Here is a 72,089-nt window from a genome sequence, read left to right as displayed (position 1 = left end):
AATTAAACTCCGCCAATTCCTGATGAGTGTGAGCTCACAACCCAAACGGGTCTTGACTGGTGGGATTAATTGATGAATTTTCCGTGGTAATAATTGTGGTCATGTTAGTATCATAATTGCTTGTATTGTATTGCCCACCAGCCTCCCTCCTCAGTAAAGTGAAAGGAGGGTGAAGAGAGTATATTTTTTTCCCTTGAACCAATTGCAAGTGCCCTTCCACTTAAAAGTAGCAGATATTTTTCAACCAGATTCTTTTAATTCATAGGATATGTACATCATTTGTAAGGCCAGTAGTTATTGTCCATCCCTATTTGTTCTTGAGAAGGTAATAGTGAGCTTGAGTGGCTCGCTAGACCATCTCGGTTAAGAGTCAACCACATTGTTGTGGGTCTAGACCAGGGGTGCGATTCTCCGCTCCCCATGCGGCGTGAGAGAATCGCGGGTGGGCCCCCCGACAACATTCACGCCCCCCTCGCGATTCTCTCCCCCCCGGCTCGGAAGAATCGGCGCTCGCCGTTTTTCACGGCGAACGGCGATTCTCCGACCCGGATGGGCCGAGCGGCCTGCCGTTCGTAGCCGTTTCACGACGGCGGCAAACACACCTGGTCGCTGCCGTCGTGAAACGGGAGTGAGAAGCCTGTTTGGAGCTTGTAGGTGGCCTAGAAAGGAAAGAGCACCACGACTGTGCTTGGGGTGGGACAGGCCCGCGATCAGTGCCCACCGATCGACGGGCCGGCGTCCAAATCGGACGCACTATTTCCCCTCCGCCGCCCCGCAAGATCAAGCCGCCACGTCTTGCGGGACGGCTGAGGGGAAAGACGGCCACCCCGCATGCGCGGATTCGTGCCGTCAGCGTCATGGCGTCAGCCGCGCATGCGTGGGTTGGAGCCGGCCAACCTGCGCATGCGCGGCTGACGTCATTAGGCGCGCTGGCCGCGTCATTCTCGGCACGACGCCCCCGCGGCCGAGATTTACGGAGCGCCGCTCCTAGCCCCGCCGGGAGGGGAAAATAGGGGGCAAGGAGCGGCCTCCGAGGCCGTCGTGAAACTCGGCCGAGTTCACGACAGCCCTCGCGATTTTTCCCGGGAGCGGAGAATTCCGCCCCAGGTGAGGATGGTAGATTTCCTTCCGTAAAGGACATTAGTGAACCAGTTAGGCTTTTACGACAATCCTGGTAATATAGCTATAAAATATCAACGGCCCTTTAATATTTTTATAATCCAAAGTCCACAAGGATATTAGAAATCACAGAATTACGTAGAATATACAGTCATTAAGAGGATGTTTGACACATCCAGTCTTTGGCTGTCCCGGCGTCTACCAGACGCCTCGCAGTCTCGCCCGCGCACAACCCGGCCGGTAGATCATGCCCATTATATCTGAATAAATATGTCTTTTAATTTGCGTTTTTTATTCTGTGTTTGATTATCTTTCTATTCTCCATTCCCAATAATAAGCTTTGTTCCAGAGTGAGAACTATGCCAGGAGATCAAAAGACCACCAATCAATCAACATTAATTATCTTTGAACAGTGAATCCTCAGCTAGAGTTCTTCACCTGGGATATTTTTAGAGCAAGAATTAATTGGAAGGACTCTCCTGTTTTTGTTTATAAATTGATTAAGAAGGTCAAATGTCTTTCGACCTTGTGTATGAGAAAATTGCCATGTTAATCTGAAAATACTCAGCAGGTGAGGCAAATCTGTGATTAGTGAAACAGCTGACATTTCAGGTCGCTATCTTTTCACCGGAATGAGTTCTAGTCCCTTATCTGAAACTTTAACTCTGTTTCTCTCCATAGATGCTGTCTGACCTGCTGAGTATTTCCAACATTTTCTATTTTCGTTTCTGATTTCCAGCATTCTGCTTTCGTACCATGTCACCCTGTTGCATTGTCCAACATCTTGGGCACGAACGCTGTTGACTTTCTGCCTGAATATTGAGATCTTTGTTTCACTTTTTACTAGTCCCATTTTACTAAGGTTTTGCTTCCATAGAATTTCTCTTTAACATGAAAGTCTCTGTTACCCATCTTAACCTCAAATTATTTTGACACAATGTGACTGACTAAGAAGTGCTCTGTATAATGGACGGTAATCAGATAGTACCAATTTTGCGCCTTTGCAAAAGTAATTTCTACCTTTACATCTCCTAAGATCTTTGCCAACTATTGGTAAAAAGTCTTTTCTTAAGTGCTTTTTAAAAAACTTTATCTGAGCATTGTTGAGTTACAGCAAGATGTCGCCACACAAAATAAGTAAAGATGTCTTTTTGTATTTGCTGTCATGAATTCACAGGGAGGAATCAAAGAGAAAAAGAGGAAGAAAGGCAAAGGCTGGAGGAACAAGCAACAAACATACAAAAGAGCCGGTGGTTGAGCCAGAACCTAGTCCAAAACCAGCAGCTGTAGAGGAATACCAGGAGGACACCAAAGATGACCATCCGGTTGCTGAAAGCGAGACCCCTGCACCTCTGAAAGAAAGTGAAGAACCTTTATTAACTGAGGAGACTCCTGTAACTTCAACAGGTATTCTAACATGCCCAGTTATGAGTGGGTCAGCTTAGTGCCAAAGATCCAGTCTAATTTATTTCTGGGGGTTGGGGGGGTGGGGTAAAGGAGACTCAACCTATGGAGTAGCTGTCCAGCAGGCTTAAGTGTTGAGGCATGACAGCAATAAGATATCTGAATAACATAGAATTCCTACAGTGCAGAAGGGGGCCATTCAGCCCATCGAGTCTGCACTGAACCTCTGAGAGAGCACCCTACCCAAGCCCTATCCCCTGTCCTATCCCCCATAACCCCACCTAGCCAGCAAATCTTTGGACATAAGGGTCAATTTAGCGTAGCCAATCCACCTAGCCTGCACATCTTTGGACTGTGGGAGGAAACCCACGCAGACACAGGGAGAAAGTGCAAACTCCACGCAGTCACCCAAGGCCATAATCAAACCTGGAACCGTGCCACTCCTAAGCAGATCCCGCCTGCTCAACCCAAGATACCAGAACCGAAAGAAAGGTCAAAGAGATAGGTATTAAAGTGTGTCTTAAAAAAGAGGGTAGCTATGATGTGGAGATTCCGGTGTCGGACTGGGGTGGGCACAGTAAGAAGTCTTACAACACCAGGTTAAAGTCCAACAGGTTTGATTGGAATCACTAACTTTCGAAGCGTAGCTCCTTCATCAAGTGAGTCGCTGATGAAGGAGCTACCCTCCGAAAGCTAGTGATTCCAAATAAACCTGTTGGGTTTTAACCTAGTGTTGTAAGACTTCTTAAAAAGAGAGGGAAGTAGGGCAGCACGGTGGCACAGTGGTTAGCATTGCTGCCTACGGCGCTGAGGACCCGGGTTCGAATCCCGGCTCTGGGTCACTGTCCGTATGGAGTTTGCACATTCTCCCCGTGTCTGCGTGGGTTTCACCCCCACAACCTAAAAAGATGTGCAGGATAGGTGGATTGGCCATGCTAAATTGCCCCTTAATTGGAAAAAATAATTGGGTACTCTAAATTTTTAAAAAAAGAGAGGGAAGTGAGGTAGAGAAGTGGAAAGGTTTAGGGAGGTAATTCAGAGCTTAGAGCCCAGAAAACTGAAGGCACGGCTGCCAATGGGGCAGCGATAAAAATGGGGAGTGCTCAAGAGATGAAAAGCAAATATCTTGGAGGGTTGTGAGGTGGGAGGATGTTACACAGAGAGGAAGCGATGAGGCCATGGAGCGATTTGAAAATAAGGATGAGAATTTTAAAAATTGAAGCATGGCCAGACTGGGAGCTAATATAATTTAGCCTGCACAGGGTAATAGAGGAACAGAATTTGGTACAAATCTGCACATGGGCTGTGAGTACTGCTACAATTGAATAGTCTGATCATAACCATCAAGCATCACACCTAAATAATGGGCAGAAGTGCAAGTGAGGGTAATCAGTGCCAAGGGACCTACATCAAAGTATTTAGTCAGTAAGGACATTGGAATATTGTGGGGGGGGAAAGCACTGAAGTGGATGATAAGTGTTAGGTTAAATCTCAGTTCAATGAGTGAGTCGACACAGTAAGGCTTCAATCAAATAGTTTTTTACTTAGGATTGTAACACGTACAGCCATCAAGTCATGGCTGGAGAAGGCGCATTCTGCCGAGCCTCAAGTTACACACACTGATAAAGGTTGTTCCGCGCGCAATGGCCTTGGGCGGGTTACATAGCTGCCCACTCACAGTACTGTTGCTAACATAAATGTTATCTAAACCGCCACCTCCCCAATCCTCCTTAGTCAGAGCTAGAAGCAGCTGCACAAATATACCTTACATAAGCCATGATCTTACTGAATGGTGGAGCAGGCTTGATGGGTTGAATGGCCTCCTCCTGCTCATTTGCTCCTATATTCAGGCAAGTGAGGAAGTGAAGGCAAGAAATGGTCTCGAATCTTACAGCGCAGAAACAGTGTTCAGCCCAACTGCTCTCTGCTGGTGTTGATGCTCCTCCCGCCCTTACTTCATCTCGCCTATCGTTACATCCTTCTATTTCTTCCTGCCCCTTGTGTTTATGCAGCCTGAGTAAGAAGGGTGTCTATTAGCTTTGCCTCCCTCTGAAGCAGAAATAAATTGTGCCCTCTAACATTCCTGAGACTAATGCTCGTCAAACTAATTGGCCACCAAGAGTTAGCACTAGACAATGCCCACAATCTCAAAATCAAGGATGCTTTATTGACCCTTTTGACCGCCATCGTGGCCGTCCACAATCGGTGGCCACTGCAGGGTCTGGGTGCTTTATTGACCTTTTTTTACCACATTTCAGTTTGATGTTTTAAGTTTCATTTGCCTTTTTGCTTCTGTTTAGGAGCTGCCCCTTTTAATTTGTCCCTCGGTTTGTTTATTTTAGTTTAATTGGTTGAACTCAAAGTCAAGGAGTGGGATAAATCTGCAGGGTTCAGGGCTCAAAGTATGGTTGCACGGGTCAAGAGGCACTGGACTTGCTTCTTTGCTGGGCCCCAATGCCTGCCAGTCAGGATCCATTAGCCCCCCCCCCCCACCAAGGCGGACATAGCCATCCAGCTGACCCTGCCCATTCTGGATGAGGGGCAGATAATCCTCCCGTCAGAACCCCAGTGGTAGTGAGCTTAAAGAAAACCCCAGATACGTGTCTGTGTGTGTTTCCTCCGGGTATGCGGGTTTCCTCCCACAGTCCAAAGTTTGCAGGTTAGGTGGATTGGCCATGATAATTTGCCACTTAGTGTCCAGGATGTGCAGGTTAGGTTATGGGGTTACGGGGATAGGACGGGGTGGACGGGTGAGTGGGTAGAGTGCTCTTTCAAAGGGTCAGTGCAGACTCGATGGGCCAAATAGCCTCCTTCTGCACTGTAGGAGCCCTCCACTCCTACACCACAAGCTCCTTCCAGGGCTCTTAAGGGGGAATTCTGTTGGATAGCACAGGCATCCGTACTGTATGCCCAGGCTCAGGACAAAATTCACTTTGACCTGGATCAGGCCCAGCAGGACGAGAGGGCTACAGGATTTGGAGAGATAGCTGGTCTGCCATAGGTGCCCCGTGGCACCAGGGAGTCTCCTTCATCAACTGGAAGAGGTGCCACTCCCTCAAAGTGTAGCTGGTGTGCGACCACCAGATGTGTGTCTTGCACATGTGTGCCCATTTTCCAGGGAGCATGCATGATAGCTTCACCCTCGGCAAGTCATTGATCCCTGGAATGTTAGAAGGACACCTCAGGCTACAGGGATGACTCCTGGGGGACAAGGGATATCCCCTCAGGTCTTGGATGATGACACCAGTGCGGAGGCCAAACCCTACAGCGGAGGCCAGGTACAATGAGGCACACAGTGCGGCATGAGCTGTCATCGAGCAGTGCATTGTTAACATGTACTAGATGCTGTGGTATGAAGAGGCAAGAGTTCAGCTCCTTTTTCACCAACACACCTTTAATGGTTCAAACTCACTCTGCACAGAACTCTACAGATCATCACAAGCTCCAGAGTCCACCTGAAGCCCCTTTACATATCAGTGTCAATCATTGAACATTTTACATAAATGAGACAATCATTGAACACTTAACATAAATGAGACAACTAATTGCAATGTCTCTTAACCCATTACTTAACATGCATCAGCCTGCTAAAGATGCAATGTCCGGTGGGGCTCTACAATACAGTCCCCAGAGGGTCTCCCACACTGTCGTGGTCTATTGTGTCCTCCACAACTTAGGTCTGCAGTTGGACAAGGATCTTCCTGAGGATGACCTTGAGGAATGGCACTTGGCCTCGGAGGAGGAGGATGTGCAGGAGAGTATCAAGGCAGAGCCTTCTGAGGATCCAGAGGATGGAGGATAGGTGGAGGCATGGGGAACAATTTTTCTTCTAAAGCCCTGAAAATTTAGTTCGGATCACGCTGCCGGGGCTAGTGGGAATCGCACTGATTTCCGCAACAGAAATGACACTTTGTGTCATCCGGCTAACAGTGCGAGAGGCTGAGGTAGCAAATCAGCCGTGATCTTGTTGAATGGTGGAGCAGGCTTGAAGGGGCCAAATTACCTCTGCCAACTAATATTTCTTCTCTTCTTATGCACTTATTTTACAAAATAAAACACCTTGGAAACAATGTGGCAGACTGTTCATCTCTTGTAAGACTGTCTTACAATAATCACCAAAACCATTTGAAATTCCTATCAAATTTTTCAATAGATTAGTTAACTTTTCCTCGGGCAGCAGTGGAGGCTGGGTGTTCAAGATTGAATTAGAGCGGTGGGTCAAGGGTTATAGAGTCATACTGTCATTGAGCTTTACAGCACAGAAAGAGGCCCTTTGGCCCATCCTGTCTGCGCCAGCCATCAAGCACCTATCTATTTTAATCCCATTGATCCGGAGCCTTGTATGCTATGGCGTTTCATCAAAATGCTTCTTAAATGCTGTGAGGGTTCCCGCCTGTACCACCCTTTCAGGCAGCGAGTTCCAGATTCCCACCACACTCTGAGTGGAAAGGTTTTTCCTCAAATCCACTCTGAATCTCCTGACCCTGACCTTAAATATATGCCCCTGGATATTGACCCTTCTACTAAGGGGAAAGGCCCTTTCTATCTACCCTATCTAAGTCCCTCACAATTTTGTACACCTCGATCAGGTCTCCCCCCCCCCCCCCCCCCCCCCCCCCCCCCTCAGCCTTCTCTGCTGCAAAGAAAACAGCCCAGCCGAACCAACCTCTCTTTGTAGCTGAAACATTCCAGTCCAGGTAGTGTCTGGGTCAATCTCCTCTGCACCCTCTCTCGTGCAATCACATCCTTCCTATAGTGTGGTGACCAGAACTGCACATAGCACTCTAGCTGTGGCCTAACGAGTATTTTATATATCTCCATCACAACCTTCCTGCTCTTTTACTCTATACCTCGGCTAATAAAGGCAAGTATCCCATATGCCTTCTTAATTACATTACCTACCTGTCCTGCTGCCTTCAGGGATCTTTGGACATGCACCTCACACTCCCTCTTGTCCTCTGTACTTTCTAGCATCATTGTGTATTCCATTCCCTAGTTAGTCCTCCCAAAATGCATCACCTCACACTTTTCAGGGTTAAATTAAAGGTTTGGCCAGTGTTCTGCCCATCTGACCAGCCCACCTATATCGTCCTGATTAAAGAGGGCGACAGACAGAGAGAATGAGAGACAATGAGAGCAGAGAGAGAGAGACGGAGACTGGGGAAGACAGAGTAGCATTGAGTACAAGGCAGGGAAAGAGAGGCAGGAAGGAGAGGCAGAGAGAGAGATAGAGAGAGGTGGCGAGACAGTTATTAGGGGAAGAGGAGCCGAGACCACAATCAGATCTAATCGAATGTTGAAGCAGGCTCAAAGTCTGGCCTACTCCTGCTCCAAATTCTTGTGTACAGTGCCTTGGCAATAAAGTTTAATTATTGCATTTATTTCCCCTTCTTATAGACATGCCTGGGGAAAGACCACTAGCTTGTGTGGAAATACCAGAGTTTCTACAAATCCAATCCGAACATGTGCCCGAGGAAAATGCAGCATTTGAAGAACCAATAGTTTTGTAAAACATCAACACATTTGAACGTCATAGAATTCATTAGGTTTCTCTGACAATCATTCTTACTGGAAAAGACAAGACTACTTACCATCAAGCACTCATTATTGTAGGTGTAAACTCATGCCCTGTCACTATATGGTGTAACTAATTTCAATGAATGTTGCTACCTTTGTTTTATTTGATGCACCATGCACCTAATGCCTCCTTCATCAAAGGAACATAAGAACAAGATGACACCATTTAGCCCCTCAAATCTGACCTGCCATTCCTTGAGATGATGATTGATCTGTGACCTAACTCAACATTCCCGCGTTGCTCCATATCCCCTTTGGGAATAACTTTGGTTAACAAGAAATACCCCACCATTTGACCCTATCAGCATTACCATCTATTCCTGGCTCCCTTTCGTCTTGGGTTTATTGAGCTTCCCATGAAATGCATCCCTGCTATTTACCTCGAGCAATGTGGTAGCGAGTTCTACCTTCTCACCGTTCTCTGGGTAACGAGGTTCTTCTTCATTACAGGAATCCTGTCTAGGTAACAAGCCTTCGTGTAATAGAAAAATTCCCAAGTTTCAGATTTTATCTCAAAATAAACATTGGAACTTTGGACGCTTTTTTTCTCCCCGAAGGAGGTGGAATCAACTTGGATTCACGACACAGCTTGAAATACTGACAGTTTACCTTCAACAACAACTTCTATTTATATTGCACCTTTAACAGAATAAAGCATCCCAGGATGCTTCACAGGAATATTACAAAACAAAATATGACATTGAGCCAAGTGTCAGGTGACCAAAAGCTGGGTCAAAGGGGTAGGTTTTAATCAGGTTCTTAAAGGAGGGATGAGAGGGAGAGAGACAGAGGCCGAGGGAGTGAATTCCAGAGCTTAGTGCCTAGACAGCTCAAAACCTTGGCCGGGATTCTCCAGCCTCCTGCCGGGTCGGAGAATCACCAGGGGGCGGCGTGAATCCCGCCACTGCCAGCCGCCGAATTCACCGGCGCCGGAGATTTGGCGGGGGCGGGAATCACACCGCGCCGGTCGGCGGCCGCTCACAACGGCCCCCCGGCGATTCTCCAACCCGCAATGGGCCGAAGTCCCGCTCGTTCTATGCCGGTCCCGCTGGCGTAGATTAGACTAGGTCCCTTACCGGCACGACCTGGCGGCGCAGGCGGGCTCCGGGGGGGGGGGGGCGATCTGGCCCCGGGGGGTGCCCCCACGATGGCCTGGCCCGCGATCAGGGCCCACCGATCCGCGGGCGGGCCTGTGCCACGGGGGCACTCTTTTCCTACGCATCGGCCGTATCAGCCTCTGCGATGGCCGCGAGTAGGTGAACCTCCCCCCCTGCGCATGCACAGGGCCGCTGACGCCCCCGCGCATGTGCGGACTAGCGCTGGCTGGCGGAGTCCCTTCGGCCCCAGCTAGCGCGGCGCCAAAGTCCTTCCACGCCGGCCGGCGGGGCGCAAACCACTCCGGTGCCGGCCTAGCCCCTGAAGGTGCGGAGGATTCCGCACCTTTTGGGGCGGGCTGACACCGGAGTGGTTCATGCCATTCCGTCCCACCGGGACCCCCCGCCCGCCGGGTACGGAAGAATCCCGCCCCTTGTCTTCCAGTGGAAGACCAATGAAAATCGGGGGTGCTCAAGACGCCTCAATTAGATGAGCACAGACATTGCAGAGGTTGGAGGAGATCACATAGATCGTGAGGGACAAGAAGTCAACGCCAGCAAAATAGCACAGTGGGTAGCACTGTTGTTTCACAGCTCCAGGGTCCCGGGTTCGATTCCCGGCTTAGGTCACTGTGTGCGGAATCTGCAAGTTCTCTCCGTGTCTGTGTGGGTTTCCTCCGGGTGCTCCGGTTTCCTCCCGCAAGTCCCGAAAGACGTGTTGTTAGGTGAATTGGACATGCGGAATTCTCCCTCTGTGTACCCAAACAGGCGCCGGAGTGTGGCAACGAGGGGATTTTCACAATAACGTCATTGCAGTGTTAATGTAAGCCTACTTTTGACACTAATAAAGATTATTATTATGAAATTTTAAATGGAGGTGCTGTATGACAAGAAACCTTTGTGCGTCAGTGAGCAGAGGGTTATACATGCATGGGTCTTGGTGCACGTTAAAGAGAGTTAGCTACAACTTCCTAGATAGTGCCCGATTATAAAGCTGTAGGGAGTATAATTTTCACAGTGACTTCCTTGTCAGAAAATGTAAAACTGAGGAGTAATCAATTTTATCAGCATCTGTATCTTTCCATCGCAATATTCCAGGATTGTCAGTACACAATTACACAGCCGAGATTCCCTGTTAACTATATGTTACAAGGCATTCCCCATCAAAGCAATTCAGTTCCAGAAAATGATTTATGTTCTTGGTGTGACTTTAAGACGATGTGCTAGTTTTTGTGCTATGTAATGACCATAAAAAGAAATAAAACTAATTTTGTGAAACAATTTAGAAAAATAAAGAAATGATTTACGACTAGAGCTCAACGGATTGTTAAAATATTATCCCACAGCTAAACTTCAGAACTTAGGTTTCTCTTAATCAAACATATAAAAGAAAGGTACCTACTTCTCTTTATAATTTTGGACACCTGGGCAGATGTCTTTATTGCTGATTATAATGGATATCTACACCTATAAATGAAGCTGACTGTTGTACATCAGCGAAAAACATTTTTTTGGCAAATCCATTTTTACTGGAAGTGGTCTTCGCTGGCTAGGCCAGCTTTTGTTGCCCATTCCTAATTGCCCTTGAGAAATGGTGGGTGAGTTGCCTTCTTGAACTGCTGCAGTCCATGTGGTGTAGATACACCCACAGTGCTGTTAGGGAGGGAGTTCCGGGATTTTTTTTCCCAGCGACAGTGAAGGAACGGCCGATATATTTCCAAGTCAAGATGGTGAGTAACTTGGACGGGAACCTCCAGGTGGTAGGGTTCCCAGGTATCTTCTGCACTTGTCCTTCTAGTGGGGTAGTGGTCGTGGATTTGAAAGGTGCTGCCTAAAGAACCTTGTTGGGTTTCTGCAGAGTATCTTGTACGTGGTACACACAGCTGCTACTGTGAATGTTTGTGGAAGGGGTGCCAATCAAGCGGGGCTGCTTTGTCCTGGATGATGTTGAGCTACTCGAATGTTGCTGGGAGCTGCACTCATCCAGGCAAGTGGAGAGTATTCCGTTATACTCCTGACTTGTGCTTTGTAGGTGGAGGGGTTGGGGAGTCAGGAGGTAAGTTACTCACCACAGGATTCCACGGGCGGGATTATCCACAGCCCGTGCCGAAATCGCATTTGGCACGGGGGCGGAGAGTCGATCTTCACGGAAATCGTAGCCGGCGCCACTCCCGCGATTTTCTGGTCCCGGTCCCCGGAGAATCGCTCGCGCACGGATTACGTGGCGTGGCTGTGGAGCCATTGAAAGAGGCCCCCACAGTGATTCTCCGGACAAAACTGGCCGAGTTCCCAACAGCATGGGTGTAACAACATATTAGCTGTCGGGAGCCTCGGGTGGCGGCTGTGGACTCAGTCCGCGGCTGCCCTGGTGGGGGGATGGGGGATCAAGCACCGGGGGGGAGCCTCATGGGCAGCCAAGGCAGCAATTGGACGGCTCGGATCTGAGGGTGTGTGCCATCTCAGGGGGGGCCTACATTCTCGATGTCAGTCCGAGTCCGCCATTGCGCACGGTGCGGCCGCTGCAGGCCGCAACCGAGCACATGCGCGGACTCCCGATTGGAAGTGCGGGGTCCCGTATCCGCAGCCAGAGCTGCAAGAAGCACTCCGGGGCCCTGCCAGCCCTCTGAAGGTAAGAGAATCGCTCTTGACTTTTTTAAGGAAAGTCAAGAGTGAAACGCCAGCATTTTTATGCTTCAGCCTTCTCTTTTGTACAGATGTGCTGGGTTCCTCCATCATTGAAGATGGGGATATTTGTGGAGCCTCCTCCTCCAGTGAGTTGTTTAATTGTCCACCACCATTCACGGCTGGATGTGACAGGACTGTAGAATTTAGATCTGATCTGTTGGTTGTGAGTTGGCTTAGCTCTGTTTACCACTTGCTGCTGCTTATGTTGTTTGGCCTGTAGTCCGGTGTTGTCGTTTCACCAGGTTGACACCTCATTTTTTTGGTATTCCTGATGTTGCTCCTGGCCTGCTCTCCTGCACTCTTCATTGAGCCAGGGTTGATCCCCTGGCTTGCTGATAATGGTAGAGTGGGGGATATGCCGGGCCATGAGGTTACAGATTGAGGCTGAATATAATTCTCCAGATGGCCCAACGTGCCTCATACATGCCCAGTCTTGAGTTGCTAGATCTGTTCGAAGTCTATCCCATTTAGCACGGTGGTAATGCCACACAACACAATGGAGGGTATCCGCAATGTGAAGACAGGACTTTGTCTCACACAACTCCATTACCACAACTATTGTGAAAGTACACTTGTCCACATGAAATAGTACACAATATAGAACCAAAAATCAGAATTGGGATTCTCAACATTGGTACTTATATAGGATCAAACAATGCAAAGAACTTGATTAAGTTTAACATGTTTTAATTATGTTTACTTTAACATTGGTTCTTTCACTATTTATTTTTAAAAATAAATTTAGAGTACCCAATTTTTTTTTCCAATTAAGAGGCAACTCAGCGTGGCCAATCCACCTACCCTGCACATTTTTGGGTTGTGGGGGTGAGACCCACGCAGACACTGGGAGAATGTGCAAACTCCACACGGACAGTGACCCAGATCCGGGATCAAACCCAGGTCCTCAGCGCCGTGAGGCTGCGCCACCGTGCCACCCCACTGTTTCTATTTAGACTGTGAGTGCTGACAAAATATTGAGGAGTGACAGAGCTGACAAGGCAAAGGAACTGAAATAAAAACAGTAAATTCTGGAAAATATTCAGCAAGTCAGGAGGCGCCTGTGGAGAGAAAAACAGAATTAACATTCTGGGAAAGGGTTGGCTAGATGGCTAGCATGTGGTTCAGAATGATGAATTTAATTCCTGTTCAGTCTGAAGCAAGCTTTGGACCTGCCTCCACACCTTTCCCCGTGCTTGATTCAGAGTGCTGCCCCTCAAGATATGTAATCAACTGCCTCCCTCAGAAAGAGAGAGGACCTTCCCTCGTGGATTATGGCTAATTACCTACCTACCTAAACGGAATATCGTTTGCAGTTTTGGTGTCCTTATCTGAGGAAGAATGTTCTTGCTATGGAGGGAGTGCAGCGAAGGTTTACCAGGCTGATTCCTGGGAGGGCAGACTGTTGTATGAGGAGAGACTAAGTCGGGTGAACTTATATTCATTGGAATTTCGAAGAAGCAGAGGGGATCTCACAGAAACTTACAAAATTTTAACAGGATTAGACAAAGTAACTTGAGATGGTGGGGGAGTCCAGGACTAAAATCATAGTTTGAGGATAAGGGGTCAATTTCTATGAACTGAGGTGAGGAGAAATTTCTTCACCCAGAGAGTGGTGAATCTGTGGAATTCTCTACCACAGAAAGTATTTGAGGCCAAAACGTGTAATTTCAAGAAGGAATTAGATATAGCTCTTGGGGCTAAAGGGATCAAGGGATATGGGGGGCGGAGTGGGGGTGGGGAAGGCGGGATCAGGGTATTGAACTTGATGATCAGCCATGATCATAATGAATGGCAGAGTAGGCTCGAAGGGCCGAATGGCCTCCTCCTGTTTCTATTTTCTATGTTTCTACGTTTCTCTATTTGAGCGTAATTTCGCTCTACTGCTGCCATAGTGCACGAAGCGAATGCTATGGGCCGCTCCGTACCGTCTTCCATCCGGTGTGACAGGACGGCCCCGATGCCGTAGGGTGAGGCGTGGCATGTTAGCAATAAAGGTTTTGACGGATTGAAATGCGTCAACAGATGCAACAACGACCGTCGTCGCTTTACGTTGTCGAACACTGTCTGCTGGAGCGGATCCCAAAACCAACATTGGACTTTCTTTATCAACTGGTGCAGTGGGACCAACCCTGTTGACAAATTTGGGATGAACTTGCTGTAATAATTTATAAGGCCTGTCAGATTGCCCGTACCTTATTGACCACTGGGTACAACCCATTTCCATCCACCCTGTAGCCCAAGTAGGCTACCTCTTTCATGTGGAATACACACTTTTCACGCCATAGGCAGACTCTGGACTGCCTTGAATCGACGTAGCACATCAACCAGGTTTTTAATGTGCTCCTGGTCGGTGGAACCGTAGATCAAGACATCATTCAGATAAACCACTACCTGTGGTAATCCTTGGAGGATATTCTCCATCACTCGTTGGAATATGGCACATGCTGAAGAAACTCCGAATGACAGCCTCATACAAACCCCAGTGTGTGTTGATGGTTACATATTTCCCCAAGGCCGGGTCCAAAACTAATTGAAGATAAGTGTGGCTCATGTCAAGCTTGGTGAAGGTACCGTCTGCTGAGCCTCGCATAGAGATCTTCAATCTTGGGTACCGGATAATGATCCAAACGGGATGCTCAATTGATGTCATCTTATAATCTCGGCAAAGGCGGACGGAACCATCAGGTTTTATTACCAAGTCGACCGGCACAGCCCAATCCACAAACTGCACCGGGCAGATGATTCCCAACTGCTCAAAGCAGTCCAATTCTGCATCAACATTTGGTTTCAGTGCATAAGGGACAGGGTGTGCCCAAAAATACCGTGGTTGGGCCCCTGGGTCCACTGAGATCTTGGCGGAAGCCCCTTGGATATAACCAAGTCCATCTTGGAAACCCCCCAGGAAATGTGCCAGTACCGCGTCCGGCCCATCGGGGTACACAGCACACTTGCTGCCAGTACAACTGGAGGCGTTTCAGCCAATCACACCCCAGCAGATTTGGGCCGGAGCCTTTCACTACCACAATGGTAGGTTTGCTGACTGGGCGCCGTATACCATGGGGACCTCCGATGTGCTCGTGACCTCCAATGGTTCCCCAGTGTATATTGCCAGCCGAGCGTTGGTGTCTGCCAAACTAAAATGCGTATGCCTGAGCGCATTTGGTCATAGGTGCGGTGGCTGATCGCTGAAACTGCGGCTCCGGTGTCGAGCTCCATTTGTATTGGGAAACCATTGATCTGAGCCATCACTTGGATGGGCGCCACCCGTGGCACTGCAATGCAGTAAACGTGGTGGGCACCTTCCAAATGGTCGTCTGTCCACTCTCTGAGACTGTCATCAGGGTAGTGGCGGTGGGGGGACCTTCCTCGCTGGCATCCATTTCGTCAGCCCCCCCCCCCCCCCCCCCCCCCCCCCGAATCAGTGCGTCCATCCCCTATGTCGGGGGTCTCCAGCGTGAGGAGGTACGGCTGGGAACGTGCCAACGTTGGTCCTGGTCTCCTGGAGTGCGTCTCCAACGGCGGGAGTGTGGAACTATGACAGGGCGGGGGGGTGGGGGGCAGTCCATGCCCTGCTGGGCGACCTCGGCTCAGGACAGCCATTCCCCGAAGTTCCTGGACATCGCGTTCAACATCCTCCAGGGACAAAGCTATTTCAGTCGCCTTCTTCAGGTCAAGGTGGGTCTCTCCCAACAAGTGTTCTTGAGCTTCCGCATCCAGGATGCAACAGAGCAGCCAGTCTCTGAGAGCCTCAGATAATGTCGGGCCGAACTCGCAGAACTTGGCGAGTTTCCGTAAAACGTCCTAGGAATTCAGTTACAGATTCTCCCAGGTTCTGGGCAGCCATGTAGAAATAAAAACGGGGACAATTAGCAATGGTTTGGTGTCAAAATAGTTGCCTACCAGAGTAACTAAATCTGTAAACTGCCAGGTGTCGGGTATGTCAGGAAAAGACAAACTTTTGTTGACGCAGCCAAGCTCATATCAAAGCTCCAAAACCTAGGACTTGGCTCTCCACTCTGCAACTGGATCCTTGATTTTCTGACCAACAGACCACAATGAGTAAGAATGAACAACAACACCTCCTCCACAACAGTCTTCAATACTGGGGCCCCGCAAGGCTGCGTACTTAGCCCCCTACTCTACTCCCTATACACACACGACTGTGTGGCAAAATTTGGTTTCAACTCCATCTACAAGTTTTTCACGATACGACCATAGTGGGCCGGATCTCGAATAACGACGAGTCAGAATACAGGCAGGAGATAGCGAATCTAGTGGAGTGGTGTAGCGACAACAATCTATCCCTCAATGCCAGCAAAACTAAAGAGCTGGTCATTGACTTCAGGAAGCAAAGTACTGTACACACCCCTGTCAGCATCAACGGGGCCAAGGTGGAGATGGTTAGCAGTTTGAAATTCCTAGGGGTGCACATCTCCAAAAATCTGTCCTGGTCCACCCAGGTCGCCAAGAAAGCACAACAGCGCCTATACTTCCTCAGGAAACTAAGGAAATTCAGCATGTCCACATTAACCCTTACCAACTTTTATAGATGCACCACAGAAAGCATCCTATCTGGCTGCATCACAGCCTGGTATGGCAACTGCTCGGTCCAGGACAGCAAGAAACTTCAGAGTCGTGAACACCTCCCAGTCCATCACACAAACCTGCCTTCGATCCATTGACTCCACCTACACCTCCCGCTGCCTGGGGAAAGCGGGCAGCATAATCAAAGATCCTTCCCAGCCGGCTTACTCACTCTTCCAACTTCTCCCATCGGCAGGAGTTATAGAAGTCTGAGAACACACACGAACAGACTCAAAAATGAATTAAATACATGCTGCTGGATTCTCCATCGACTGGCCACAAAGGGAAACCCCATTGGCTGGCTGCGGAAAACGGGACTGGCAGGCCGGAGAATCCTGACTATGGAATTTTACAGTACGAGATAGGCCATTTGGCTCAACTAACTGATGTTTATGATCCACACAAGCTTTCGCCCACTCTAATTCGTCTCACCCTATCAATGTATTTTTCTATCCCTTTCTCTGTCATGTACTTACCTAACTTCCCCTCAAAGGCATCTGTGCTATTCTCCCATTTTCAAAGAACACCTTTGGCTTTCCCGTGGAGTTGGAATGTACCAGTAAACAATACATATTTTACCAGTGTGGTCTCTGATAAAGAAACTTTGTTGAAGAACTTCTGAAACTGCAACCAAACATTACGGCAATCACTGGTGATTTCTTTTTGAATCATGTAATTCCTGAAATTCATCGGCCGTGATTTTCTGGCCCCGCCAGCAATCGGCCGGGACGGAATTGGAGAACGGCCAAGAGTCCAAATTTTTCCACCCCACGTGCGATGATGTCCACCACTGGTGGGGGCAGAAAATCCCACCCTTAATCTTCAAACACACAGAGGGACGCAGTTTCCACTATAGGTTGTGCTGGAGTTTTTCAGATCTACGAGTGGTAATGGCCCACAATTCACTACCCAGGATGGTGGAACCAGAACCAATCCTTGATTTTGAAAGAAAATTGGATGGGCATCACAAAGGAAGGCGGTGGTATAATGGTTTGTACAGGACTAGTAATCCAGAGACCTGGGGTTTGAATCCCGCCATGGGATGGTGAGATCTGAACAAATAAATCTGGAATTAAAAATCTAATGATGACCCTAAAACCACTAACAATTGTCATAAAAATCCATCTGGTTCACTGGTGTTCTTTAGAGAAGGAAATTTGCTGCCCATACCTGGTCATGCGAGTCCAGACAGACCAATAGCAATGCAGTTGGCTCTTAAATGGCCCAGCAATTAGGGATGGGCAATAAATACGGGCCCATGCCCACATCCCACGAATGAATTTTTAAAAAAAACTTGAAATAAACAGGCAAGGCTACGAGGATCGAGCTGGATAGTGGAATTAACTGAATTGCTCTGTGGAGGGCCGGCATAGTTTCCATGGTCTCCTGGTCTCTAATTTTCCTGACGCTACCAAAACAACATGAAAGATTAAGAAAATTTAAGCACAAATTACGTTCAACACAAATCATGTTTCTGCAATCTCTTGCTCTACTTTATAAAGACTACATGGCCCCGCCACTAAAAGGCCATGGGCTGGATTCTCCAGTCGCTGATGCCGAAATCGCGTTCGGCGACGGGCCGGAGAATCCAAATTCCCGACAGAATGGGGGGAGGCACCGCCTCTGCGAAGCTCTGCTCCTCCAAAGCGAGTGCGCCGTGCCATGTATCCAAGCCTCAGGCCATTGCCTGAGGCCCGTTCCCCGATGCTCCCCCCGACCAGCCGAGTTATGGGCAGCACGGTAGCACAAGTGGATAGCACTGTGGTTTCACAGCACCAGGGTCCCAGGTTCGATTCCCGGCTTGGGTCACTGTCTGTGCAGAGTCTGCACGTTCTCCCCGTGTCTGCGTGGGTTTCCCCGGGTGCTCCAGTTTCCTCCCACAGTCCAAAGACGTGCAGGTTAGGTGGATTGGCCATGCTAAAGTACCCTTAGTGTCCAAAAAGGTTAGATGGGGTTATTGGATTACGGGGCTAGGGTGGAAGTGAGGGCTTAAGTGTGTCGGTGCAGACTCGATGGGCCGAATGGTGTCCTTCTGCACTGTATATTCTATGTTCTATGTTCGGGACCAGATCGCGGGCCGGGTCTGCAAGTGGATTCCGCCATGAAGCACGGCGCGGCCGCTGCAGGCCGCCGTGCGCGTGCACGGCCACAGACCCGGCAATTCTCCAGGCCGTATCGGCAGCTAGAGCCGGGTGCTTTACACTGCCGTCCTGCTAGCCCCCAGCAAAACGGGCAATCAGTGGCTGTTTCACGACGATTTTTCCATCGTGAAACGCCACTGTTTTCATGCCGGCGTGAGGACTTAGTCTCCGGAATGGAGAATCCAGCCCATGTCTCTGCATGGTGAGCTTCCACTAATAAAGCCCATCTGCGACCTTCGAGGTACTTAAAATGAAGCTTGATTTTTAGTGTCGGGACACTAGTAAGCACATTTGAAAAGATTTTGAATTTAATGACATTTTTTAATTTACTAAGAGACTGATTACAGTGGTTGCAAGTTTAAGATGGTTAAAGAGGGGTCACTCAGGTAGGTAGAGAGGGAACTATTTCCTCTTCTGGGAGTGGGAAGGGGAAGAATCTTAAAGTTAGAGCTCTGATATTCAGGGTGATGTCAGGAAGCACTTCTTCACATAAAGGGTTGTGGGAATCTGGAACAGGGATTGATAGGTTTTTTATGGGTAAGGTGATTAAGGGTTACAGAACCAAAAATTGATTCAAGATACAACCACAGCCACAATCTAATTGAATTGCAGAACAGGGAAAGGGCGAATGAGCTCCTATCCTTGTGTTCCCGTACGTTTAATAATGGACAATCGAGACTTATTTGATTAGCAACATCACAATGCCAGACTTGCATAATTGTTGTGGTAGCATCCGAAAGTATAATGTGTGAACAACCATTCCTCTCTCATAACACAGTAGAATTCACAATTGGCTGGAGAAAGTGAACTGCTATTTTGAAAGAATTAACTTCTGTGACCCTTTCTCATTTGGAGATGTATTTGGATTTGCTACTCCAAATTTGGATTACCCCGTCCAAAACTGGACAGGTAATCAGGGTGACCAACTGTGCCGTATTTTAAGCAATTCCTCCTTATTTTGACTGTTTGCCCTTTTTGTCCCATATTTTCTGGGACAGTTTGTGGGAGTCTGCGGGGTGCGTTTGAGTGATTCAAGTGAGACTGATTCTCTGATGTTCAGGCTGGTGTGGGAACGGTGGCCTTTTACGACCTTAATTCGGCGCAAAGCGGTCACCGATCCTCCATTTGGTGGGAGGCTAGTAGCAGGCAGCGTAGAGCACCCGGCTCTAGCTGCCGATAAGGCTGGAGAATTGCTGGGTCCGTGGCCATGCATGCGCACGGTGGCAGCCTGCAGTGGCTGTGGTTAGGTGGATTGGCCATGCTAAATTGCCCGTAGTGTAAGGTTAATGGGGGGATTGTTGGGTTACGTGGGTTTAAGTAGGGTGATCATTGCTCGGCACAACATCGAGGGCCGAAGGGCCTGTTCTGTGCTGTACTGTTCTAGAAGTCTATGAGCGATGGTGGATGAAACCCTGACTAAAAGCATACCAGTGACCAATTCTTCTGAAACAAAATAAGAAAAACTTCCACCACGGGCTTGGCGGGTACTGTGGTGGTGTTGATAAGTGTGAGAGCGGTGGCGAATTTCAACAGGAGAGTGATGAGAGGAGTGACTTGCGAATATGTCAGCGAGTGTTAAAATCAAGTAAAGCTACAACGTATTGCTGAGTCATTCTTGTTCTGTTGGCTGACTCACTCTCAGGCAGGATTCTCCGGTCGGCGATGCCGAAATCGCGTTCGGGTGGACAATCAACATTCGTGCAGAAATCGGGGGTGGCGCCGCTTTCGTGATGCTCCACCCCCTCCAAAGCGGCGTCCTCTAGGAGTATGCCGCACGTCATATCGATGGCCTCAGGACTGTGCCTGAGGACCTCCCCCCCCGATGCTCCACCCCGGTCCAGCCAAGTTCCCGACGGCGTGGATCTCTCACGCTATTACTTGTCAGGTACTCGGTGTGGCGGCTGCGAACTGAGTCCAGGGCCGCCAGAGTCGGGGGACAGCCGATCCGGGGGCAGAGGGGACTTTAGCAGGGGCTGGGGGCAATGTTAGGGGATGGTCTGGGGATCGCGAGCTGGCCAAAGGGGCGGCACTATTTGGCAGGCCAGGTTCGCGGCCGGCCGGCGCCATGTTGCATGGCACAGCCACTGCAGGCTGCCACCGTGCGCATGCATGGCCACGGACCCAGCAATTCTCCAGCCTTATCGGCAGCTAGAGCCGGGTGCTCTACGCTGCCTGCTACTAGCCTCCCACCAAATGGAGGATCGGTGACCGCTTTGCGCCGAATTAAGGTCGTAAAAGGCCACCGTTCCCACACCAGCCTGAACATCAGAGAATCAGTCTCACTTGAATCACTCAAACGCACCCCGCAGACTCCCACAAACTGTCCCAGAAAATATGGGACAAAAAGGGCAAACAGTCAAAATAAGGAGGAATTGCTTAAAATACGGCACAGTTGGTCACCCTGATTACCTGTCCAGTTTTGGACGGGGTAATCCAAATTTGGAGTAGCAAATCCAAATACATCTCCAAATGAGAAAGGGTCACAGAAGTTAATTCTTTCAAAATAGCAGTTCACTTTCTCCAGCCAATTGTGAATTCTACTGTGTTATGAGAGAGGAATGGTTGTTCACACATTATACTTTCGGATGCTACCACAACAATTATGCAAGTCTGGCATTGTGATGTTGCTAATCAAATAAGTCTCGATTGTCCATTATTAAACGTACGGGAACACAAGGATAGGAGCTCATTCGCCCTTTCCCTGTTCTGCAATTCAATTAGATTGTGGCTGTGGTTGTATCTTGAATCAATTTTTGGTTCTGTAACCCTTAATCACCTTACCCATAAAAAACCTATCAATCCCTGTTCCAGATTCCCACAACCCTTTATGTGAAGAAGTGCTTCCTGACATCACCCTGAATATCAGAGCTCTAACTTTAAGATTCTTCCCCTTCCCACTCCCAGAAGAGGAAATAGTTCCCTCTCTACCTACCTGAGTGACCCCTCTTTAACCATCTTAAACACCTCAACAGGCTGGATAGATTAACTTTCAAAGGCTCATATTCACTTAGTGCAATGACTGTGCATTTAGGGAGGTGAGCAGCAGGTTTCACAAGGTATTAACTGGACTTCAGAAAACGGCTGCTATTAGCTGCCATATGGCTGCTTGTTATTATCGCAAATGAAATGGTGCGGAGTACTCTCCTGTTACCAGAGCAACAACCATACTATGAATACTCGGGCTAATCTTTATCTGTACTGCAGAGGGAGTATCCTATTACGCAGCAAAATCTGACAGGCAACATGCTGCACAAGTCTTGTTATCTAAATACACCACTCAGTCGCACAAAATATTCACAAGGCACTTCCAATATATAGAATTTAGGTCCTATTGGCGCTAAAAGTAGATGTATCAAATTAAAAATAGTTGCAAACTTAGAGCAGGCTCCATGCAATAAAATGTATGAATAAATTCCGGTTTGAAAGTTCTGACAAATCAATGTTTGCTAATATGAATGGAGAATGCGTGTTTTATTAATATAAGGCCTAGCACAAGAAGCAGTGGGTTGAGTTATTTTTAGTGAATGAGGAATAAACTATATGGATTATAACATTATGGGTGCAATCTAACAGCCACTTTGTGCCCGCGTGGATCCGTGCGAGCCGGTTAGATAACACGAGAGGTCGAAATCAGGTTCCGCGCCCGACGCCGGTTGGTTTCCGATCTAACCAGCTCGCTCCTAGCGGTATGTTCTGGATCCTGCCTTGACGTGGTGAGGTAGCAATTAACGCCAATTGAAGGCAATCACCATATCGCGAATAGGTTGGACCCCCCATTTAACAGACTCGCAGGATCTAACCGGCTCCCCAGCAGGAGGTCATGCAGGAGCCCTTTAGCACACCTATTTAAAAACGGGAACCTAGTGCAATGGCTACTGCGGGAATTGGAGGAGGTACATAGCCATATTTGAAATCAGGCATGCACCTCAGGGGCACTGGAGCTGCTTGACCCGGTGCTCGGGGATCCTGGTACCATCGGTCCAGGGGCAACCTAAGCTGCTGCTTGTCCCGCAGAACACCACGGCAGAGCCCTGTCCATGGTGGCGCAGGTCACTTTAACTCCCTCTGACTGTGAGCAGCCTCTGGCTGCATAGCTGAAGGCTCTTGTTAATAGGGAATTTGCATTGTTAGTTTTCTGAGCACTTCACAGCTTTTGAGTAGAATTCCATGGGTACACATGCAATGTCTCAGAAAAGTGTTATTGCCTGCCATCCCAATCAAGCTGAAAGGCCTGGACATGTTGCCTGAGCCCTAGAGGCATCAACCTCACAGAGGCAGCAGCCAACAATCAAATACCGAAGAGCTGGGCTTCAGCACTGGGGATATTCCTAAACCAGAGGGTGAGTGTGTGTGGATCAGGGAGGGTTCCCAGCAGGGGTATGGGGTCCGAGGTCCCTGCTGTGGTCGGGCGTGTGTGTGCAGTGTGGAGTCTCCCAGCACAACTGGCTTGCTGGATGACACCCTGAGTGAAGGCGGGAAATGTAAGGGTTTGGGTATTTGAGGGTCCCGGGATGGTAGCCATACCGGGTTGTCAGTCTCTCACCCTCTTCAATTACTTATAGATATCACATTATGGATGATAGTGTAGACCCCACAACAGCTGCCCTCACGATGCTGGTGGCAGTCCAGGCAGCCAGACGCCGGAGATGGGGGCGGCAGCAGCGTCAACGAAGCGACAGCCCATGTGCAGGGGCCCGCCATATACCCTGAGGACCCGGCCGCCCATCAGGCTGGGGAGGGTCCCAGCGACGGCCAAGTTCAGGTGTCATTGTTCGCTTGAGGGGATTTCAGACAGAATGTGCCACAGGAGGCTCCTCCTCAACAAGGGGATGGTGTGGCACCTGTGCCATGCCCTTGCGGACTTGGCATCTCGTGGAGAAGGAGGATACCCGCTGCCGGTGACAATGAAAGTCACCATAGCCCTTAATTATCTTTGCCACCGGTTCATTTCAGGGCTCGAGCGGGGACGTGTGAGGCATTTCACAACCTACAGCCCACAAGTGTACGCCTGGACAACAGAATATATAAACTTTGAGCTGGAACTGGGCAGCAGGATTCTCCGCCATCGCCGGGATGCCCCAGGTCCAGGGGGTAATTAGATCATAGAATTTACAGTGCAGAAGGAGGCCATTCGGCCCATCGAGTCTGCACTGGCTCTTGGAAAGAGCACCCTACCCAAGGTCAACACCTCCACCCTATCCCCATAACCCAGTAACCCCACCCAACACTAAGGGCAATTTTGGACACTAAGGGCAATTTATCATGGCCAATCCACCTAATCCACGGACGTGGAGCAGGTCTCCGCCGTGAAGCCCGTGGGGGATCATTTCTAGCCCTAATTGATGATCACTGTCTCGCCGGGTCGGTCTTCGGGAAGTTCCCGGCAAGTCGCACTCACTACCACACTTAGTGCTTCTCCGTTAGATTGCGCCCTATAAAACTACAGGCTATCGATAGAATATAGTCACTAATAAACCCAAGAAGGAATTCAGGAGAAAATTTGCCCAAAGGTAGTTAGAATGTGGAACTCGCTACCTCAGGGAGTAGTTGAGGTGATCAGTATAGATATCCGGAGTCAGAGTCTTTAGGGACATTTAATCGACTTTTGGACAGGCACATGGACAGCAGTAAATTGACGGGGTGTAGGTTAGGTTGATCTTAGATTAGGATAAATTGTCAGCACAACATCGTGGGCCAAAGGGCCTGTACTGTGCTGTTCTATGTTCTATGTTAAATGGGAAACTAGATAAACACATGAGGAAAAGAGGAATAGAGGTTAAGATGATAGAGTGAGATTAAACATGGTGGGCGGAGGCTCCTGCAAAATAGAGACACTAACTCAGACTTCTAGAGTCGACAGACTTCATTCTTTGCTGCATAGTCTATGTAATTTAATGTGATACTTTATAATTTGTGAAAAGTCTTTCAAGATGTGAAACTGCAGCTCTGTGAAAAGGAATTCAATTGTAATCATTTGAATGAAATTCGCTTATTGTCACAAGTAGGCTTCAATGAAGTTACTGTGAAAAGCCCCTGGTCGCCGCATCCGGCCCCTGTCCGGGGAGGCTGGTACGGGAATTGAACCGTGCTGCTGGCCTGCCTTGGTCTGCTTTAAAAACCAGCGATTTAGCCCCATGTGCTAAACCAGCCCCTGTGTCATCAACTTCAAGATTTTGATTATTTCAAGACACCATCCTGACTCGGAAATGTTCCTCTGTTCCTTCATTGTCACTGGGTCAAAATCCTGGAACTCCAACCCTAATAGCCCTATGGTTGTACCTGTAGCACACGGACTGCAGTGGCTCAGGAAGGCAACTCACCATGATATTCTCAAAGGCAATTAGGGATGGGTAATAAATGTTGGCTTGCAAGCGACACCCCACATTCCGCAAATTACTAAAAAAAAACACATTGATGTTTAAATAAAGTTGGCCAACATCTAAATGGAGCGCAGCATTTTAAAAAATCATATTCATTTGCTAGCTTTCACTGAGCTCAATTATACATATATATATATATATATATATAAACATTCATCCAGTTATATTAGGGGCTAGTTTAGCACAGGGCTAAATCGCAGACCAAGGCAGGCCAGCAGCACGGTTCAATTCCCGTACCAGCCTCCCCGAACAGGCGCCGGAATGTGGTGGCTAGGGGCTTTTCACAGCAACTTCATTTGAAGCCTACTTGTGACAATAAGCGATTTTCATTTTCATTTCATTTCATACTGTATTTAAACAATGGAACTGTCAAACATGATTTTCTGCAGTGAATAGTTTCTAATCTCTCAATCTCTGCCTCAGTGCTGTCTCAGATGCAGCTGACAATGCACAATCTACCTAACTTTTATATGGTTTTTCATCACAATATGTTGCAGACGTTAGAGAACAATAGAAAAACTGGGATAGACAGATACATGGCTGAGTTTGGCACTTAATAACTTCTCTAGATCAATATCTCTTCCCTGATCCATCACTTACTGGCTGACATGTTCCAAAAAGTATAAGGTATGCCACACAATTTGTCCAGATGTATTTGAAAGAATAAGATTGTCAAAAAAGAGTGGTTAGCACAGCTGCCTCACAGCGCTGAGGTCCCAGGTTCGATCACGGCTCTGGGTCACTGTCCGTGTGGAGTTTGCACATTCTCCCCGTGTCTGCGTGGGTTTCGCCCCCACAACCCAAAAATGTGCAGAGTAGGTGGATTGGCCACACTAAATTGCCCCTTAATTGGAAAAAATAATTGGTTAATCTAAATTTTTTTTTTTTAAATTGTCAAAAAAGAAAGAACTAATCTGACATTCCAGTGTAGTACTGGGGCACTGAAGCACTTTTGGAGGAACTGTCTTTCAGATAAGGTGGTAAACTGTCTGTCATCTCCGATGGAGAAGATCCACGGGCACTGTTTCAAATAGCAGGGGAGTCCTGCCCACTGACCTGGACAATATTCATCCCTCAATCAACATCACTAAAACAGATGATCTGTTCATTATCACATTGCTGTTTGTGAGATCGTGCTGTGTGCAATTTGGCTGCTGTCTTCCCTACATTAAAACAGTCACTACACTTCGCAAAGCATTTCATTAGTAAGCACCTTGAAATATCAAGGCGGCATGCAAAGGGCAACATGATTGCAAGTCCTTTTTCTCTTCAGTGTTTTGCAAATTTTCCAATTTTCGCTCCTTTCCTGAAGATGCTGAATTGCACACTGAAGTTCCAATTCATTTTAATTACTTGTGAAATGGGGTACTGTCTATCTTAACTGGGGGAAATTGACTGGGAGAGATAGTGGGACAGCAAAGAATGGCGTTGAATCATGGAACGTGGCCCAATATCGATTTCATGCTTCCACTCTGTTTCTGATCTGAGCTGTACAGATCAGGGGACGCACTGATTAAACGTAATGTCCTCTCAATAAAAAGGAATAGGGAAAGAGGACAGTCACACACAGTAGTTCCATGTGTCTCTTTGTAGGAGGGGACATGGGACATTATTGAGAGTTTGAGAGAGTCATTCTCTCAAACCATCCCACTATTTATTTTAATCTGGCCCTGTGGTTGGAACCTATACAGAAAAAAGCTCAGAGAATTGTCAGACAGCTGCTCATGGCTTTGAAGGGCAGCTTTAATGTTAGGAAATTAACAATTGCATTGTTACTTTGTGAAAGAGAGCGACCCTCATCAGTGATCAATAGATTGGCTGCAGAAACAAACTTTGTCTCGGCCTTGCTGCATGACGTGTTGTAGCTCAATAACATTGTGCTGGTATGAAGCGACCTGTGCAATGATGGCCTCAAATCAATATGTGACAGCAGTCGCTATCTTTGGATTTGGAAGGATGTGATGGCGCTGCCCCCCCCCCCCCCCCCCCCCATGTTAAAAATCCTGGCAACTTGCTTCCAGACTTACTGACAGCCATACATTTCCCACACCTTTTCAGGGTTTGGTTGTTGGGTGTATCTTCCTCGACATTTGACCTCAGGTTCACGACCTCAGGATGTCCCAAAGCATTTCACCGTCAATGAAGTTCCAGCCATTGTAGTAATGACAGGAAACGCAGCAGCCAATTTGTGCACAGCAAGCTCCCACAAACAACAATGAGCTATATGACTAGATCGTCTGCTGTTATCGCTATCCATCTACTTAAATTACAGTGGCAAATATCTTTATTTACGTATAATCGTACCTTACTTATTGTGATGCTGCTCTTAAATGTGGCTCAAAGGTACAACCTAAATTCGTGCCATAAATTAATCTTTGTTTCCAGCAGGAATTGCTAGAGCGTTCTTACTTAGGATGGACCTCCAACGTGCTCTCACTATTTTCTTCAGACACAGAGGGTGGAATGTTAGGGCCCCTCCCACCAGCGGGAGCTTGCAATCCCGCCATAGTCAATGAACTTTTGAATGGCTCACTGGATTTTCCGGCTCTGTCCCGGCTGCGACAAGGCTGTGGAATTCCGCCTATGTGGGTTGGTTATCTCTGCTTTTGTCTGATATTAATGGAGCTGTAAAGGCCTCAAACCAGGTCATTTACTACATCCTGATAACCCTGAGGCCTATCAACTGTTTCAGGCATCAGACCCCTTTTTAATGTGGAGATTGGGGTCCTAGGACATAAGTAGAGCTCTAGTTGGAAATATATGGGAGCAGCAATGCACCCTCAGGGCCCAACAACAAGATTTTGCATTAATATAGCACCTATAACATTAATATCAGGTGGCGGTTTAGCTCAGTTGGCTAGACAGCTGGTTCGTGATGCAGAGCAAGACCATTAGCACCGGTTCAATTCCCGTACCAGCTGAGGCTATTCATGAACCTTCTCAACCTTGCCCCTCGCCTGAGGTGTGGCGACCCTCAGGTTAAATCACCACCAGTCAGCTCTCCCCCCTCAAAGGGGAAAGCAGTCTATGGTCATCTGGGACTATGCTGACTTATATAGTTAACATAGGAATAATGCTTTACTGGAACATTAACAAACAAAATCTGACTGCAAGACAAATTAGAGATATTAGGATAAGTCATCAAAATTTTGGTTAAATAGTTAGGTTCTAAGGATTGCCTTGAAGGAGGGCAAAAAGAGGGAGAAGTTCAGGGAGGGAACTCCAGAATTCATGCGCTAGGCCGCTGAAACCACAGCAACCAATGGTGGAGCGAGAGAAATTGAGGATGCTCGTGGCCAGAATTTAAGGAGCGACATTATCTTATAGTATTATGGGGCTGGAGGTGGTTACACAGATAGGGAGGGGACGACGCAATGGAGGAATTTGAAAGCAGGGTTGAGAATTTCAAAGTCAAGATGTTGCGAGACCTGGAGCCAGTGGAGATTAGCAAGCACAGGGGTGATAGGTGAACGGGGCTTGATTCAAGTTAGGACTCAGGAAACAGGGTTTAGGATGAACTCGAGTTTACGAAGGGTGCAAGGTAGGAGACTGGCCAGGATAACAATGCAGTACTTGTAGTCTGGAGGTAACACAGACATGGATGAGGCTACACAAAATAAATTTCAGCTGTTGACTTCCAAGAACCCAAGCCTTTGTGACCTCAAGACCGCACAAACCTACTTTGCTGATGGTAAACCTGATTCTGAGGTCCTAATCTCATGGGCTGTGTTTGGGAGGCCGCACAACTGCACTGAGGACCCCCACTCCCCGAAACTCCTCAGTGCAGGGAGAGACCCTGCTGCAATCCCCAAACACCCCCCAGCTCCAAATCATGTATAAGAGAGTACTCGGGGGCCCCGCACACCCTCACCCACGCATGGCACCTCCCCCGGCCTGATCCCTGCTATGCTATTTCAGCTTGGCCCTGCCAGCCTGGCAACTGGATACCTTGGCAACATCAGGCTGGCCCCCAGGTGGCACTGCCAGGCTGGCATCAGCAGTGCCAGGGTGCCACCCTGCCCAAAGGGCAAGCACCTGGGGGCCTCCGATCCCCTGGGGAACCCCCACGAGTGCCGTTCCGTCTGGCCCCCATTTGTGGAGATCAGTACTGAACAGCGCTCGCCCGAGGTCTCCGAGGTGAAGGGGATAGATCCCAACGCCTTGATTATCTCAGGGAACTGCATATTACAGTGAGACTAGCTGTTGCGCTTTAATATGCAGATTTGCCAAAAAGCGAGCTTCACATCGTGACATCGCGTTAGATCTCGCGAGGCCCGGCGAGCCCAGTAGATCCTGGGAGCGTGCTGTCCCGGCATTTACTGGCCATGGTGTGCCGCCGTGGCACACTGCTTTTTGGGTGTAGCGTGGCCAGTAGATCATGCCGCTGGTGTTGGACTTGAACGCAGAGCTTCTGGTCCAGAGGTAGGGACGCTTCCATTGTGCAAAATCAAACTTGGTAATATTTTCACTACCATGAGAAAAGTATAAAGAAGGATGTCTGGTGTAATTCAGTGGACTCGATTCAAAGTCTGTTGAATGTCACATTTAGTGGGGTGATTCTCAGCTCCGCACTTGGCCTCACCTCTGGCCTTCTGCCAAGGCCTCACTTGGAGGGATTTGTGGTAAGGCTCCTTGCAGGTCGGGGTGCCATTTTGGAAGGCTTCCCTGATCTCTCCACCTGTCCCTTTCAGGCCCCCCCATTTCTAAACCCTTACTGGACTCGTCAGTTATTTCAGTGCCTTGTGGAATCTTACTGTGCACAAATTGGGTGCCACGTCTCCTACATCACTGCAGTGATTGCACTTCAAAAGGTTTCCATTGGCTCAAAAGCGTCTTGAGGTCATATAAGGCATTATAGAAATACAACCTATTTATTCAGCTCCCAACATACCATTTGAAAATCATTTCGCAAAGCTGTGACATTTGAGATTTTCTGCAGCGTATCGGAGGCAACGTTTCAGTTAAGTATTTTTTTCTGTCACTTAGCTCTCCAGGGTTTAAAAGCACTCTTAATTCAAGTTATTTTTGTAACCAGATAACTTGACTCTATTAGCAGTATTGTAGCTCCCTCCTGAGGTGTATGGAAGAACAAACACAATTAACAAAAGAACCTAGAGTCTTATGTTCTCCTGAATATTTGATACATAGAACATACAGTGCAGAAGGAGGCCATTTGGCCCATCGAGTCTGCATCGACCCACTTAAGCCTTCACTTGTTTACTTATCTCGGTGAACCACAAGCCTTTCCCTTATATCGATCAAATGACCACTCATTATCGATCATAACTAACAACCAGTTAGTTAGTTCAAAAGATGGTTTATTTACATACACAAGAGTTATCTCAACATGCAAACACAATATCTACTATGAGTTAAACTACACCTATCAGCTACAATAACCTATACTTAACTTCAGGGCGACTGGCACTGTGCAAATGGATAAGGCCTTTAATCTGGATTTCACTTGGCTGGTTCGAACAAAGTGGCTCTGTCTCTGCTGGGCTCATCCGTCAGGTAGCGATCGTTGGTCTTGAACTTAGCTTAATTGGGTTGGGCACAGGCCGGATCCAAGCGAGACAGAATACATGACTGCGCTCTCTTTTATCGCCAAGGGATTTTGCGTTCTTTGGGGCGGTCCTTAACCTTGGACCCAATAGCTCGACAGGGCTCTGATCACTCTCTTCGATGTTGGCCAATAAAGGGGCGGGTGCCTTGGTAGCTGGGCGGGTCCTTAGCGGTCATTGACCTTGGCAGTTGTGCTTTCTGAGCAAGGGGAGTGGCGCAGATCAGTCTGTGGCTGTACCGGTTGCTTGATTAGACTTCTATTGTCCTGGGGAAATGGGGCATTAAAATGTAAATGAGCAGGGGTTTCAGTCAGGTCTGGTTACCTGTGTTTTAGATGCACAGAGGCTGTGTACCTGTCTGAGTCCTGGGTTGGCCACAATTCCCATGGTTCTTTGCAGGTGGCCATCTTAGATGGCTACATGCCCTAGAACATAGAACATAGAACAGTACAGCACAGAACAGGCCCTTCGGCCCTCAATGTTGTGCCGAGCCATGATCACCCTACTCAAACCCACGTATCCACCCTATACCCGTAACCCAACAACCTCCCCCTTAACCTTACTTTTACCCTATCCCCTCCTAACCTTTTTGGACACTAAGGGCAATTTATCATGGCCAATCCACTTAACTTGCATGTCTTTGGACTGTGGGAGGAAACCGGAGCACCTGGAAGAAATCCACGCAGACACGGGGAGAGCGTGCAGACTCTGTGCAGACTGCACTGTCAGTAACCCAGCAGGGAATCGAACCTGGGACACTGGCGCTGTGAAGCCACAGTACTAACCACGTGTGCTACCGTGCTGTCCATGATGATGCAATGTCAATACGTTATCTTTTAGGATAGGTTTCTCTTTTAATTTTGTTGTTTGAATTTCATGTACAGCAAGTGCTAGATTTTTGTGCTGGGAATAGATCATTTTACATCTTGGACATCTGATGCCACCATTCAGCATTGCTTTAGTCAAATATTATAAAGTATTTTGAGCACAGAAATGGGCCATTCAGCCCATCTGGACCACGATGGGGTTTGCGTTCTATTTTCGCCTTCGTCCACTCTCCTCATTTTACCCTATCGATATATCCTTCTATTCCTTTCTCCCTTGTATGTTTATCTAGCTTTCCCTTAATTGTATTTACTGCACTCTATTCACCTCAACCGTTCCCTATGATAGCGGGTTCCACACACTCTCGCCACTCTCTGAGTGAAGAAGTGCCTCCTGAATTCCATGTTGGATTTATTAGTGACTGTCTCAGACCTATGGCTCCTAGCTCTGGTCTCGCCTGCAAGTGGAAACACCTTCTCTACCCTATGAAATCCTTTCATAACTTTAATGACTTTTAGGTTAAGTCACATCGTAATCTTCTCTTTTCTAGAGAAGGGAGCCCCATTCTCAGGCTTTGATTAGATACAAAGCTCAGACTATTCTCTCTCAGCAAAACGATTAAACAGCACTTTGTACTAAGGGATTAAGGTAGCCGCCTCCAAGATCAACATTTGAAATGAAAATCGCTTATTGTCACGAGTAGGCTTCAATGAAGTTACTGTGAAAAGCCCCTAGTCGCCACATTCCGGCACCTGTCCGGGGAGGCTGGTACGGGAATCGAACCGTGCTGCTGGCCTGCTTGGTCTGCTTTAAAAGCCAGCTATTTAGCCTTGTGAGCTACCCTGGATTTTATTTATAAATGAGACCATATTTTGCAATTATGTCTGGAGTCTTCTCTTTACTAGGGAAGCAGTTGCACATAGCAAACAAAAGATCTAAATCTCCTCTGACCTCAGAGGTAAGAAACTATTTCTGCTGGGACCAAATGGCATAATCATAGAATCCCAATAGTGCAGAAGGAGTCCATTCGGCCCATTGAGTCTGCATCGGCCCTTGGAAAGAGCAGCCTACTTAAGCCCAGGCCTCCACCCTATCCCCATAACCTGGTAACTCGACCTCACCTTTGGACACTAAGGTGCAATTTAGCATGGCCAATCCACCTAACCTGCACATCTTTTGGGAAGAAAATGGAGCGACGGACTAAATTAGACAAGCCTTTCAAAATGTTCACCATTTCTTATACAAGGTTGGAATTTTGTTGTAAGAGCTGGGTATTGCAGTCGTAGAGAGTTGTGAAGGAGGCTGTGGCCTGTGCTGGTCATAATGGTAATCTTGCTTTCTGGAAGTGGAGATTATGGGGACTGGGAGGTTACAAAGTATGTGAGAGAATTAAGAAGTGGGAGAGTGTGGGGTGGAAGGTTCAAGGAGGCAAGTTTTCAAGTTACGGAAAAGTGCGTGGATAACTCCGATCTAATTCATGCAGAGGATGGTGAACATATAGTACAAAGAGGCAGGTAGTGCATAAAAGTGTACAGGAGAATTAGGTAGATATTTGAAGGAGTGTGTGACTGGGAGTGAATGGACAGATTGTGTAATCTTTATTTAGTATCAGCAGGATATTAAACTACAAGGAACAGAACAGTTGAAACAATTCCTCTTTCATAGAATAGAATTTAGAGTGCAGAAGGAGGCCATTCGGCCCATCGAGTCTGCACCGGCCCTTGGAAAGAGCACCATACCTAAGCCCACACCTCCATCCTATCCACGTAACCCCACCTTACCTTTTTTGGACACTAAGGGGCAATTTATCATGGACAACCCACCTACCACCGCACGTCTTTGGACTGTGGGAGGAAACCGGAGCACCCGGAGGAAACACACGCAGACACGGAGAGAGCGTGCTGACTCCACACAGACAGTGACCCAAGCTGGGAATCGAACCTGGAACCCTAGCGCTGTAAAGCCATTGTGCTAACCACTATGCTACTGTGCTGCCCTCATCAAATGTCCACTCCAAAACCCTAAGTACGTAATCTAGTGTGATGTATTTGGTGCAGTGAGGGTTAAAAGCTGGAGTTACTATGTGACTGCTGCAGTAATGCTGCAGTAAAGCTGGAGTTACTATCTGACTGCTGCAGTAATTTTTTAAGAATCCTGGTTTGAAAGACAGCCAGGCTTTGTGGCAACAAAAGGTATAACTAAAGCATCGTAAAAGTTGGGCTAATTTTGCTTATATAAAGAAGGTTCCCTGATAACTAGAGACATTGGGCAGAATTCTACGCTGAAATCGAGATTGGCGATCGGGCGGGGAATGACTTCCGAAGCCAGAATCGGGGAAGGCACCGGTTTGACGCCGGTTTTTGATGCTCCGCCCCCTCCAAATCGGCGTCATCGGGCCGCACACCGCGCGCAGTCACAACGCCGTTGGCGAGTCATCAGCTGGCCCACCTGCGATGCTCCACCCTGATGGGCCGAGTTCCTGACAGCATGGGCCGCATGTGGTCCCAGCGGTTAGGAACCTGGTATAGAACATAGAACACGCAGTGCAGAAGGAGGCCATTCGGCCCATCGAGTCCCCACCGACCCACTTAAGCCCTCATTTCCACCCTATCCCCATAACCCAATAACCCCTCCTAACCTTTTTGGACACTAAGGGCAATTTATCATGGCCAATCCACCTAACCTGCACGTCTTTGGACTGTGGGAGGAAACCGGAGCACCTGGGGGAAACCCACGCAGACATGGGGAGAATGTGCAGACTCTGCACAGACAGTGACCCAGCAGGGAATCAAACCTGGGACCCTGGCGCTGTGAAGCCACAGTGTTAATAACTTGTGCGACTGTGATGGTGTGCCGGCTGCGGACAGTGTCCAGCGCTGCCACACTCGGCCGGGATAATTTGATGCCAAGCTAATAAGGAGACGCGAGAGTAATTGACTAAAATGTTTATTAAAGAGACAGGTTCTCAGCAGCATCTAAAAGAAGAAAAGTGGGTTCGGTTCAGGGAAGGAATTGGAAAGCTAAGAGCTGAGGCAGCTGGAAGTGCAGCCACCAAGGCTGGAGGGATTAAAATTGGGAAGGGACCAGCAGTGCTGGAGGAGCACAAAGACCTTGGACGGTTATAGGGCTGGGAGAGGTTGGAGAGGGAGGAAAGCATGGAGGGGTTGGAGAACAAGGAGGAGAATTTTAGAATTGAGGTGTTGCAAACCGGGAGCCACATCAGGTCAGTGAGCGCATGGGTGATGGGTGGATGGAATTTGGCACAAGTTAGGATACAGAGAGTGGATATTTAGATGAAGTCAAGTTTATGGAGAATTCCATGGAATCCCTCGTGTAGAGGATTGGTTTTGTTTTGTTTATTGTCACGTGTACCGAGGTATTGTGAAAAGTATTTTTCTGTGTGCAGCTCAAACAGATCACTTAGTACAAAAGAAAATACGTAAAAGGGCAACATAAGGTACACAATGTAAATCCATAGACACCGGCATCGGGTGAAGCATACAGGAGTGTAGTATCAAACTACAGAAAGAGGGCACAGCACGGTGGCACAGTGGGTTAGCCCTGCAGCCTAATGACTTTGAGGTCCCAGGTTCAAACCCGGCTCTGGGTCACTGTCCGTGTGGAGTTTGCACATTCTTCCCGAGTTTACATGGGTTTCGCCCCCACAGCCCAATGATGTGCAGGGTAGGTGGATTGGCCACGCTAATTGGAAAAAATGAATTGGGTGCACTAAATTTTTTTTTAAACTACAGGAGGCCATTCGGCACATCGGTCTGCACCGACCCTCTGAGGGGGCACTCTCGCCTAGGTCCACTAGAGAGGGGAAGAGCATTGCAATAGTCGGGTGTTCTCTCTGGATTGGACAGCAGCAGCTCAGCAGTGACTCCTCCAGCACGTTAGCTCGAACATGCCCCTGGAGGAGGAGTGGGCAGGTAGAAGTCATTGGATTTTAAGTGCAGAAGGAGGCCATTTGGCCCATCGAGTGTACACCGGCTGCTGAAAGAGCACCCCACCTAAGCGCACACCTCCACTCCCAACCCAGTAACCCCAGCGAAACTTTTTGGTCACTAAGGGCAATTTAGCATGACCAATCCACCTCACCTGCGCATCTTTGGACTGTGGGAGGAAACCGGAGCATCTGGAGGAAACCCACGCACACACGGGGAGAACGTGCAGACTCCGCACAGACAGTGACCCAAGCCGGGAATCGAACCTGGGACCCCGGAGCTGTGAAGTGCTAACCACTGTGCTGCCTTTGGGGGGCACCATCACTCCAGCACTGCCATGTTCATATACCTGCTGGGATTCACCTTCATACTTGTTTTTGTTTTTCTAGCTGCAGTTTTTCAGTAGGATCCCTTCTGCAATACCAGGTGAACAATTGGAAGCTGCCATCACTGAGCCACAGTGAAGGGATGGAGCGTTACCCTGGTAACTAGCAGCGTCCTCCACGCAGGCGCGGCTCGGGGTCACGTGGTGCGCGGGTCACGCGGGGCCTCAGTCAGGCGCTGATTGGAGGATGGAGGTGCGCGGGCTGCAGCGACAGGCCGGCGCGTTGAGGGCTGAGCTCCGCCAGCTCAGGTACCGGGGAGGCCCGGGGCCCAGCTCAGGTACCGGGGAGGCCCGGAGTCAGGTACCGGGGAGGCCCGGGTCCCAGCTCAGGTACCGGGGAGGCCCGGAGTCAGGTACCGGGGAGGCCCGGGGCCTAGCTCAGGTACCGGGGAGGCCCGGGGCCTAGCTCCGGGGCCTAGCTCCGGGGCCTAGCTCCGGGGCAGCGGGGAGGCCCGGGTCCCAGCTCAGGTACCGGGGCGGGAAGGGGGAGGCGGCCCAGCTCCGCCAGGCTACTCATCAGTCCACTGCAGCGGAAAGACTTGGCGTCGTTACAGGGCCTGTCACACCCTAAGAACGTTGCTATAGCGCCTGTCACATCCTATGAACGTTATTAACCCTTCCATATTATAGGAAGGGTGTGATTGCACTGGAGGGAGGAGGGGGGCGAGTGGTGATTCACCAGGACGTTGACTGGGATGGAACGTTGCTATGGCGCCTCTCACAGCCCTGAAACGTTGTTAATGTTGGTTTGGTGCCTGTCACATCCATCGAACGTTGTTAATGTTGCTATAGTGTCTGTCCCATCCTTAGAACATACCCCCCCCCCCCTCTTGAAATGTGCTCACTGTGGGGCACACACAAGCTGGTTGTGCACAGCAGGATCCCACAAAACAGCACAGCGGTGATGATCAGTTCTCTCTTAGTTATCATGATTGAGGGATGGACACCAGGGAGAATTCCTCAAATTCCTCCTCCTTTGGCAGTCTCTCGGGATTGGAGATGATTTCTTCCATTTGGATTCAGTGCGTTCCAAGTTGGCTGATGAATCCAGTGCACAATCTGCAGACTCTGCCACATGTGGGGCAGGTGGTGTCCAAAGGGTTGGGTTAGATGGCAGAAGGCTAGGTTAAGGGAGTGGTGAAAAAGGCAGATGGGACACTTGCCTTTATCAATCGAGGCATAGATTACAAAAGCAGGAAGGTCATGTTGGAGTTGTATAGAACTTTGGTGAGGCCACAGCTGGAATGCTGTGTGCAGTTCTGATCACCATATTATAGGAAGGGAGAGAAGAGAGTGGGGGGGGGGGGGGATGGTGATTCACCAGGACGTTGCCTGGATGGAACATTTAAGTTACTAAGAGAAGCTGGATAAGCTTGGGTTGTTTTCGCTGGAGCAGAGAAGACTGAGGGGTGACCTGATCGAGGTGTACAAGATTATGAGGAGCATGGGCAGGGTGAATAGGGAGCAACTGTCCCCCTTAGTTGAAGGTCAGTTACATAGAACATAGACCATACAGTGCAGAAGGAGGCCATTTGGCCCATCGGGTCTGCACCGATCCACTTAAGCCCTCACTTCCACCCTATCCCCGTAACCCAATAACCCCTCCTAACCTTTTTGGACACTAAGGGCAATTTAGCATGGCCAATCCACCTAATCTGCACATCTTTGGACTGTGGCAGGAAACTGGAGCACCCAGAGGAAACCCACGCAGACACGGGGAGAACATGCAGACTCTGCACAGACAGTGACCCAGCAGGGAATCGAACCTGGGACCCTGGTGCTGTGAAGCCGCAGGGTGCCACTTGCACTGCCCGTAAACATTACGAGGGGACACGCGTTCAAGGTGGAGGGCGGGAGGATTTGTGAAAAAAACGTTTTTACCCGGAGACTGGTGATGGTCTGGAATGCACTGCTTGGGGGGGCGGTAGAAGCGGGTTGCCTGACATCCTTTAAAAAGTACCTGGATGAGCATTTGGCACGTCATAACATTCAAAGCCAAGGGCGACATGCTGACAAATGGTATTAGGTCGGCAGATCAGGTGTTTTGATGCATCGGTGCAGACTCGGGTCGAAGGGCCTCTTCTGTGTTGTATTATTCTGTGATTAGATGGGTTCTTTGGAGATTTTGGCGCCCCGGCACCTTGACTTAATCTCTGCTTGCTCCTGGTGAAATCTTGATTGCATTTCGTACTTTCCTGAATGAACCACCTCCATTTGGTCAGTCACAAGCCAGGGTCTCCCATGAGTCAGTGGGTATGTTTGACTTCTTCAGGGATGCTTTGAGGATCACCCTAAGGTTCTCCCACCCACCTTCCCATATTCAAACAATATTTTTCAGATCACCAATTTCTGCCTTGAGTGGATGTAAATCATGTTAGGAAGCTGTTTTGCAGAAGAATAGGAGAACTCTATCTGCTGTCCTGGCCAACATTCATCCATCAACCAAGAGATTTTCCATTCATTATCCCATTATTGTCCCTGAGAGCTTACTTTGTGCAAATTGCATTACCCACATACATGAGTGATCAAATCAAATGGAATTCAATCTGGATAAGTGTGAGATGATGCACATTGGTTAGACCATAGCTAGAGCATTGTGTGCAGTTCTGTAATTGACGTTATAGTAGGGAAGTGATAACACTGGAAAGGGTGCAGAGGAGATTTACCAGGATGTTGCCTGGGCTGGAGTTTTAGTTATGAAGAGAGATTGGATAGACATGTTCTTTTCTTTGGAGCAGAGGAGACTGAGAGAGGGGGAGGGGGTGGGGGGGAGCGCATCATTGAGATGCATAAAATTATATGAGGTAGAGATAGCGTAGACTGAATGAAACTTTTCCCCTTGGTAGAGGGATCAATGACCACGAGGCATAAATTTAAGGTAAGGGGCAGGATGTTTAGAGGGGATGTGAGGAAGAACGTTTTTCCCCAGAGGGTGGTGAGAGTCTGGAACTTCTTGCCTGAAAGGGTGGTAGAGGCGGGAACCCTCACAACATTTAAGAAGTATGTGGATGTGCACTTGCGATGCCAGGGCAGACAAGGCTGTGGGCCAAGGGCTGGAAAATGGAATTTAGATATTTGTCTTTGACTGGCACAGATGTGATGGGCCGAAGGGCGTTTTCTGTGCTGTAAACCTCTATGACTCTAAAACTACTTAAGTTGCTATGCAGTGTTGAGTTAGTGAAAGGTGTTATGTAAATGCAAGATTTTCTTCTTCCAGACATGCTCAGTACTTGCTGCTTTCTTTTAACAAACATCATTAGCTTAAAATGTGTGGATAATACACTAGCCTGCCGGAAATCTATTGTTCAGAAACATGAATCATCTGGAAATTCTTTGAACATTAGAGGGCAGCACGGTAGCACAGTTGCTTCACAGTTCCTGGGTCCCAGGTTCGATTCCCGGCTTGTATGTGTGGAGTCTACATGTTCTCCCGTGTCTGCGTGGGTTTCCTTCGGGTGCTCCGATTTCCTTCCACAGTCCAAAGATGTGTAGTTAGGTGGATTGGCCATGCTAGATTGCCTTTAGTGTCCAAACAAAGTTGGGTGGGGTTATGGGGATAGGGTGGAGGTGTGGGCTTGGATAGGCTGCACTTTCCAAGGGCCAGTGCAGACTCGATGGGCCAAATAGCCTCCGTCTGCACTGTAAAATCTATGATATGTATGCACACACACAAGCAATTCATGGGATAATTTTAGTTCAGTACTTCAGAGTGGAAACATGGGAGGTACAGTATTTGAATAAGTAAACCATTTTTTAAATTAGTGTTTCATTCTGTTTTATCACTGTTTTATACTTCAGGTAAATATTTATATCCATGGTGGTTTCTGGTTCACACACTTGTGGTTGAGCACTATAATCTCATTTTATAATCCAGAAAATTCCAACATCTAGAAATAACTTAGTCCCAAGCGTTCTTGACTGGAGAGATTACAGTGTGTTGACTAATTTGTCTAGTAAAATGTAAGGGCCTCAAACTGAACCTTTGCTGAGGGTCCAAACTGCTCCTACGCCAAGATATTACCTTAATGCCGAATCTTGCTGTGTGCAAATTGTCTGCTATGTTTCTGACATAACAAAAGTAATTGGGTGTCTGAAAGATGCAGTGGGATGGCCTGAGGTTGTCGAAAGGCGCTATAGAAATGCAAGTGCTTACTTCATTCTCTATTAAAAGTACTTGAAGGGGGGCAGCACGGTGGCCTAGTGGTTAGCACAGCTGCCTCACGGCGCTGAGGTCCCAGGTTCGATCCCGGCTCTGGGTCACTGTCCGTGTGGAGTTTGCACATTCTCCCCGTGTCTGCGTGGGTTCCACCCCCACAACCCAAAAATGTGTAGAGTAGGTGGATTGGTCACACTAAATTGCCCCTTAATTGGAAAAAATAATTGGGTAATCTAAATTTATTAAAAAAAAAGTACTTGAAGGTGGTGGTCTAGTGGTTCTGTGCAAATTTATTTAGTCTATCCCCTGATTTATGATGGTCTTTAGTCCCTCAGGGACCTGTCAATTTAAAGCCTTCATATTTGTGTTCAAATCCCCATGTCGACTCCTCTACCTATCACTGTAACAAACTCCGCCAACTCTCAGCCCACCAAGAAAGGTGTTCCCCGAACTCTAGATTGTGCTCCGTTACTCACTGTCATGTCCATTGGTGACCATGCCTTCAGCTGCTTCGGCCCTATGCTCTGGAATTACCTCCCTAAAACCTTTCTACATATCTCTCTCTTTTTTAAAACCCACTTCTTTGATCATTTTAAAAAAATATATAAATTTAGAGTGCTCAATTTTTTTTTCCAATTAAGGGTCAATTTAGCTTGGCCAATCCAGCTACCTTGCACATTTTGCGCTGTGGGGGTGAGACCCATGCAGACACGAGGAGAATGTGCAAACTCCACACAGACAGTGGCCCAGATCGGGATTGAACCCGGGTCCTTGGCGCCATGAGGCAGCAGTGCTAACCACTGTGCCACCATGCTGCACTTTGATCAAGATTTTAGTCACCCTCTTTAATGTGTTCTGTAGGCTCAGTTTCTGATTTTATCTGTTGACTCAATATTTTTCTATGTTAACGGTGAAATTAAACGCAAGCGATATTCCAGAATTACATCACATAACCATAGCAGCAGAAACAGCCTGAGAAAATGTTAAAACTATGTAAATAGATTTATCGAAGGGGGCAAGTATTGTTTAAAACAGTGTTCTTCAAACTTTTTTTCCGGGGATCCATTTTTATCAACCGGCCGACCTTCGCGACCCACGTCGGCCGACCTTCGCAACCCACGTCGGCCGACCTTCGCAACCCACGTCGGCCGACCTTCGCAACCCACGTCGGCCGACCTTCGCGACCCACGTCGGCCGACCTGCGTGACCCACCATTTTCTCTGACCTTGTTTGCTGCTGCCAAAAATGGAGGAAATAGTTTTGGGTCCCTTTGGCCCTTGTACACGCTCCTCCAATGGAACCTGTTGGATGAAGGTGAAGCCTTCTGGCTTCGGAAAGTATGGAGTCCAAAGTGCAGAATTTTTTTCCTGTAAAGTTTTATCAAATAAACCCCCGCCCTGAACTTGTTAAAAAAAATGAGTAAAAAAAATGAAGAAAACCCCCACGAACTTGTAAAAAAAATAAAATAAATGAATAAATGAATAAAAACCACTACAGAACTTGTGAAACGAAAAGCTGCAACTGCGGCCGCACTGCGCATGCGTGCCCGATTATCGATGCGCAATGCGGGCGAGTTTTTTTTTACATGTTTGTGGAATGCGCATGCGTGTCCGATGATCGGCGCGCATGCGCAATGCGGCCAAAAATTTTTTTTACATGTTCGTGGCGGCTTGCAGCCGGCATTATGAAAAGATCGGAAGCGCCGCGGACAACAGCTCCGCGACCCGCCCGCAGGTCGCACCCTCGACTTTGAAGAACACTGGTTTAAGATACTCCTCCATTGTGCATTGTCACAAGCGAACCCTTTTACTATTGCTTTGGCTATACAGAGTACTTGGACGGTATTTCTCGGTTCGGAGAATGGGTAGGTCCCAATTGGTTCAAAGTTGTGGGACCCATGGATACATGCAGCTACTCTGAAATGTCTTCTATCTTTCCATCTCCATCTATCTTTCCATCTCCATCTACTTTTTTTTTAAAGAGAGAGGATAAGGAAAGCTTTGCTAATCTGTAACTTTGGATGTAATTAGGCAACAAGTCAACAAAGATGTCCATGTACATAAGAAATCTATTGAGGACCTGCACTCCCTTCTGAATGGTTTGACAAAGGAGCCTTCCCAGGATTGTGTACCTATCAGAAATCAACACGATCCGGTGTCCCTATCTTTGGAGAAAGGTATGAAATTCTAGTTTTTCAATTTATTACAGATTCTACCATGGGCCTGCAATAATCTGTTTTACTTCATGTTTTCATGTGTTTATTTTGAACCTTGTGTGCAGGAACAGGCTAAATTGATATTTTTGTTCATATTGTCGAATCATTTTGATTGCTAAAGTAATGACTTCACATAATGATGTTTAGAGTTGAGTTCCATGGGTGACACGGTAGCACAGTGGTTATCGCTGTTGCTTCACAGCTCCAGGGACATGGGTTCGATTCCCGGCTTGAGTTACTGTCTGTGTGGAGTCTGCACGTTCTCCCCGTGTCTGCATGGGTTTCCTCCAGGTTTCCTCCCACAAGTCCCAAAAGATGTGCTTGTTCGATGAATTGGACATTCTGAATTCACCCACTGTGTACCCGAACAGGCACTGGAATGTGACGACTACGGGATTTTACTAACTTCATTGCGGTGTTAATGTAAGCCTACTTGTGACACTAATAAAGATTATTATATTGGGTGTCAGCACACATTATTGGAGTGAGAAAGGAAACTGGTGTTGTGACTTAGCATGGTGTCCTTTGATCTCAGTACCAAGGTATGAAGCCAGTTTGGTTGATGAAGATCCTAGATATAAAATTAGGAAATAAAAATTGGGAGAGGACTTTAATCTAGGTTCTTCTGAGCGTGTGTTCAAAGAACAAACTCAACATTGAGTGATAATTAATTTAAAATCTCATTTAGAGAGACCACAAGAATAATTGGTATAGAAAGCAAAACACGTCGAAAGTATGAAGTATTCTTTTGAGACTGTGGTGAAAACACTTCGTTTGGGACTGCGCAGCTTTACTGAGCAAATCATTGGACCAGAGTTGTCCGAGGAGTGTTCCGGCAGAAAAGAGAAAGCACATTCCGTTAAGAGAAACTTCACTTGCCAATTGCCTCAGCAATTCATCAGCAGTAATTATACTTGTTACAAGTGTACTGAAAGTGATACATTATATGTAACTCTGATAATAGTCAAAACTCCTGTGTTTACTGATTGTGACAGTATATAGTTTTATTACATACAAGTCTGCTTAATAAGATAACTGTATTCAACATATTTCACATCCCGTCCTTGCCTTGCTGACAGTAATTGATCTGTAATGTATGAAATGAAATTTAAGAATTACATGTACTGCTTATGTTTTAAAAGGAAACATTCGAACTGTGCCCATTGGATACATCGAATCCTGCTTCACTGCCAAAAATGGCACACCCCGACAACCAACTATTTGTAGCTTGTCCCGTGCACGACTTAAAATTAGCAAGATCATTTTCAACAACGCGGAACATTCTCTCATGGGTTTGGATCAATTTTCACATGTCTGGTAGGTTGGTTTCAGTTCTGGAAGGTACATGTTTGTGACCTCTGATTATTTAACCCATTTCTCCCACAATTTTAACTCTAATCCTATTTATTCTATGCTAATTTGCTCAGTGATAACTCCTCTCTCTCTCTCTCTCTCTCTCTCTCTCTCTCATTGGGTCACCCCTCAGCCACCGTCCCTTTTTCTTTTCAAGAGAAAAGCACACAAACTTGTTGAACCTTCCCTGATAAGTATACCCTCTTAGCTCTGGTATCACCCTCACAAATCTATTTTTGCACCTTCTGTTATGCCTCAATATCCTTTTCTATAATGTGGAGAGCAGAAACATCTGCATAGCACTACAGGTGTAATTTAACAAAAGCTCTATACAAGTTTAGCATAACTTCTCTGCTTTAAATTGTACTGCTCTAGAAATGAACCCCAGTGCTTGGTTTGCAATTTTTAACGCCCTTATTAACCTGCCTTGCTACCTATACTGGTTTGTGTAACTATACCCCTTCGGGTTCAATGAGCAATGCTGTAAGAAATAAACTAATCACTTTATTTGTTTTTCTTAAATTGGCTTTGTTTTTACCCTAACTTTGCTCGGAGTGTTGTTTGTAATCAAAGACTTGCATGTAGCTTGGCTAATTGACCATGAACAGCAATTATCTTTGGTTTCAGCTTATAAGATGATTGATTTATAAAATTGCTGCAATGATTAGAAAGTGTACAAAATCTACAATAAAACTAGAACTAGTATAAATTTAGCATTCCCAGACTGCCAGGAGAGGAGCATGCTTGGAGAAGACTTTGGTGATGTTGTAGCATTATCTCTGACAAGTGTTCCCTTTTAGTCTGACTCCCTGCTGGGAATACTGAATTTATCCTTGGTTGGAAGAGAATTGAGTTAATTTTGTGAGGTTGTTTTGGCATGAAAGCTAGCAATGAGTCAGCAAGCCATTGTACTGTGATGCTATTTCTGATTCTCACTCCCAACTCATGCTGGCAGCGAAGTAAAACCATCCCTCGTGTCTGTACTGGAACAAATTTTTATCTAAAGTGGCATTGGTTATAGCGAACATATTTTTTTTCCTAATTATTGGGCAAGACCTGCTTTTTAAGGTCAAAAACATGTCTCTTTTGTGGTACAAGGTGCACAATTGATGTGCTGAAGTAGAATGTAACGTGACTTTGACTTATTGTGGAGAAGTTCAAAACTTTCTACACAGTTGCAAAAATTTTCTGAAACCGGTACCATAGTTGTTGGTCACAGAACGGATCTGTCTTTTTATTCGTTCATGGCTGGGCCAGCATTAATTGTCCATCCCTGACGGCATTTAAGAGTCAACCACATTGATGTGGATTTGGAGTTGCATGTGTGCCAGACAGGGTAAGGACAGCAGATCTCCTTCCCTAAAGGACACTATGAACCAGATGGTTTTTACGTCAATCGACAATGGTTTCATGGTCACCTTTTAGACTTTTAATTCCATATTTTTATTGAATTCAAATTTCACCATCTGCCATGGAGGGATTCGAACCCGGATCCCCAGAGCATGACTCTGGGTCTCTGGATTATTAGTCCAGCGAAATACCACTGCCTGTAAGCTCGTGTTTTGATTTTTTTTTTTTTAAAGATCATTGTTATTGATGGCAGTTTGCTGATTGTAATAACTACTGTGAGATGACCAAGTTCAAATCAAACTAGAATGCTGACTTAATTATTTTTCCAACTATCCTGCATAGTTCATTGCGTTTTAAGTTCTCAGAGGGCTGTATAATCTAGTTCTTTATTTTTTCTTAAGACTGCCTGACAAACTAAAGCAATCTTATTCTTTAGCCCTTGTGCTTTTAGGTAAATTTTATTATTTTTATTCAATTTATCTAAATTCTAAACGTATAACATTTTATTTATGCAGGATTATTTTTGTTTTTCACAAGAATGGACACCAGAGCTGTAAAGCTAAAGTCAAACCGCCTCGACTAAATGGATTAAAAACTGGAGTATTTTCTACAAGAAGTCCTCACCGACCCAATGCAATAGGTTTAACACTGGCAAAATTGGATCGGATTGAAGGTATGCTTCTTCAGAGATGCTCTATAGGGCTAAAATTCCAACTTTGATCCAACCAGGAAAAGTACAAGTCCTTGTGGGAATCCAGAAATTTTCCCTGTATGAATCACAGAATTGTTATGGTACAGAAGGAGGCTATTTGGCTCGTGGTGTCACCATTGGCTCTCCAAATGGACATTATAATCTAGTGCCATTCATTCTCCTGCCTTTTCCCTTTACCCCTGCACATTGCTTCTATTCAGATAATCTAATGCTACCCTATGAAGTTGCAATTAATTAAAACAAAAGAGACAGTATTGTAACTTATAAGAACATGGAGCAGGAGTAGGCCATCTGGCCCCTTGAGCCTGCTCCGCCATTCAATGAGATCATGGCTGATCTTTTGTGGACTCAGCTCCACTTTCCGGCCCGAACACCATAACCCTTAATCCCTTTATTCTTCAAAAAACTATCTATCTTTACCTTAAAAACATTTAATGAAGGAGCCTCAACTGCTCAACTGCTTCACTGGGCAAGGAATTCCATAGATTCACAATCCTTTGGGTGAAGACGTTCCTCCTAAACTCAGTCCTAAATCTACTTCCCCTTATTTTGAGGCTATAACCCCTAGTTCTGCTTTCACCCGCCAGTGGAAGCAATCTGCCCGCATCTATCCGATCTATTCCCTTCATAATTTTATATGTTTCTACAAGATTGCCCCTCATCTTTCTAAATTCCAATGAGTACAGTCCCAGTCTACTCAACCTCTCCTCGTAATCCAACCCCTTCAGCTCTGGGATTATGAAATGAAATGAAAATGAATGAAATGAAATGAATGAAAATGAAATGAAAATCGCTATTGTCACAAGTAGGCTTCAAATGAAGTTACTGTGAAAAGCCCCTAGCCGCCACATTCCGGTGCCTGTTCGGGGACGCTGATACAGGAATTGAACCGTGCTGCTGGCCTGCCTTGGTCTGCTTTCAAAGCCAGCGATTTAGCCCTGTGCTAAACCAGCCCCGGCTAGTGACCTAGTGAATCCTCTGCACACCCTCCAGCGCCAATACGTCCTTTCTTGGGTAAGGAGACCAAAACTGAACACAATACTCCAGGTGTGGCCTCACTAACACCTTGTACAATTGCAGCATAACCTCCCTAGTCTTAAACTTCATCCCTCGAGCAATGAAGGACAAAATTCCATTTGCCTTTTTAATCACCTGTTGCACCAGTAAACCAGCTTTTTGCGACTCATGCACAAGCACACCCAGGTCTCTGCACAGCAGCATGTTTTAATATTTTATCATTTAAATAATCCCTTTTGCTGTTATTCCTACCAAAATGGATAACCTCACATTTGTCAACATTGTATTCCATCTGCCAGACCCTAGCCCATTCACTTAACCTATCCAAATCCTTCTGTAGACTTCCAGTATCCTCTGCACTTTTTGCTTTACCACTCATCTTAGTGTTGTCTGCAAACTTGGACACATTGCCCTTGGTCCCCAACTGCAAATCATCTATGTAAATTGTGAACAATTGTGGGCCCAACACTGATCCCTGAGGGACACCACTAGCTACTGATTGCCAACCAGAGAAACACCCATTAATCCCAACTCTTTGCTTTCTATTAATTAACCAATCCGCTATCCATGCTACTACTTTACCCTTAATGCCATGCATCTTTATCTTACAACCTTTTGTGTGGCACCTTATCAAAGGCTTTCTGGAGATCCAGATATACCACATCCATTGGCTCCTCGTTATCTACCGCACTGGTAATGTCCTCAAAAATTCCACTAAATTAGTTAGGCACGACTTGCCCTTTATGAACCCATGCGTCTGCCCAATGGGACAATTTCCATCCAGATGCCTCACTATTTCTTCCTTGATAGATTCCAGCATCTTACCTACTACCAAAGTTAAGCTCACTGGCCTATAATTACCCGCTTTCTGCCTACTTCCTTTTTAAAATAATGGTGTCACGTTTTCTAATTTCCAATCCGCCGGGACCACCTCAGAGTCTAGTGAATTTTGGTAAATTATAACTAGTGCATTTGCAGTTTCCCTAGCCATCTCTTTTAGCACTCTGGGATGCACTCCATCAGGGCCAGGAGACTTGTCTACCTTTAGCCTCATTAGCTGGCCCATCACTACCTCCTGAGTGATAACAATCATCTCAAGGTCCTCACCTGTCATAGCCTCATTTCTATCAGTCACTTGCGTGTTATTTGTGTCTTCCACTGTGAAGACCGACCCAAAAAACCTGTTCAGTTCCTCAGCCATTTCCTCATCTCTCATTATTAAATCTCCCTTCTCATCCTCTAAAGGACCAATATTTACCTGAGCCACTCTTTTTTGTTTTATATCTTTATAGAAACTTTTACTATCTATTTTTACATTCTGAGCAAGTTTACTCTCATTCTCTATCTTACTCTTCTTTATAGCTTTTTTAGTAGCTTTCTCTTGCCCCCTAAAGATTTCCCAGTCCTCTAGTCTCCCACTAATCTTTGCCACTTTGTATGCTTTTTTCCTTCAATTTGATATTCTCCCTTATTTCCTTAGATATCCACGGTCGATTTTCCCTCTTTCTACCGTCCTTCCTTTTTGTTGGTATAAACCTTTGCTGAACACTGAAAAATCGCTTGGAAGGTTCTCCACTGTTCCTCGACTGTTTCACCACACAGTCTTTGCTCCCAGTCTACCTTAGCTAGTTCTTCTCTCATCCCATTGTAATCCTCTTTGTTTAAGTATAAAACACTAGTGTTTGATTTTACCTTCTCACCCTCCATCTGTATTTTAAATTCCACCATATTGTGATCGCTCCTTCCGAGAGGATCCCTAACTATTAGATCATTAATCAACCCTGTCTCATTACACAGGACCAGATCTAGGACTGCTTGTTCCCTCGTAGGTTCCATTACATACTGTTCTAGGAAACTATTGTACAATAGTTTCAGAACGGTAGCATGGTGGTTCCAGGGTCCCAGGTTCGATTCCCGGCTGGGTCACTGTCTGTGCGGAGTCTGCATGTCCTCCCCGTGTGTGCGTGGGTTTCCTCCGGGTGCTCCGGTTTCCTCCCACAGTCCAAAGATGTGCGGGTTAGGTGGATTGGCCATGCTAAATTGCCCGTAGTGTCCTAAAAAGTAAGGTATGGGGGGGGGTTGTTGGGTTACGGGTATAGGGTGGATACGTGGGTTTGAGTAGGGTGATCATTGCTCGGCACAACATCGAGGGCCGAAGGGCCTGTTCTATGCTGTACTGTTCTATGTTCTATACATTCTATAAACTCCTCATCAAGACTGCCTTGACCGACCTAGTTAAACCAATCGACATGTAGATTCAAATCCCCCATGATAACTGCTGTACCATTTCTACATGCATCAGTTATTTCTTTGTTTATTGCCTGCCCCACCATAATGTTACAATTTAGTGGCCTATAGACTACTCCTATCAGTGACTTTTTCGCCTTACTTTTCCTGATTTCCACCCAAATGGATTCAACCTTATCCTCCATAGCACTGATGTCATCCCTTACTATTGCCCGGATGTCATCCTTAAATAACAGAGCTACACCACCTCTCTTACCATCCACTCTGTCCTTCCGAATAGTTTGATACCCTTGGATATTTAACTCCCAGTCATGACCATCCTTTAACCATGTTTCAGTAATGGCCACTAAATCATATTTCATAGTTTGGGGGTAGATCTTTGCCCAATAGGAATGCATAAGTATTCAGACAATTTGCAGTGTTCACTCCTGAAAAGGCAGAAAATCGCAAGGACTGAAAGCCTATCTGCTTTTCAAAAGGTTGAGCTCTACATTGGAACTGAAAATTGAAATATTACCCCTAATATAATGAAGGTTTGCGAGAAGTAATTCTATAAATCTTGCGTCTTCGTGGTCACTGACCATAATAATGCATGTACGGTATTTGTTTTAACTTTCCTTTGAGAAAAGGATGCTGTATCTCAAATAATTTTGATATATTTGTGATTCTCTGTCAATAGCCACCTGGTATTTTGGCTGCATAGAAAACTGGGGAGCTGGTTACAAAGATATGGTGTAGTTAAGATGTCCTGATGATAAGACACAATTTAATGTGAATCATCTGATTTCCTGGATTAAATTATACAATAGTAGCATTTAACATCCTTTTTTAAAAATAAATTTAGATTACCCAATTATTTTTTCCGATTTAAGGGGCAATTTAGTGTGGCCAATCCACCTACTCTGCTCATTTTTGGGTTGTGGGGGCGAAACCCACGCAAACACGGGGAGAATGTGCAAACTCCACAGGGACAGTGAGCCAGAGCTGGGATCGAACCTGGGACCTCAGCCCCGTGAGGCTGCAGTGCTAACCACTAGGCCACCGCGCTGCCCTGCATTTAATATCCTTAACAGAGTTTGCCCCACAATGCTTCACAAGTGGAAGTGGGCAGGAAAAGCAACTGTAAACCATGTAGGGCGGCATTTTACCACAGTGGTTAGCACTGTTGCTTCACAGCGCCAGGATCCCAGGTTCGATTTCCGGCTTGGGTCACTGTCTTTGCAGAGTCTGCACGTTCTCCCCGTGTCTGCGGGGGTTGTCCAAAATCATCAGGTGTCTAGACCGAATAGATAGAGCAAAACTGTTCCTATTGCCGGAAGAGTCGGGAACAAGAGGTCTTGTGATTTTAAGTGACTGGCAAAAGAACCAACATGAGGAAAATTGTTTGGATATTGAATGGTGGAGACAGATTCAACCGTGACTTTTGAAAAGGAATTCAATACGAATTGGATAAGAAAACAGTTTGTAGATCTGTGGGGAAAGGGTTTGGGGCTAATGGGTGGGACTCGCTGGATTACTCTTGCAGAAAGCTGACACTGGCTTGATGTGATAAATGCCCTCCTGTGATATATTGTTCTATGATTTTTAAATGCCTTTACCGGAGATTAGAGAACAGGAGGAATTTGGAGACCGAGACTGAAGGTAAGCAGTGGTATGAAAAGGCAAGGACTTCCTGAACGGGGACCGGGCAAGATGTATAAGACTGGATCAGCTTGCAAGATTGCATTAGTTGGTTGAATATTCATTTTGATCTTAATATGTTGGGGATGTATGGATCAGAAAAGGTGGGGGTTAATGGAGGGTGGAGAGAGCTGCAGTTTGGAACAGTTGGGAGATGGGAGGGCATCAGAATTCATAGAATCCCGTCAGTGCAGAAGGAGGCCATTCGGCCCATCGAGTCTGGACCGACCCTCTGAAAGAGTATCCTACCTAGGCCCACTCCCCTGCCCTATCCCCACAACCCCACCTAAATTGCACATCTTTGGACTCTAGGGGGCAATTTAACATGACCAATCCACTTGATCTGCATATCTTTAGGCTGTGGGAGGAAACTGGAGCACCTGGAGGAAACCCACACAGTCACTGGATTAAACTGTGCAAACCCCACACAGACAGTCACCCAAGGTGAGAATCGGACCTGGGTCCCTGGCGCTGTGAGGCAGGAGTTCTAACCCCCGTGCCACCCATCGAATAGTCATGTCTAGCAGGGGCAAAAGAATAGGTACGTTTTTCAGTACTGGAGAGGGTCAAGCATATGTCATGCGGGTAGAAATAGGTGTTCCTGGTAAAAGGTGGAATTGAATGGAACAGAATGTGTTTGAAGCTCAACTTGAGGTCAGACAATTTTCCATGATTCTGCCACCCACTTCATCCTTGAAGCTTGTTTCTAAACAGATTGCTCATCAGTGATAATTAACCAATAGATTGAATCTTTGAATTTTCAGATATTTGATAATCAATATGCAGCATTGAATGTTTCTTGTGTGTAATCTATTTCCTTTCCTCCTTAAAGGTGACACTCTTTATTTCTCGGGAATTGACATGATCCAAGGAACGCCGGTACTGGACATTAAGCCGTACATTCCAGATTACGACACAGCTAAGGCGGACCCACCCCAAAACAACTGCCAACCACATCAAGAGATTCTTGTGCCAGATGAGCAATGTCACGATATACCCATTCCAATCACTGCGCCAGTAACTATGGAGAGTGGGGATAAGCAGCCAGCCCATGTTAAGGTGGCTTCAGAGACAGCAGGGCATTGTTTTACTGAGTGGGTGCAACATGCTCCTGGAGATGCCATACACCCATTCAGAAAGACAGATGTTCTTGAGGGAGAAGACCAGCCCCCTCTGCATGTAGGAAGTCCAATTTCAGCCTGCATTATGGACCAAACCACAGACAAAGAGGAGTGTTACAGTTGTGAGCTAAAAACTGAAAAAGCGGGTGGATTTACTGGAAAGGAGGATGTTTCTGATGAAAGCATACTCTCAGCTGTGGAGAAAATCAAATGTCAGCTGTTTCACAGTGATAGAAACCAAGTGACTGCAGAAGGCAAAGTTATTTGCTTGGAGTCTGAGCAGTCAGGTGCTGCCACCCTCTGTCAGAGTAAGTGGCCAAAGAACCTTGATGCTGCAAACCCGTCATCCCACAGTACTATTGCGACGTGGATCAAACAATCACCTGTAACTCCCCTGCACGTTCGATTCACTCCTCATGCAGAATTGGATCTGAAGCAGTTTCAGGCTCCAAGTGGGACAGGTAGGAATGGTGTCACACTGCTTGTAACTAATAATAAAACCAACAGCCAGAACTCAAATCTTAGCATTCAAATGTAACACCGACTGAGTTGTAAACTAAAGCGTTGTAATACACATGGAGGTCATTTGATCCATTGTGCCTATGTCACCTTTTTTTGGTAGAGTTTGCCGATTGATTCCACTAACCCCCCCCCCCCCCCCCCCCCCCACCCCCCCACACTGCTCTTTCACCATAGCCCTGTAATTGTTAACCCTTCAAGTCTTTATCCAATTTCTTTTTGAAAGTTACTATTGAGTCTGTTCCCTTGCAGTCAGCGCATTATAGATCATAAGCCAGACTGCTGCACTTTTTAAAAAAAAAGTTTCCTAATGTTGCCTCTGGTTATTTTGCCAATTACCGTGACTCTGTGTTCTCTGATTATCAATCCCCTTACCACTGGAAACAATTTCTCCTTATTTACTCTGTCAAAAAAATCTGTCAAACAGATTTTGAACCCCTCTGTTAAATTTCTCTTTAACCTTCACTGCTCTCGGGAGAATAACCCCAGTGTCTCCAGACTCCACACTTAACCAAAGTGCCTCACTCCTGGAACCATTCTGCTAAAACTACTCTGCTACCTCTCAAGTTCTTGACATTCTTAAAGTGCATTGCTCAGGATTGGACAGAATTCCACACTGAGGCAGAAGCAGAGTTTTATAAAGATTTTGCACACTTCCTTGCTTCTGTATTCTACGACTATCTGTTTCTAAAACCAATGATCGTAGAATTTACAGTGTAGAAGGAGGTCATTTGGCCCATCGAGTCTGCACCGACCCTTGGAAAGAACACTTTCCTACTTAAGCCCACACCCCCACCTATCCCCGTAACCCAGTAATCCCACCTAATCTTTTTTGGGACACGAATAGGCAATTTAACACAGCCAATCCACCCAGTCTGCACACTGGAGCACCCGGAGGAAACCCACGCAGACGCGGGGAGAACGTGGAAACTCGGCACAGACTGTCACCGGAATTGAACCCGGGACCTTAGAGGTGTGAGGCAGCAGTGCCAACCACCAGGCTGCCCCAATTATCCTGTATTTTTTTTGTAAACTGTGTACTTTAACACTAACAGCTTTCAAATTATTTTGCAAATTTGGTTCAGCTTTATTTTTAATTATTTTGGATTATTTTTAAATGGTCCTGGGGGCCTTGATCCAGGAACATTGTTGCATTTGTTGAACATTAAACTTACACTTCATTGTAGCTATCATATAACTTTAGAATTCAATTTTTTGAAAAAAAAATTAAGAGTTTAAGATGAATCAACTCTATCTATTTACAGATCCAGGCAAAATCTCACTGAAATACTTCCAGTCGGTCGAGGAAGCCAAGTCTGCCATTGTGGCTGTACTATCGGAGGATCCAAGGTCCATATATCGTAGAAAACAGTGCCGGGACATGCTGTTTTACTTCACTGTAGACGCTGCCCATATCACCTCCTGGTTTGGAGATGATTTTGCTGAAATCTTGAGGATAAAACCGGTGAAAGAGAAGGCTTAGATTAAAGGTTAAGAACATTGTTAAAGTTTTTAATATTATGAAAAGCCCTGCATGGGTGTAGAATTTGCATCAGTGCATTTCCTTTCAATATTTCTTGCCTTCATTTGTAATGGAAACGACCTATGTAAAATATTGCCTTCACCACTAGTAGTGGTGTTACCGTAATGACTAATTTAAATGTACAGTTCCCACTCTAAATGCAGACATGCATGTCTACAATGGAGAAATAAAGACTGTGACTTCTGTGAAATCAAAACTGAATTATGCCTGTTCGTTTTCTCTTGTCCAATTATTGCCTGCCCTCTAACTGTGCTTCATCTGAAAATTATACTTAATCTTAACCCATATCTGCCATAGTGATTTTAATCTTAATCCATTTTTGATCCTGGACATTTTTAGCTTTGTAAATCTTCATCAGAAAATGTAATTCCATGCCCAGCACAACAGCATTGTTTATCTCTTCAGCTGCTCTATGCTTACTGCATTTTAGTTTAAAAGTTCCATGAGTAAGGTGTCTGTGGGGGTGCTCCCCCATAGCATTCCTGTTTATCCATTCTCTGGGATTTCTGTGACAAATTCTTGCCCCAGTACCTTAGGTTTCATCTTGCGTAACGTTCTGACTGAGGTGAGCATGTTAGTGGTGGGAACGGTCGCTCTTGAGTTCTCCAATCCTGGTAATGGTTTAGTGGTAAGAAAATAATTAACTGTCTAACTTTTGCTTCTTGCCAGGGCTGCAGTTTATTCTCTCTCTCTCTCTCTCCCCCCCCCCCCCCCCCCCCAAACACACACACACACACACAAAAAACAGGCGTGCTTTCAGTGAAGCGGGAATATAAAATACGACGGGTGCCCATCCGACTGCCTTCACACCCACCCTTGAGCTCTTTTCTCCCCACCCCATAAATTGGTAGGTGGGCAGGTGCCAAAATCAACATCCGTCTGCCATTTTTTAATATATGGCCAATCCATCAGAATGTTACACTGTCCATTCTATGATACAGTTGGTGCGAGCAGTCTGTTTTCTGAGCACAACTTGAAGAACTAGTTTATGAAGTGTATTTAATTGTTATTGAGGCAGATGTGGCCGCCTATTCACATAGCATGCTTCTCACAAAGATCAATTCGGTAAATGATTCAGGACATGTTTTGCTGGCGATGGGAGGATAGCTGTTGATTGAGCTTCACTGCTCTTCAAACAAGTGCTGTTTTATGTCTGCTAACAGGTAGGCAGGGCCTTGGTTTAATATCTCGGCCGGAAGATGGCATCACTCTCAATAGTACAGACGTTTCAGCCTTATGTGATCAGCTCTGGGAGTGAAGCTTGATCTAAAATGCTTCCGATTAAGGAGTGAAGACCGCTGCTATTTAGTTGAAACTGTTTGGGCAAGGTTTCTGCTCACTCCTGTCAGTTCGCTGGGGAGCACTCCTGCTTCTCGAGTCCAGAGGTTGCATGGATCAAGTCCAGCTTCAAAGATTTGAGCAAGACATCCAGTTTGACATACCCGGTGCTGTACTTTGCTGCTCGATCAGGAAATGTCACTCCCACAGAAAGGCTAATCTGGCTTTTAACAGAAGTTTGAGCAGAGGCATGCTTTTTGTTATAAGCCTGTTGTTTAAGGCCGAGCAGAAGTTGAGATACTCTGGTTTCTGGGCAATGCTTGTGAAAGATCATTGTTCAGGGGAGGACAGGGAGGCCATGGGAATGGGTCCTGCAAACATGACTCTGGGTCCAGGGACTGTGACGTCTCAACAGCTGCAAAGTGGCTGTGCAGGACATTTCCTGAACTCGGGGGTCAGGTGGGGGAAAGGGGGCAGATGGCAGGTTGGAGGTGAGCAGAATTCCAGATGGACTCAGCCAGTGGGAGAAAGCACCCAGATCAGATTTAGCAACGAGGATGGTGCCACCAACACCCTTGCAGATGGCTGGTCCAGCAAGTCAAGCGAGCCCCTGTGGCCAAGGCTGTGCGGTTTAAACACATTGCCGTCTCTCAGACATCAGTTGCAGGGGCTTGTACCAGCTTCAAATCACCCTGGGCTTACTGTTCGACAGCCAGGAAGGCAGTCCCTTGCCGGGAAAGGCAGTGGACAGTGAGATCAGGGGTAAGCTCGGCCCTTTGCTACTGAGATGGAGAATGACCAGAAAATTATAGCTCAGCACCATATCTGAAGACAGCCCAGGGTGCAGAATCAGTGTAGCTGTAATTTCCTTCCATCAGAGGGAGCTGGCGATGGTAGCAAATCCATTACAATCACAGAGGGATAACTGCATTTAAGAGCCCAAATCAACCTGACAAAGTGCTGACTAATTAAATAGCTATTTACCTCCCTGTTTTTCAAGACTTAAGTTCTATAACTCCGTGTTCTCTGCTCCTGCAATTCTGGCCTCTTGCAACGCCCCCGATTACATCTCTGATGTCAGTGCCTTCAGCTGCCTGGACCCTAAGCTCTGAATTCCCTCCTGAAACCTCACTGCCTCTATATCCTGCATTAAGATATTCCTTAAAAAACAAGTTGTTGGTGCCTATTCAAATATCTCACTCTGCTTGTCTTATAGTGCTCCTGAAGCCTTTGGCACTTTTTACTTGGTTAAAGGTATATAAATGCAAGGTGTCATTGGCCACAACAAATCTTTGTTTCACTATCTTTTTACTAAAGTTATGCAATAGGATAGATTTCTTTGAAAATAATTCAACAGTGAGTAACCGCGATTCTTGCAAACATCGGTGTCCGGAACAAAATGTTCAAAATTCTCATTAAATTCTGGATAAGATCCTACAACATGGTTATTTTAATTGGAACCCTATAAAGTCACTCAGTACTAATATTCATTGATTTTAAAAAAAATACATTTAGAGTACCCAATTCATTTTTTCCAATTAAGGGGCAACTTAGCGTGGCCAATCCACCTAACCTGCACATCTTTGGGTTGTCGGAGCGAAACCCACGCAAACACTAGGAGAATGCAAACTCCACATGGACAGTGACCCAGAGCCGGGATCGAAGCCGGGTCCTTGGGCGCCCTGAGGCAGCAATGCTAACCACTGTACCACCATGCACCTCTTTAATGTGTTCTATAGGCTCAGTTTCTGTTTTTGAGCTGGGATCGAGTCTGGGACCTCGGTGCCTTGAGGTATCAGTGCTAACCACTGTGCTGCCTCTAATATTCATTGATAAAATTGGAATAGTTACTGAAGGAGATTCATTTTTTAAAAAAGGAAATCATTTAAGAATAACAGGGAAAGATTCACTCTTAAAAATTACAGCAACTCTTTGAATAAGTAACAATCATTGATCATAATTTAGTAAAGGCAACCCTTTCCAAAAAAGGTCATCAAAAAAGGGCAGCAGGGTAGCATGGTGGTTAGCATAAATGCTTCACAGCTCCAGGGTCCCAGGTTCGATTCCCGGCTGGGTCACTGTCTGTGTGGAGTCTGCACGTCCTCCCCCTGAGTGCGTGGGTTTCCTCCGGGTGCTCCGGTTTCCTCCCACAGTCCAAAGATGTGCGGGTTAGGTGGATTGGCCATGCTAAATTGCCCGTAGTGTCCTAATAAAAGTAAGGTTAAGGGGGGTTGTTGGGTTACGGGTATAGGGTGGATACGTGGGTTTGAGTAGGGTGATCGTGGCTCGGCACAACATTGAGGGCCGAAGGGCCTGTTCTGTGCTGTACTGTTCTATGTTCTATGTTCTGCTATCAATTAATTTCATAATTTAACATTCACCTCTGTAAACAGCCTAACAAGCACCAGGTTTTGTTTAAATAATTAACTCTGTTTCTATTTAGAAATTCCCTCCAGTAACAATTATCTAACGTGGCATTACAACAGTCTTATTGTTAAGAAAGATGTAATGAATCTTAAATCTTTTAATGATTTGGGACGAATTTTAAAGAAATCTTAATCAACCGGTATAACCTGTTTCCCAACAGACAGCAGGTAAATAGGACAAAGCATAAGAAAGAAAATGTCACGGAAATATCTACACCTCACAATAATATGAAAACATGAAGATGGATGAAATCTTTAACCTTTCAACAAACTCAGCATCTCCGAGAATGTATTGCTTCTACAAACCTGTGAATCCAGACCGTGTTGAGCTTTGTGCCTCCACACACTTGAAAGTAGTGGGCAGCACAGTGGTTAGCACTAGCTTCACAGCGCCAGCGTCCGAGGTTTGATTCCCGGCTTGGGTCACTGTCTGTGCAAAGTCGGCACATTCTCCCCGTGTCTGCGTGGGTTTCCTCCGGACGCTCCGGTTTCCACCCACAAGTCCCGAAAGATGTGCTGTTAGGCGAATTGGACATTCTGAATTCTCCCTCCATGTACCCGAACAGGCGCTGGAATGTGGCGACGAGGGGCTTTTCACAGTAACTTCTTTGCAGTTTTAATGTAAGCCTACTTGTGACCATAAAGATTATTATATTACTTTGACCACAGTCCCTCTGAAAAACAAAATCTTTCTGGATTGAGTTTTACAACTGATACACTCCGGTTTGCAATCACTCTGGCCATTGGGGATCCCATTTCAGTGCCTCAGCTCAATGTGCTGAATTGAATTGCGATCATAAATGCCAATAAATATTCTTAGGCTATTCGCAAATGTGAAAAGAAATCTTCGCATCCAATCCTTAGACCCCCAGATAGCCAGCGGGAGATGTAGGAGCAAATCTGTGCACAATTTGCAGAAGTGTGTAAAAATAATAATAGGGTAATTATAGTGGATGATTTCAACTTTCCCAGCATTAACTGGGATAGTCATTATGTTATGGGCTTAGATGGAGCAGAGTTTGTAAAATGTATACAAGATAACTTTTTAGCTTGATGTGTGGAGTGTCCAATAAGGGATGGTGCAGTGCTGTACCTAATGTTGGGGAATGAAGCCAGACGGGTGGTGGTTGTGATAGTGGGGGAGCATTATAGTGATAGCGACCACAACATGGTGCAATTTAAGTTTGTTATGGACAAGGAAATAGACAAATTGCAGAAAAGGGTTTTGGATTGGGGGAGTGCAGACTTTAGTAAAATAAGGCAATGACACAAAGATAGGCCGGGTGGTTAACAGTGAGGCTGAGAAAGTTACAGGAAGACAGTCCAAAGATGCGCGGGTTAGGTGGATTGGCCATGCTAAATTGCCCGTAGTGTCCTAAAAAGTAAGGTTGGGGGGGGGGGGGGTTGTTGGGTTATGGGTATAGGGTGGATACGTGGGTTTGAGTAGGGTGATCATTGCTCGGCACAACATCGAGGGCCGAAGGGCCTGTTCTGTGCTGTACTGTTCTATGTTCTATGATATAGACGGGATGGTCAAATGGGCAGAAAAGTGGCAGATGGAATTTAATCCTGAAAAGTGTGAGGTATTACATTTACGAAGGAGCAATTTGACAAGGAAATATTCAATGAATGGCACCAAGCTGGGAAGTCCTGAGAAACAAAGAGTCATTGCCGTGTTTGTAAATAGATCTCTGAAGGCAGAAGGGCAGGTTAATAGGGTGGTGAAAAAGGCACATGGGACACTTGCCTTTATCAATCGTGGCTTAGATTACAAAATCAAGGAAGGTCATGTTGGAGTAGTGGTGAGGCCACAGCTGGAGTACTGTGTGCAATTCTGGTCGTCACATTATAGGAAGGATGGGATTGCACTGGAGGGGGGGCAGAGGAGATTCACCAGGATGTTGCCTGGGATGGAACATTTAAGTTATGAAGAGAGGTTGGATAGGCTTGGGTTATTCTCACTGGAGCAGAGAAGACTGAGGGGCGACCTGATTGAGGTGTAGATTATGAGGGGCATGGACAGGGTGGATAGGGAGCAGGGTGGGTTACGAGGGGACACAAGTTCAAGGTGAGGGGCGGGAGGTTCAGGGGAGATTTCAGGAAAAACATTTTTACCCAGAGGGTAGCGAGGGTCTGGAACGCGCTGCCTGGGAGGGTGGTAGAGGCGGGTTGCCTCACATCCTTTAAAAAGTACCTGGATGAGCACTTGGCACATCTGAACATTCAAGGCTATGGGCCAAGTGCTGGCAAATGGGATTCGGATTGGCAAATCAGGTGCCTTTCATGCAGCGATGCAGACTCTTGGCCGAAGGGCCTTTTCTGCACTTTATTTTTCTGTGATTCTGTGAATCCTTATAAACTATACAAGAAAAAATCTTCAATACTCTGTTAAAATCGCAATAACCTGGATTTATTAAAAATGTAGAATTGTCAAGTAACAAAAGTGCCTCTTAACCATTAAAGCCTGTAAACCATTTTTTTTATCCGCAAAAGTTCAAACCTTAATTCTGCATTTAACTAAATATACAATTACAAATAATAAAAACTGGAAATCAGCTCATGATCAGTATTTGACATTAAAAGATGCCTGCCTGATCAACAGATCTTTTCAGTTCGCTTCCATTTTACCAACATTACACTGGTGTATAGTTATAGAACTTTGACCATTTCTATTGTTTAACCAGAGGAAGAAATAAAATATGATTACAAAACAAATTTGGATTGTTTTTTTAAAAAATTACAAATAAAAGTAGGTAGGGCGTTGTGCAACAGTTATATCTTATTGTCGTTCAGCTAAGTTGATATTCCTGAAGCGAACACATATCTGCCATTCAAACTATATATTCCCGCAAGTTTGAGGTCCTTTTTTGCGGTATATCGAGTCACACCGTGTATAATTTTTCAGTCACAAAATGTTAAAACACAAACAATCGCCTGAGAGAAATTTCCAGATATTAACATTTCAGTGATCTGGTATTCAATAACGACAATACGTTGGCTAAAAGTGTTTTGACACATCACCTGTGTATCTCAGATTTTTTTCATAAAATATATAAATATTCCATCATAATACTCCCTACCTAACAGCACAGTGGGTGTACCTACAACACATGGACTGCAACGGTTCAAGAAGGCGGCTCAATACCACTGTCTCAAGGGCAATGAGGGATATGTAACAAATGCTGGCTTAGCCAGTGACACTCACATCCCATGAAAGAATGGGGGGAGGGAGAACCGAAACAAACCTTTTTTCAACCAATAAAGGGATCTCTGATATTGTTTATACTCAGGGTAAGACACAATCACAGTGGTTAGCACATCTGCCTCAGAGTACCAGGGATCCGGGTTCTATTCTGGCCTTGGGTGACTGTGGAGTTGGCACGTTCTCTGGAGTGCTCTTTCAGAGTGTCGGTGCTGCCTCTTTCTGCACAGTAGGGATTCTATGGTTCTATATGCAGCATCTTTTAGGAACGGACTTAGAATCAACACTCTGCAGTATGTTACATACAGAACAACACAATCTGTTCAACTTGTAGGTCTTTTCCCTCTCAGTAATCTGTCTGTAACAGAAAATAAATACCAAAAAGCTGAAATATATATCATCGTATTTCAATATATTCCAGACAATTTGCATAATGGGGTGGGATGGGGGGGGGGGGTGGAATCTCCACTGATTGACATCATACCTCACACAAAGGAAGATGGTTGTGCTGGTTGGAGGTCAATCATCCTAGACCCAAGACATCACTGCAGGAGTTCCTCAGGGTACTGTCCTAGGCCCAACCATCTTCAGCTGCTTCATCAATGACCTTCCTTCCATCATAATGTCAGAAGTGGAGATTTTCACTGATGACTGCACAATGTTCAGACTATTCACAACTCCTAAGATATTGAAGCAGCCCATGAACATATGCAGCAAGATTGGGACAATATTCAGGTTTGGACTGATGTGGCAAGTAACATTTGTACCACTTAAGTGCCAGACAATGATGACATTTATCAAGAGAGAATCTAATTACCTCCCCTTAATATTCATTGGTATTAATAATAAGTCTTCACATTCCCACCATTACCATCCTGGGGGTTATCATCGACCAGAACTTTACTGCACTGGCTATATAAAGGCAACAGGAGAAGGTCAGAAGGTGGGAATTTTGTGCTGAATAACTCGCCTCCTGATTTCCAAAAGCATATCCACCGTCTACAAGGCACAAGTTAGGAGTGTGATGGAACACTTTCCATTTGTGTGGAAAGTGCGTCTTCAACAACACTCGAGAAACACAACACAATCCAGAAAAAGCAGCCTGCTTCCATCCACCATCTTAAACATTTGCGCCCTCAGCCACTGACGCACAGTAGCAGCCATGTGTAACACTTACAAAATGTACTGCATGAACTCATCAAGGCTCCTTCAACAACACCTTCGAGCCCCGTGACCTCTACCACCCAGAAAAGCAGCTGATACATGGGAACATCATCACCAGCAGGTTCCCCTCCAAACCACACATCATCCTGACTTGGAAATATATCTTCACTGTCACTGGGTCAAACTCCTGGAACTCCCTAACAGAACCACAGGAACACTCTAACCACACTGACTCCAATTGTTCAAGAAAGTGGACTAAAGACTGGGGTGTGGCAGAGGTGGATTTACAATGAAACACATTGTGCCGAGGAACAGGGACCCAACCAATGAGGATGGGGGGGGGGGGGGGGGGGGGCAGCACCATGCCGGTGGGCTATAATCAGAGGTTGATAACGCTACATTTGCTGATCGGCTCAAAAATTAGCCTGTCAGCCAGCAATGCAGAGCGACATCAAACTCTGTTTGGTTGAGTCTTCTTAGAGCAGGAAAACACACTGGTCTGAACGTTGAGGTGTGCACGGGCGAGGAGCAAAAGGGAACCACAAGCAGGGAGAAACCGTGAAGCAGAAGATCCTGTGTTTTACATTCGAAAAAAAAAATGTGCAGCCATCTGATTTCTCAATCCAGGAACCAAGGGCAGGCCAGCCAGCAACAATGAGGTACAAGGCGCCGTATGAAGCCTTACCAGCTCGAGGAGATGCCGAGTGAGGCAGGAGACTGTCTTGGAAGACCCGAGGTGAGTGAGGTTGGCAAGAAAACAAAACGTAAGCATTTTGAAAATAATCTGGTCTTTTTTATGAAATGAACACTTTATTTAACAAAAAAGATATTCTTAATGCAATCACCATTTTGAAAAAGCATTGACACCGAGATAAACGTTTTCCCATGTGTGACCCCCACTTGTTAATCAACTCTGCGGTGAGTGTTTATCGACAGGCTAATGGTGGGTCTAAGCCTCTCACAACTTTATGCAAAGTAGAAATTTAAAAGTTGCTCAATGTGTAAGCACTCTGCCATTTTGTATATTAGTGTATTTTGTGGCAGGTGCCTTTACTTTCTGTGAGGTGAGGGTGGGCAGGATCGGATCTGAGGGCATAATCTGAGAGTTAGAGGTCACCCGTTTAAAACAGAGAGGATGAGGAAATGTTTCTGTCAGAGGGGAGTGAATCTATGGAATTATTTGCCATAAAGAGCTGTACAGGCTGTGTATTAACTATTTTCAACGCTGAGACAGACAGATTTTTAATCAGTAAATGATAGAATTTACAGTGCAGGATGAGGCCATTCAGCCCATCGAGTCTGCACCGGCCCTTGGAAAGAGCACCCTACTTAAGCCCATAACTCCACCCTATCCCCGAAACCCAATAACCCCTCCTAACCTTTTTGGACACTAAGGGGCAATTTAGCACGGCCAATCCACCTAACCTGCATGTCTTTGGACTGTGGGAGGAAATCGGAGCACCCGGAGGAAACCTACGCAGACACGGGGAGAAAGTGCAGACTCCGCACAGACATAACACCATAAGACATAGGAGCAGAATTAGGCCACTTGGCCCATCGAGTCTGCTCCATCGTTCAAACATGGCTGATATTTTCTCATCCGCATTGTCCTGCCTTCTCCCTGTAACCCCTGATTCCCAGTGACCTGAGCCGGAATCGAGCTGTGAGGCAACAATGCTAACTACTGTGCTATCAAGGGTTATGGGGATAGGATGGGAAAGTTGAGTTGAGGATTGTATCAATTCCGGCCGCGGGTCACTGTCTGTGCGCAGTCTGCACGTTCCCCCCGTGTCTGCGTGGGTTTCCTCCGGGTGCTCCGGTTTCCTCCCATAGTCCAAAGATGTGCAGGTTAGGTGGATTGGACATGATAAATTAACCCTTAGTGTCTAAAAAGGTTAGGTTGGGTTATGGGGTTCGGGGGGAGGCCTGAGCAGGGTGCCCATTTTTGGTGCAGACCCGATGGGCCCAATGACCTCCTTATGCATTGTAAACTCTAAATTATCATGGAATCATACAATTTACAGTGCAGAAGGAGACCATTCATCCTATCGAGTCTGCACCTGCCCTTGGAAAGAGCACCCCACTTAAGCCCACACTTCCATCCCATCCCCGTAACTCCACCTAATTCTTGGAAAGAACATCCCACTCGAAACGCAAAGCACATCTTATTGTCCCGTGCGTTTTGTGCATCATTAATAACGTGTTACAATATCCAACTTACATCCCAACTGTCCTAACAAGCATCTTGCAATTCTAAAGACCGAAGTTTTTCTTTACACAAGTCAGTGGTGTAGTCCCCAAACCCCAGGAGATTTAGCGCTTGAGATAAACCCGATTTAAAAAGATTTACAATCATTATCCTGTAAAAATAAAATTCACAACAGTCCTTTGGCCAGCCCGAATCCTTGCATTTACACAGTCCACTGAATCCGGTTGGTTTGCTGCAAATCCTGGTCCCTTTGCGAGTGATGTGACCGTTTCCAAATGCAAACGATATGTGAATGATCACATCTCAATGTAACTTTTTCAATATAAAACTCCCCCCAACGCACTGACACCATCGATGCGAGAGAATAAATGTAGACGCAATCTAGGGTATTGCAAAATCCGCAACCTTCACAAACTCTGATGTATTCACCCTGGTCGAGTGATAACATTGAGATTTACTTTCCAAATTGGTGTCGAATTTCCCACCAATTATTTGCGAATACTTTCACTCGGTGTTTTTAGTTTGTTGAGCTTGTTCTTGAAGAGTTTGCTGACGCCAGCTTCATATCAAAGTTAGACATCGTCTCTCGCCGTGTCCATCTCAAAAGAGATTGTTGCCTAATGTTGGCAAACTGCTCAGTCGGCGTGAAGGCAGTAAGTGTCCAGGAGCACCCACTCCATTCCCCAAATCGTGCACAATCTGTCCCAAGTGGCGAGCATAAAGCGAGAGGAAACACACACACACACAGCCCTCAGAGTCAATACTGCTGGAGTAAGTTCTCTTTAGAAAATATACAGCTCAAAATGCAAAGAGTGCAGACACAACTTTACAAGTGTTTAAAGGTGTGCACATTAAGGTCAATGATTAACGTCTTGACATTTGGCACCAGGATAAGATGTCAAATTGATTTAATTCTTGGGGCGATGCAGTTTCACTTGGTTCATGGCGGGACTCACCTGGAAGAATCTGAAGCTTGTTATTTTGTTTTAAGTGGAATAATCAGCCCCGTCCACGTTTCCGCAGTAAGATGCGTGCCTGATGTGTGCATTTGTGCAGTTGTTCGGCCCGTTGCTGCTATACTGTCGTAGGGGTGGAAAGTGGGCTGGAGAGATTTGTCCAAAGTGCTCCATGGACTCATTAGTTGCCGGGGAGGGAGGGATGGACAGCCGGCTGGAGGCGCCATACATTTGGCCGGTGGCTGTACAGCAAGTCGACTGGTTCATGGGGAGACGTGGATTGGCTCCCATGTAGGTGTAAGGCACAGCGTTGGAATAGATGGCTCCATTGCAGCATTGAGTCTGGTAAGCTGTGCCTCCAAAGTTGTTATAAGCAGGGCTGAGTTCTGCTGGACATGGGCTAGGGGGGTGCTGGCTCATGTCTGCCCCCGAAGCCAGGCTGTTGAAGGTCAACACCCTGGACTGGGTGCTGGAAAAGGCCGAGGGGGGCGGGGAGTAATGGAGAGGGGCACTGGGGGCAAGCTGGGGAGGGTAGCTCACATTGGCGTAGATGGGTCTTGTGTGGGATCTGCTTACTTGCATTGGAGCGAAGATGCTGTGGTCCTGCAGGAGGCTCGGGTAGGTGGAGGTTTCTGACCTCTTGAACCGCCTCCTCCTTCTCAGGAAGCTGCCACTCTCGAACATGTCCTCAGCCCCTGGGTCGAGTGCCCAGTAGTTGCCCTTGCCCGGCCGCCCTGGCTCGCGGGGGATTTTGATGAAGCAATCATTGAGAGTGAGGTTGTGTCGGATGGAGTTCTGCCACCTCTTGGGGTTCTCCCGGTAGAAGGGGAAGCGCTCAGTGATGAACCTGTAGATGCCGCCCAGGGTCAGCTTTCTGTCCAGGGAGTTGGCGATTGCCATGGCGATCAGAGCGATGTAGCTGTAGGGGGGCTTCCCCTTTTGAATGGGCCGCTTGCGCCTCCTCCCCCGGAGAGGCTCGCCAGGGTGGGCGGCCGAGTCCTTCTCCCCATTCACCACACAGGCGGCTGGCGAGGGAGACTGCTGACCCTCTGCTGTCATCCCTACAACAGGGGGTCCATGGCACTGAGACAGGGTGAAGCGAACAGGCAGAAACCTTCAGCATCCAGCTGCTGCTGGCGCCGCCCGCTCACAACTGCTCTTAATTGTAAACTGCAGTCACTCCCCCTGCCAATCACCTAAATAAACACACCCATTGCCCCATTCCAGAAATTCCGTATCCAGGTTACAATGCAGAGCCTTTCAATTCATCACCAAGAACAAACAGGTCCTGATGCCCACCTCCCAATATCCCTCAGTATCTTACTGCTGAGGATTGCTGGGATTTGCAATGTGGCCTTATTGTTCTGACCCTCCCAATGGGTTTGAGCAGCTACACAATCCCAACGTTTAACAGGGCGGGGGGGGGGGGGGGGGGGTGTGGAATTACGGAGTGGGATTGATTAGATATCTAGCAAAGAGCCAGCATGGAAACGACTGGCCGAATGGTGCAATCAATGATTCAATCTTGAGAATGCAAACTTATCTATTGCTCCTAAATGTGTCTGGGGTTAATTTCCAATTTATTTCTGAACCGGCTCTAATTGATGAATTCGATGAAGGGACTTCTGGTAAACTCAGACATTCCAATCATTCGATTCGATCCGTAAACAACAAAACAAATCCCCCTTCAAGGAATAGCATCCCTGGGTAGCCACAAGCTGATTTGTACATTGAGAAGTTCCCCACTGGTAAACATCAGATAAGCATTCGATGCAGAATAATGTTGAAGCAAATGGCAACAGTTTAAAAGCAGCTTTTAATATTTAAAACCACTCAGAGTCAATGCAACAGTTAAAATTGTAACTGAACGTTTCCATTTGAAAGGTTCGAATTGAATAGAATTTGATCAGGATTTGCACAGGAATTATTCATCTGTTTTTACCCCTTAACAATGGCATTTTCTCCCGCTGTGTTTTATTTTAATTTCCAATAGAACCTCTGTATTTTTATTTATTTCAGTACTTCCGCGGCAAGATGATATTAATCATGAATAAATATATTATCCATATTATATTACATATTATATATATTTATAATTCCACCTTTAACAAACTCCTAAACCAATAATTACCCGTTCCTGAAGTGAGAGAATTCACACTTTGTCAGGAGAGTGACTAGATTCTAGTCACTTGAACAACATTTAAAGCAGTTTGATTTCGCCAACTTTCTCATGATAGTCGACTGGATGCATACTGTCTACTTTTAAAAAAATAAACTGTATTTTTTTTAAAGTCGCCACGCAAAGGGGATCTGAGAACTGGGATGTTTCTGGAAGATCCTAGAATGAGCATGTGTTGAGTGTGTCAGACTGGGATCACCAGGAAACGCGGGAATCGAGAGAACGATTCCAAACGGACCCTGAAACACAGGCTGGGGAAATCCAGAACGGACCACCTGGAAAAAGAAGCGTTGAGACAGGAGATGGAAATCTAGTGATATGCCTGACACACCATTTAGGGGGAAAAGATAATGAACGAATCATAATGAAAACAGATTTCACTTTGTACATAAAAATATAGCCCAGTCTCATTCCACAAAGCTGTGGAAGCATTCGAATTTACTCTGTGAACAGGCGAGAGAAGAATTAGGGTAGTTTCTCCCACAGTAAGGCAGTTTTCTTGCTCAGTAAGGGTAACATTTGCGATTGGATTTCACCCTCCACCCCCCCCCCCCCCCCTCTCTCCCTCACCTGGCTCCTCCAGGTTTCTCTGTAAACACACTTAATCCCTCTACCTGCCGATCCAGTCGGAGGATCGGACAAGAAGTCAGTAACGAAAAAAAACTGTCTGATTCCCCCCCCCCCCCCCCCCCCCACGGAACATTTAGATTTTTCAACGCGCTCGACCGGTAAGTCCGAAACTTCCAAAAAACCATCGGATGAAATTGAATTGGCGCTGAGAATCGTTATTAAAAATCCGTTGTAGCTAAAGGGAACAGACAGACATAGTTATCTGGGACACACCGCTGGCTCTCCAAGTGAAATCACACTTTAACTTTGTTCAATGTCAGTAGAACAACAATGTGCGTTGATGTAACCAACTATTTAATGTAAGAAAAATTCTGCCGAGTTACTTACTACAGGATGGATGTAGTTAAGGGAATCCCTTAAGGGAGGTTAGAGAGGACCATCGCCAAGGGAGGTTAGTTAAGGGAATCCCTTAAGGGAGGTTAGAGAGGACCGTCGCAAAGTTTACTGGTGACGGTGACATTCGAGAAGGCTTCTTTTTTACAGAGTTAGAAATTATTTGAAATGGGCATAGATTTAAAGTCAGGGGTAGAAAATTAGAGGGGATTTGAGGGGAAATATTTTCACGGGGTGGGGGGGGGGGGGGGGGATCTGGAACTCGCTGCCTGAAAGAGGAGTAGAGGCGGGAACCCTCACAATATTGAAGGAATATTTACATAAACACCTGGAATGCCACAGCAGACAAGGCAAAGGGACTAAGTGCTGGGATTAGAATAGAAAGGTGCTTAGAAATGGGATTAGAATAGAAAGGTGCTTAGAAATGGGATTAGAATAGAAAGGTGCTTGATTACCCCCACATACATGATGGGCCGAAGAGTCTCTTGCTGTGCTGTAAAGCTCTTAGGAAAACAAAAGTAGTTTTAAGGGAATTAGATTTGTATTGGTAAATATTAGAAATAAGGTATAGTTTTAAGTGGGTTTGAGTCAATGTTTCTGTACCTGGAAGGGTAAAACCTAGATTTAGATTCATGCTGGACAAAGGTGTTTGTATGTGTGGGGGTTGGTTAAGTTCCAACTGTGTTTTTATTGTGCTTAGAAAAGGCTATGGCATAAAGAATAGAGGCCAGCAGACGTATGTGGGCTTTGCTTAGCAACTGGGGCCTTGAAAGGTAGCTTTTAAGTTTTGGTTTAGCTAATTTGACTGGAGTTGGAGATAGGCAGTCAGAGAGAAGGCAGCGCTCAGAGCTCTGCTAGAAGCAGTTAATTTAGCAGGTTTACAGGGAATATCTCTCTCAGCTTTGTTAGAAGAAAATCCATCCCATGGAATAATGGTTAAGAAAACAAGTGCATGGAGAGATTGATTTTGATGTTCACCTGGGTCGGGGAAATAGCCAGGATTATGAATGCTGTACTGCTTGACTCAGAGGAAGAGGCAGTCATGGTGGTGGTTGTTGAGGGGGCCGGGGGGGGGGGGGGGGGGGGTTGGTGTTATTAAGGATGATATATTATTATTGGGCGGCAAACATGAAGAAGGTGTTGGGTTGGTGTGGTGATCTGGGACTCTGTGGGTGCGGATGGAGCTGAGCTTGTGTAGGGTGTAGGGACTAAGGGTGCTGGTTATGGCTTCTCTACCTTTTTCTCTGGGGAAGTACCCTGGGAGTCTGGTGCTGACCTCTGCACTGAAGTTATGGAGACAATTTCAGCAGCATTTTAAATTGGGGCCGATAGCAAAGTTGGTGCCATTTTATGCAAACCACATGTTTGAGCCGGTGAGGCTGGATGCTGGGTTTCGGGGGTGGGAGGAGACGGGGGTTGCTGTGATGAGAGATTTGTTTTTGGAGGGCCGATTTGCCAGATTTGAGAATTTGGTGGAGAAATTTGGACTCTCGCACGTGGACATATTCAAATATTTACAGGTGCGCGGCTTCACAAAGACGATCTTTCTGATGTTCCCAGTGATGCCCTATTCCTCGTTGTTGGAGAGGGTTTTATCACTGGCAGAGATGGAGGAGGGGTGTACCATGGGCTTTATGGGAGGCTTATAGCTGATGAGGCAGTATCCCTGGAAGGGGGGAAGGCCAAGTGGGAGGAAGAGTTGGGATCTGGGTTGGCAAAGGGGGTGTGATGTCAGACTCTGAGTAATGCAATGTCAACATCCGTGAGATTAGGGCTGAAATAGTTGAAGGTAGTGCATAGGGCCCGTTTGACCAAGTCCAGGGTGAGCATGCTATTTGTGGGAGTGGAGGATAAGTGCGAGTGCTGTGGGGGTGGCTTGGCTCACCATGTACATATGTTCTGGTCGTGCCTAAGCTCGCTGGTTCTGGCTCTCTTTCTTCAGTACCATCTTGATGATCCTACAAATTGAACTGCAGACTTGTCCCCTTGGGGCCATATTTAGGGTATCGGACTTGCTGGAGGTGCAGACTGGGACCGGGATTGATGTTCTGGCCTTCGTCTCGCTGATTGCTCAAAGGCAGGTATTATGGGTTGGACGTCAGCTTCTCCACCCGGTGCCTCGGTATGGCTGGGGGACCTTTTGGAGATTTTGTATCTTGAGAAAATTAAGTACACCGTGTGGTTGTAGCCATCTGAGATGGCCACCTGCAAAGGACCATGGGAATTATGGCCAACCCAGGACTCAGACAGATACAGAGCTTCTGTGTATTTGAAACGCCGGTGAGAAACCCCCGCTCGTTTGCATTCTAATGGCCCATTTCCCCAGAACAATAGGACTGCACTCAAGAAACCGATACAGGCACAGACTGATCGGTGCCACTCCCTCTACTCAGAGAGCCGAACGGCCAAGGTCAATGACTGCTAAGGACCTGCCCAGCCACCAAGGCACCCGCCCCTTTATTGGCCGAAATCGAAGGCAGTGATCGAAGCCCTGTCGAATTGTTGGGTCCAAGATTAAGGACCGCCCCAAAGAGCGCAAAATCCCAGAGGGATAATAGGGGACTCAGCCACGTGTGCTGCCTTCTTTGAATTCGGCCTGCGCCAGCCTCCTTTGAATCCGGCTTGTACCAGCCCAACTGCAGCATAACGACCAGACATCTAATTTAAAGACCAATGATCACTACCTGATGGATGAGTCCAGCAGAGGCAGAGCCACTTCTTCAAACCAACTAGGTGGCCAAGCACGGTAGCATGGTGGTTAGCATCAATGCTTCACAGCTCCAGGGTCCCAGGTTCGATTCCCGGCTGGGTCACTGTCTGTGCGGAGTCTGCACGTCCTCCCCGTGTGTGCGTGGGTTTCCTCTGGGTGCTCCGGTTTCCTCCCACAATCCAAAGATGTGCGGGTTAGGTGGATTGGCCATGATAAATTGCCCTTAGTGTCCTAAAAAAATAATGTTAATGGGGGTTGTTGGGTTACTGGTATAGGGTGGATACGTGGGCTTGAGTAGGGTGATCATTGCTCGGCACAACATTGAGGGCCGAAGGGCCTGTTCTGTGCTGTACTATTCTAAACCACATGAGATCAAGATAAAGGCCTTATCCACTTGCACAGTGCCAGTCGTCTGAAGTTAAGAATAGGTTATTGTAGATAGTTGATAGGTGTAGTTTAACTTGTAGTATATTGTGTTTGCATGTCGAAGTAACCCTTGTGTGTAAATAAACCATCTTTGAACTTGAACTGACTAACTGGTTGTGTGGTCATTTGACCGATACACGAGAAGCCTTGTGGTTCAGTAAGAGAAACAGAAACACCCACAGTATTGGCGACGTTGTTGGGACATAACATCATATCATAAAAAGAGCCTCAGTATCATATTGGCGACTCTAAAGAGCAACATTATTGGTGACGCTGGTGGGATAGTATTCCATTAAATGAAAATTGCTTATTGTCACGAGTAGGCTTCAATGAAGTTACTGAGAAAAGCCCACTTTGAAAATTGGCAACAAGGTGTGCAATTGAGGGATTCCACCGATGATGGCAACCTTTTGTTATGCACTTTAAAGAGATGGATACCATCAGTTGTTAGGGAGAGGGGTGGGTGGATGGTGGGGGGGGTGGATGCGGGTGGGGGGGGGGGGGGTTGGTGGGATGTTTGGCTGACTTTCTGGAGGGGTTTTGGGAGGTGAGTTTGTTAATACCTGTTTTTGTTATGCATAAAATTTGAAAAAGCTGAATAAAAATATTTTAAAAAAAGAAAACAAGTGCAGAGATCTGAATTGCAGCTAGTTAAGAAAACTAGATACATTAAGGCAAGTTTCCAAGAAGTCTGAGGCTAAAGGTACTAGAACAGAGCACTGTTCAGCAAAGACAGACAGAGTTGAGAAGGAGGCAGAGACATTGGAAAGATATTTGAAGTGATATTCAAGCTTGTGAGATTTTACTACAGCCTGTGCAACACGAGTTGAAATAACTACGGAAATCGCTGGCTGGACCTGGGGGTTTGTGTAAAAGCAGTTAAGACAAAGGAAATCGAAAAGGGGTTGGTGTAAAATCCTAGACTGGATTCACCATTAAAAGTGGAGCAGATGTGAAG

At 46.5% G+C, this 72,089-nt stretch overlaps 2 protein-coding genes across 3 annotated transcripts; one reads left to right on the top strand and one right to left on the bottom strand.

The window, feature by feature from the left end:
• The first annotated feature begins 35,868 nt into the window (after nt 1-35,868).
• On the top strand, nt 35,869-53,814 carry trmo (tRNA methyltransferase O). Of its 2 annotated transcripts, none has more exons than XM_038804055.1 (6): nt 35,869-35,954; nt 41,892-42,037; nt 43,219-43,393; nt 45,295-45,452; nt 51,268-52,017; nt 53,341-53,814. In XM_038804055.1, the coding sequence occupies exons 1-6, from the start codon at nt 35,893-35,895 to the stop codon at nt 53,556-53,558; spliced, it is 1,509 nt and encodes a 502-aa protein (XP_038659983.1). In that variant the 5' UTR covers nt 35,869-35,892; the 3' UTR covers nt 53,559-53,814. The 2 variants fall into 2 exon arrangements, with proteins under 2 accessions (XP_038659983.1, XP_038659982.1); XM_038804054.1 differs by lacking the exon at nt 35,869-35,954 and adding an exon at nt 36,170-36,727.
• Nucleotides 53,815-64,819: 11,005 nt separating this feature from the next.
• Nucleotides 64,820-66,003, bottom strand: LOC119970068 (forkhead box protein E1-like). Its single transcript, XM_038804053.1, has one exon. The coding sequence runs from the start codon at nt 65,910-65,912 to the stop codon at nt 64,884-64,886; it is 1,029 nt and encodes a 342-aa protein (XP_038659981.1). The 5' UTR covers nt 65,913-66,003; the 3' UTR covers nt 64,820-64,883.
• Between the last annotated feature and the right edge of the window lie 6,086 nt (nt 66,004-72,089).

This window comes from Scyliorhinus canicula, chromosome 8 (assembly GCF_902713615.1).
Source record: "Scyliorhinus canicula chromosome 8, sScyCan1.1, whole genome shotgun sequence".
Taxonomy (NCBI): Eukaryota; Metazoa; Chordata; class Chondrichthyes; order Carcharhiniformes; family Scyliorhinidae; genus Scyliorhinus; species Scyliorhinus canicula.
This window is presented reverse-complemented; position numbering and strand designations above follow the sequence as displayed.

Coding starts and splice junctions, on each gene's coding strand:
- LOC119970068 (XM_038804053.1), bottom strand. CDS start 65,912: ATGACAGCAGAGGGTCAGCAGTCTCCCTCGCCAGCCGCCTGTGTGGTG.
- trmo (XM_038804054.1), top strand. CDS start 36,645: ATGGACACCAGGGAGAATTCCTCAAATTCCTCCTCCTTTGGCAGTCTC. Junction 43,394..45,294: donor GATCAATTTTCACATGTCTG/GTAGGTTGGTTT, acceptor TTATTTATGCAG/GATTATTTTTGTTTTTCACA. Junction 52,018..53,340: donor TCAGGCTCCAAGTGGGACAG/GTAGGAATGGTG, acceptor ATCTATTTACAG/ATCCAGGCAAAATCTCACTG.